The sequence below is a fragment of the Manis pentadactyla genome, chromosome 4, assembly GCF_030020395.1.
Source record: "Manis pentadactyla isolate mManPen7 chromosome 4, mManPen7.hap1, whole genome shotgun sequence".
In the NCBI taxonomy this organism is placed as follows: domain Eukaryota; kingdom Metazoa; phylum Chordata; class Mammalia; order Pholidota; family Manidae; genus Manis; species Manis pentadactyla.
In genome coordinates this window covers 12,592,370-12,664,458 of record NC_080022.1, presented here as the reverse complement: position 1 = coordinate 12,664,458, position 72,089 = coordinate 12,592,370, and the positions used below count along the sequence as shown (strand labels likewise).

Here is a 72,089-nt window from a genome sequence, read left to right as displayed (position 1 = left end):
TTGGGGCCTGGCTGATACACCCCCCCCACAAACCTTTATTTACGCAGAGACAGCCTCACGTTGCTCTATGCGGAGCCCTCCCATTAGACTCGTTAAATATTGGATTTGAGGAGAACAAGCTGGCTCTTTGTGTCTACAACCAAATGGATCAGGTCAGCAAACGTGTCCTGTGAAGAGCCAGACAGTAATATTTTACGCTTTGTAGACTAGGTAAGTCTCTGTAGCAAAGTCTTTTTTAAAAATCCCTTTTAAAATGGTAAAAGCTATTCTTAGCTTACGAACAGCACAAAAACAAGCTGTGGGCCAAATTTGGCCCCTGAGCGCTAGTGTGCCGACCCCTGCAATAGCTGATAAGTAAATACACCCCTACCCGCCCTCTCCAGCTGCATGTCTTGAATGTGGCCCACCCCACCCTCCAGGACCAGGGCTGGGGTGACCCAGGTCTGGCCAATCAGTGGGTTCCATTTTCCTGGCCCTAGGTTGCTCCTGAACATAAAATAAGTGCTTTGAGAGGGGCTTCCCAAAGGGAAAGAGCATTTGAAATAAATTAAGACTCTAAGCCAGGCACTGTAGTGGGACTTCCAGGTACGTTGTATCTTTCAACCCTCCTGCTGGGGTTCAGAGGCATACATTTCCTGAGATAAGACAAATAGTGAGTGGCTATGCCAGGTGTGGGAAGCAGGTAATCTGGGCCTCAAATCTTTTTACACACTCTGCCAGCCTAAAATAAAGCATGGGGCTCAGGAGTGGGGAGAGGAAAACAGCAAGGCTTCCTGGACATATTGTCGGGAGGCCCCCAGGCTAAGGAAAAATGCATCGGAGCTGTCCGTCTATCACCATCACTCATATTTACAAAGCACTTCATGGTTCCCAAGGCACTTCCATGCACGGAATTTCATTCCAACCTTACAACGAGCTGTGAGGTAGACGGAGCAGGAATGCTGTCTCCCAGTTAATGGCTGAAAACCCCGAGGTTCAGAGAAGTGAAGTGCCTTGCCCAGGGTCACACAGATTTGAACAAGACCTCAGGCAAAGGTGAGAGAGCTTGTGAGGTTTTAAACAGAGCCTGAGGATCTTGTCAACACAGACTTGCAGAGCCAGACTGCCTGGGGATCGGGCCCTTGGACCTGTGGAGGAGGCCCCACCCCTTCCTGGCTGCCCCTGCAAACCCTCCCGTCCTTCCAGCCCACGTTCAGAGTCCCTCTCTTTCAGAAACACTTCCCTAACTGCAGCCCACAGTTCTCGCCCCCTCCTCTGAACTCCTCAAGCAATTACTGTCTGTACCACTCATTTAGCAATTAATCACCTCCAGCCTCCCGATACCTTCTAGTGCTTCCTCCTATTGTTCAAGTCCACTGTTGTTTTTCACCCCGGTTTCCCCAGGTGGATTGCAGATGCTGCATTAGCAGGGGAGAGGTCTCTTGCTTCTCTTTGCAGCCTTACACACAGTAGCTGCTCAGTAATGCTTCACCCATTGAATTTAACTGAGTCCAGTTTTCTCAATACTCATTTGAGTGAGTCTAAATGCATTGCCCATCGTCGCTTGCCGGTTATATAGTTTACTCATCCTTTCTGACCCTACGTGTCCTTATCTATAAAATGCAGACTGTCACCGTACGTTTCTCATGGGGTGGCGTGAGAGTTAATGGGACTGAACTGGGTATATGCAGTCTTTCTTGTGTATGGCATTAATGATTCCAGTGGGATTAATGATCAGAACCCCATCTCCACCCGACCACACCCTCTGGGGTGCTTGGCCACCCACAGACCCATTGCCCTAAAAATACTGATCTGCCCAGGGTGGGCTTATGCTCCAGGGGAAAGCCACCAGAGACCTTCCCTGGAATAGCTATGCACACATGGGTGTGTCTCTGTTCCACTGGGGTGGTTCCGCCAGGAGAATGGAGATCTGGGGGCAGCCACAGGGAAAAGCCCCACTCCAGCAGGGGAGAAGGCCGTTGTTCAGAGAAAGGACCGGAATTAATGGGAGTGGAATGGAGAAAACAGAAGACAGGACTTAGCCCCTAGACCTGGCAGGGCACCCCAGGATTTACCAGTTATGCAAGTCAGTAAATTACATTTTGCTTGAGCCAGTTTGAGTTGGATTTCTTCACTTGCAAATGAAACGGTCTTCACTGACACAGACTTTTATTGCACATAAAATCACCTAGAATAATACCTGACAAATAGTAGATGCCCAGTAAATGACTGTTAGCAGCAGCAGCATGAAAACTAGTTTTCCTATGGACACTGTGTGGCTTGGTGGCTCGAAGGGGACCTAGGTCCAATTCTTGCTTCCATGCCTGAGCAACTCTGCATCTCTGGGCTAGTTAGCTAGCTCGAACCTCTCTGTTTCTCCATTTGTAGAACGGGCTTAGTTGTGCCAGCCTTACAGAGTTGTGCTGACCAGCAAACGTGCACCTAGTAGGAAAGGTTTGTAGGAAGTGCTTAATAAATGCGATGTAGCCACTCCCCTGCAGTTCCTGGCCAGCGTTCCAGGCACAGGGACTACAGTGTGCATGCACTCTTGCCCCCCACTTCTCTGTAGGGGAAGCTGAGGCTTGGAGTGGGGAATTATGCCCAGCTTCTCCCCACTGGGGACAGAGCCTGGGTTCAAGCCAGGTCTCTGGGGTTCTGATTCAGGTTCTCGCTGCCACTTTTAAAATTATGCTGCAGCTCCTTTACCTCACAGAATCCAGCCCCTTAGAGACATTCTCTCTGGGCGTGAAGGGGAAAGACCTTGAAGGGGCCCTCATTCCCACCTTGCCACTGCGTGCACATCCATGACCTCCGGCAAGTCACTTTCTCTTCCTTCATCTGTAAAATGGGGATGATCACAATGTCTATGATACAAGGGCTGTCAGCCGATTGAGACCTGTCATTCGTGACCTGCTTTCTTTTGCAAAGAAGGAGAAGAAATGCTGAGGCATGTGGCCACGGACCCGGGGCACTCTTCTCAGAAACCCAGCCTATTATTCTTAGCCCCACTCACCTGGAACTTGGTGATAGCACTCAACACCTTCGCTCCTTCTGTGAGCGGACAGGGAGATAGATCCGAGCAAAACAAGGAACGCTTCATTTGGACAGGATCCTTCCAGGACTTGGAAGCAAGGCCCTCAGTGTACATCCATCCCCTGACTGCCAGGGCTGCTGGAATTGCACCAGTGGGCAAGGAGGGTGATTTTTCTTGCTCTGTTTGCAGGTGGGTGGTCAGCCCCCACTCACCTATTCCCTCCCTCCCTCCCTCACTCACTGACTCCATCATCCACTCAGTTATTCACTGGACCATTGACTGGCTCCCTAGTTACCATTCACCCACTCAGTGTACAAGATGCCTCTTGGGCTCTCAGTTCATATCTTTTCAGCCCCATCTCTTACTCTAGTCACTGCTGTGATGACAGTTCTACACAGATTTCAATTAGCTTCCTGTGAGTGTCACCTGCAGGTGTCTCACCTCAGGCCTGACAATGTCCTTTCACTTCCTGCCCAGAGCTTTCCTCTCTCCATGATGTAGGATGCCCACAGGGACCTGTTCCTCACACATACATGTGGCCCACAGTGCAGGGGTATCAACACCCATGATGCAATCCTTGGACAACGGGAAATGGAAGACACTAGATAAATGCTTCCCTCTTTCTTCTCCTGGCAGATGGTCTTGAGATACATTTTACCTGCTTCTCAGAGGCTGCCCGAAATCAAGCAACCAGTCACCCGCAGCAGTGGCAGATTAATTAAACTTTTGTTATCCAAAAACTTAGGGGCTTAAAGCAAAAAGTATTTAAAAATCTCAATTTCTGAAGTCAGAAATTTGAGAGCAGTTTAGCTGGGTGGTTCTGGCTTGGAGATTCTCGAGATGTTGACTGGGGCTGTGGTCATCTGAAGGCTTGACTGGGGCTGAAGAATCCAAGACTCCAGATGGGATCTGATTCGATTGCCACGTGCCTGGCAAGTGTATGCTGGCTGTTGGCAGGAGGCCTCGGTTCCTCACCAAATGGAGCTTCCCATAGAGCTGTTTGAGTGTGCTCATGCCATAGCAGCTGGCTTCCCCCGGACAGGCAATCCAAGAGAGCAAATGGAAGCCTCAGTGTCTCTTATGACCTAGCCTCAGAAGCCACACACTACCATTTCTGCAATACTTCATGGTTACAAAGGGCAGCCCTACTGAACATTTACTACAGAACTCCCTTCACAGGGCCTCCTTCACAGAGGTGTGAGGGGATTAAATCAGCTCACATATGCACAGCACTTAGAATAGTGGCTGGCATAGAGTAAGTGCTTAATAAAATGCTAATTATTATCTTAGATCGGGTTTTCCAAAAGCAGAACCCTGGGCGTGATATGCATGCAAGTGATTTTTTAAGGGCGAGTGCTCAGGAGAAACCTGCGAGGAGGTGAGGGGAACAGGATAGGAAGGGCTAGGAGCTAGGCAAATATGTGGTTCACGTGGTGTCACCTCCGCCTGATGCCACAGGGAGTTCAAGAACGAAAATTGCATCACAGAGTCTGCCCCACCTAAGACAATGGAGTTGGATTTCTGTATCCCGTACACACACGCACACACGTGCCCCATGCTGTCATTGGCCAATGGCCACTCCTAGGGGTAGAGGCATAGCCTCCACCAGGTTAATGGCCCTGGTTGCCCAAAAGTTTCCTTAGGGGAAGGTGGAGCTTGTAGCAGTAACAGCCCTCAGCAACTAGGGGATGGGCTCACATGCCCAGTACAAGGGATCCCAGGGGATCTGGGCAGATGCCAACAGCATCTCCAAAAGCTATTAGCAAACCCATGACGAAAATACTATGATTATCTGCATTTGACAGAGGAGGAAAGAGAAACACAGAGAGGTTAAGTCACTTGTCCTTAGTGCACAGCTGGGAAGTAGTGGAAATAGAATTCAAAATTCCTGGCCATAGTTACCATCTGCTAGCAGCCTTCCGAGTAGACAGCCCCCAACCAGAAGTCAGGGGGCTGGGGTTCTAGTCCCAGCACCACCACTCACTGGCCACCTGGTCTAGGCAAGATCTTTGTCATCTGACTTGTAGACCTTGATTTATTCATCTGTACGATGGGGGGAGAATATTCAACCAGTAGCCAATAGGAATCCAGAAGAGCTGGCCCTTGGCTCAGGGAAGGAACAGACCTAGAAAGCATATGACCTGGGGAATCATTCTTATCCTGTCCAAACTGCTTCCTTGCCCCCTACTAGGAGGGGAACAGCAAGTGGTTAGGCACCAGGCTGAGTGTAAATGAAAAGATGGCCTCACAGATTGGTTTCCACTCAGGCTCTGGCCTGGACACGGAGGCCTGGGGCTCAGGGCAATAATAATGCCTGAGTTGGGGGTGGGATTTTTGGGAGTGGGGTGCTCCTCAGGGCTGTCTGGGGATTCTGGATTCTAGCACAGCATCGCAGTGAAGCTTGGAGGGCAGATTCACCAAAAAGGGATGGGCACTGTGTTTGTGGGCTCTCACTCTGGACTGAGCTTCTGCTTGGGGCTGGGAATTAGACGCTGGAAAGGGCGCATCCCTTCCTTGGGCAAAGTAAGTCCATTTCTGTTTCATTAGGTGCATTTCTGATATCAACATCTGGGATGCTCTGGGAAGTTTCTCTGGGGATTGGAGGAGCATCTGAACCCAAGGGGAGATGTTAATGATCCTGAATAGTCCAGCCCTGAGACAAAAATGCATTCAATAATTTAAAAGCATAAAACAGGACTGGGATGGGTGCCAAGCACTGTTCATGGAGCGCAGGCCAAGTGCTTTTCCCACACTGTTCCCATTAATCCTGATGATCCTGGAGGAAGAAGTAATATCTTCACTTTATACAAAGAGAAAAGCAGGGTTAAGAGACGTCCAGCCACTTGCCCCCAGCTGCTCAGCCAGTGAATGGCAGGACTGGGAGCTGAACCCAGAACTTTCCATCTCCAAAGCCAGTGCTCATGACCTGGAGACTTTCCACACTGGGGAGGCAGAGTTTGGGGATGACCTGGAGCCAAAATATCAGAGAGCCTCCAGCGCACTGAAGGAGATGCTTCACGCCCGGGGGGTGGGGGAGTGGGGGTCTCTCTCTCCCCATGTAGATCTGGAAGGGGAAGCCAAGGACTTCCGGGCCCCCATTGGGAAGTGCGGTGAGCCTCTCAGCCGCTGATGGTAGAGGTCGGGGAAAGAGGAATCCATTGAAGCGAGCGCTTTTCACCACCCCATCGCATCATGATTTCTCTATGTGGGGAGGCAAGGATGGAGAGAGGGAGGCAGAAAGGGAGACACCGGGCTCTGGCCACTGGCGGAAACGGGACAGGGCATGAAAAATAACTGGGGATCGGAGCCAGCACGGACGTGGAGTCTGGGGGGTCCTGGGAGGAGGTTCCAGCTGAGGCCCTGAAAGCAGAGTCAGCGAGGACCTGGCTGAGGACAGGATCCCAAATATACTGAGGCTGCTGGACCAGCCTCCGGCTTCCTCCGCACTTGGCTCTGCTGCTGACCCGCTGGGACCATCCTGGAGGGGAAACGGGGGGGCTCTGAGAGCCCCCTTCCCAGGTGGGCTATCTGCTGACTGGCGTGGGAGACTAGTATTTAGTATTTACTGAGATTCCAGACTGTCCTCCAAGAAACCATCTAGTGCCATTGTCCTGGTCTGACTCCTCCCCCACCACCGATCAGCATCCAGGTCAACGAGAGCATCCTGAGCACTGGTCAGGTGTGGAGTTCACACACACACAAGCACGCACATGCGCACACATGACACCTCATTTCACTCTCAGCACCCCCCATGCGGTGCTGGGCAGAGTAGATATGGGTTATTTCGCCTGCTCACCATCCATTTCTCCTTTCGGAAACAGCACCCTGCTTTTCCTCTGGGTGGGTCTATATGGGTGGGCGGAGCTAAAGCCCTTTCCCACCCCCAGAAGTGGTCATGTGACTGGCTGATAAGCATATTCTATTTCCCTGGCCACAGTGATAGGTTCAGGGATGGGCATAAAAGGGCAGGTGGCAGGTGGCAGGGACTTGCCCCAGGTGACATTGTTAATGATGTCACTGCTAGAATTAGAATGACATCTGCCTCAGACTCCAAAACATATTTGTTTGTCTGCCACTATGTTTTTTTCTCCAGATCATGATCTTTACCATCAGAATCTGGTCAGGGTGACAGACAATTTCAGTGCCTTGTGAATTTCAGTTGGTCTACTTTTTGACTTTTGTGGCTGGAGGTTTGTACCTTTGACTGCCTTCTCCATCACACCCACCCAACTCCTGCCTCTGGTGGCCACCACTCTGCTCTCTGTTTCTATGAATTCTAGGTTTTTGGTTTTGTTTTTAGATCCACATAAAATGAGATCATATGGTATTTGTCTTTCTCTGACTTATTTCACTAGTGTAATGCCCTCCAGATCCATCCATGTTGTGGCAAATTGCACGATTTCCTTCTTTTTTGTGGCTGAATATTATTCCTTTGTCTATATATACCACATCTTCTTTGTTCATTCATCCATCAATAGGCTGCTTCCATGTCTTGGCTACTATAAATAACGCTGCAATGAACATGGGGGTACAAATACCTCTTTGACATAGTGATTTCATTCATTTCCTTTGGATAAATATCCAAAAGTGGAATTGCTGGATCATATGGTAGTTCGGCTTTTAATTCAAGATCCTTAACTTAGTCACACCTACTAAGAGCCTTTTTCCAAATAAGGTCACATTTCCACATTCCAGGGATGAGGACCTGGTATCTGGGGGCAACCATTCTGCATGTTACAGGGAGCAAGGCTCTACTTTCTAGCTGTGGAAACTGAGATGTGCTATACACGGCTCTAGGTAATGGTCAACATCATTCTCTCAACCCAGTCTCCCTGGGAAGGAAGAGGTTGTAAAAGGAGAATAAGGAAGGACATTCTCTCCAGGAGAGGGGACAGGAGCCCGTGTGACAGACTATCCTTTGAGAGCCATATCAGACAAGTGAACTTCAGGGAGGCTGAGCTGCCCAGTTACCCTGCACCAGGCTTGCCAACAGCTGGTGCCAGAACTCCACCCTGGAGCCCACAGGTGGCTGCGGGCACATTGCCACAATAAACTATTTATAACACTTCTCACCCAAGTGCTCCTGGAGCTAGCCCAGATTAACCCTGCAGGGCCCAGAGAGTAGAGTGGGGAGGAGTGGGAAGGGAAGAGCCCCTTGGCAGATGGAGAAACTGAGGCAGGGAAACCTCTATGATGTCTCCAGGGTTGAAGGGTGCAGGGGAGTGCAGAGACATGAGCAGGGGCTTTTGATTGGTTCCAGCCCCACGTGTGCCAGCAGTTGCCTGCGTGACCTTGGGCAAGTCACAGCATCTGGGTCTCAGTTTCCCATCTGTAAAATGGAGCTCCTGCTATCACCCTGATAGGGCTGCTGGGAGCACCCAAGGAGACACAGGCGTGCAGGCTCCTGGCCCAGGGCCATGTGGACTCTGAGGCTAGGGTGCTGAAGGGAAGGCTGAGGCCTGCTGGGGTGGTCGGGGGGTCTGGGACAGAGGCTCCGTGAAGGCAGGGAGTGGGCAGCAGAACACTTTAAATGGCAGCCAACTTGGGCCCCCTGGCCTGGCGGCTCTCAGGGAGCACTTGTTCACTTGCCTTTCCGTGCTCTCTGGCAGAGACCACTTGGGGGCAGAGAGGTCAGGACAGGCAGCTGGGGGGACAGCCCTCACAGAGAGGGCAGCGTCCCCCAACTCTGCCTGTGTTATGCACAGCTCCCCTTCTCCAGGAAGTCCTCTTCTATTTCCTCAAGCCCCACACTCCTCTCTCTCTCTCTCTCTCTCTCTCTCACACACACACACACACACACACACACACACACACACACACACTGCTGCAGGTTCACTTTATGTAGAATCACCTGGTGGGCTGTAGGCATCAAAATAATCCAAACTTTGACCCCTTTTGAAATGCTTTAGTGTTTACATATGTGGCCTGTCTCCCTCATCTTACTGGCTGGGGCCATGTCCTCTTCCATCAGACTGGGGGTCCCAGAGAGTAGATCCTTCCCCACTCATTTATTCAATCAGCCTTTATTGAACATCTGTATGCCTAGCACTGAGCAAGTGCTGGGCAGAACCAAAGATGGATATGTACGAGTCTCTGACCTTGAACAAGTCACTTTAAGAAAAATCCAACTGAGCCTGTTTCCTCATCCAAAAAATGGCCAGAGGGCTGGAGCCAGCCTGATTACAAGGCCATACGCCTCCAGGACACCAGGAACCCCAATTTCTCCCAAGAGCTGGTTCTCAGAGGAGAATAATCACCTGGGGGCGTGCAGTGAGACCAAAGCCTGCCTCTCCCCGGGGTGAGTGGGTGGAAGCCGGCAGGCACTGCTGCCGGGATTAATGACCAAGAGGAGGCGTTAATTAAAGCAAATGGCTCCTGGCCCAATGGGATCTTCCGCATCCAGGGGAAGGAGTTGCCCCTCTGTTGTCTGCCCCAGTGGGGGCGGGGGGCTCCGAATGGCTCGGCCCTCCCAGGGAGCAGAGTGCCCAGGCGACACGCCCTCCCCTAGGGAAGAGCTCAGAGCGCGTCTTCCATCCATCGAAAACTTCTCTGATGCCCCACAGTCCTAGGAGATGAGACAAGAGAGCGCAGCAGGTCCTGAGTCTAAGCAATGTCTCTGAAACTTCTCAGAAATTCTCCCGAGTCAGTGTGCTATGGACCGAACCGTGTGCCCCCTGATTCAACCGTGGAAGCCCCACCTCACAATGCGGTACTTGGATGAGGGGCCTTCCGGAGGTGATCAGGGCTGTATGAGTCAAGAGGGTGGGGCCCCCGTGGATGGGATGAGTACCCTTATGCTGGGATCAGTGCCCTGATAAGAAGAGACACCAGAGAGCTTGCTCCACTCTAAGCCACGTGAGCACGCCGTGAGAAGCAGCCGCCTGCAAGCCAGGAGAGGGCCCTCGCCAGGAACCGAATCAGCCAGCACCCTCCGTTCTCCAGAACTGTCAGAAATTAATGTCTGTCGTTTAAGCCACCGGTCTGTGGAATTCTGTGACTAAGATTAATGTTGTCACATAAGTGCCCAGGTCTCCTCTCCGAATCCCTTTGTATCAAACCACGTGCTGGGCTGAGTCAGCCCCCGAGATGCCTGCAATGCTGTTCCCTCCACCTGGAATGTTCTCCCCCTGGTGCCTCCACCCCAGTGTGACCACTGACCTCAGGATGAGAACACAGCCGTCACCTTCTCCCTGAGCGTCTCCCAATCTCGTCAGGTGGAACTGACCTCTCCCAGCTTCGCCGCCCCCAGCCCCGATGAGCTGTCCCTCCAAGATGCATACAGTGATGGGGGTACCATGTCACCTGTCCTCATTAGAACCATCATCCTCAGTAGAACTCAGTAACCTCGGTGTGCCTCAAGGTCTCCCCACCTGTGAACTGGGGCTACAGATAGTACCCATCTCATTAGGGGGCTGTGAGGATTAAAGTGCTTAATATACAAGTGCTTAGAATATACAAATTGCCAGCACAAACTTAGCTATCATTATTATTATTATCTTTGAACCCCCATGGTTAATGAATGAAGAAATGAATCGCTATCCCCATTATACAATTGAGGAGAGTGAGATGAGCTGTGGTGGGGGAGGGGGCTTTGTTCGTAGTCACTCAGCCAGCCGGGAGCTGAGCAGAATCTGATGCCAAAGTCCTGCCTGTTTCCGCAGCTCCTTGCACCCCCATCCATGGCTGGGGACGCGGAGGCCCAGACAGAAAAGGGCCTTGCCCAGGTCAGGCCTCAGTCAGCCGCTGTAGGACTGCGGTCAGCGAGCAGGCCCCTGCCCACCAGGCAGAGAGCAGCCTACAGCCAAGCAGGAGCGCTCTTCTGGAGGTGACTTCATTCACCCCTGCAGGCCCCTCCCCCAGGCCCAGCCCATGGTGCCAGGAGCCGGGGCAGGTGCCCGGAGCGGAAGGTGATAAACACAGCCCCTGACTTCCGTGAACTCCCATCCAATTTGCCGTTCCTGGGCTCATGCCCGGAGTGTTTGTGTTAATAAACCAAATGGACTCTTCAGAGTCCACCGAGTGACGGATGGTGGAGGCAGGGTGAAATCCTGGCGGCTCCACAGCCTCCTTCCTGCTGAGCCAGGCGCCAGCCCGAGGGGGGAGGGGGAGGGGGGCAGACCTGCAGTCACAGCCTACTGGGGATGCCCACCCCAGGGACCCTCGGAGGTCATCCCTTCCAAAGCCCTCAGTGTACAGGCGAGGGTGCTGAGGCGGGGCCGGTCCTGCTGGGCCCGAAATCCAGGGTTACCATGTCTTGGACTGGGTGTGATCAGATCTGGGGTCCGGGGTAGAAGGGGGTTTTTGACAAGTCTGAGACCACTTGGCAGGGAAGTGGAGTAGAAAGAGGGGTCACAGTGGGGAATGAAACCTGGGGGCTCAAACATTTGTCAGAGGGGGCTGGGCTGGAGACCCTCCGCAAACCCTACCCTGAAAAAGGAACTGCTATGTCACTTCAGGGGGTATTTGAGTCATCCTCCAAACTGGCATTTCCTAGAGGGCTCTGAGCCCCTAGAGGGCCCATACAACCCAAGGGGCCCGTACTGATCCCTCCACCCCCTACTGAGCGCATGTCCCCTTCACTGAGCCCTGGGGTTCTTTTCTGGAATGTACCCTCATCTTCAGGACCAAGCGACATGGACTCCAGTGACAGCCCAGGGGGAATCTTTGCCCACATCCTGGAATCCCCCAGCCCGGGTGTTGTTAGCCCCTCCCTCAGCAAGGCCCCCAGCCATGCCCACCATACCCATTTCACTGCCCAGCTCTGGGCCATATCCCTCCAGGCCCTGCTCAGGCCTCCAATGAGCAGCACAGACTCTGCGTGACAAGCCCCAGGGGACGATGGGAAATCAAGATCTTCCCACAATCCCCTCTGTTTCTACCATCAGAGGGTCAAAGGGCAGACAGCAACTCAAAGTAGACAATCCGCAGGCCCTGGGTTACATAAGGAGAGGCAGGCACTAACTCTCAAGTGTGGCCCCGTCCAGGTCCTGCCTGGGAAACCCTGTGAGGCCTGGGCCTCCTCCAGCTGGGGAGCATGGCTCATGACCTCTCAGGACACCGTGACCCCCTGAGTGACCCCAGCTCCCCCCAAGGAAACCCTGACCCAGCTCTGTCCCCAAGGAGCCCTGCCTGCTGCAGGGCGGTGGGGAGGGGGTTGGGAGGGCCTGCTGACCCCTGCCCTCCCACCCCCACTCCAGCTCCAATCAGACCTACTGTGCTTTCATGTTTCCCATAGAGAGATTCTGTGGAAGATTTTCTTTGAACAAAGCTTTCCTCTACTACAAACATTTTGCAAACCTCTGATCCAGCCCAGCCCCTCATGTTCCAGCAGCTGCAGAAGTTTACAGGCAGGTGGCCTTGGGCTAAATCCTATTTCTAACACTCACTAGCTGGGGAGTCTCTTCCCCTCGCTAGCCCGTTCCTGTCTATAAAATGGAGAACTTTCCAGGCTTGTTCTGAAACTCTGAAGTAATGTAAGGGAGGTGCCCGGCACGTAGTAAGCTTTCAGCAACAGTTATAGAACCCTTTTCAGTTACAAAATGAGGAGCCTGAGGAAGTGCTGGTTCTCAGTCATTGACAAAGTCATATGGGGGCAATAGTCCCCTTCACACGCTCCCCTCACACACACCCCCGCCTGGACTGGGGGCCGGCACCCAGCTCCCCTCACACACACCCCCGCCTGGACTGGGGGCCGGCACCCAGCTCGCTGCCTGGGTTTGCTCCTAGCTGCATCCCACACAGCCCCCCGTGTTTGTGCGTGCCGTGGCCCTCAGAGATCCTCACTGGTCCTGACAGAGTGTGAGCACTAACTCGGCCCGACAGGCCTCCTAGAACAGCATCCAAAGCGGGGAGGACGGGAGGCAGGATATGGCCAATAAGCCTGCACATTGTTCATAGAGCCCATCTCGGCTGTTACTACTGCTATTTAGCATTTAGATAACACTCTATATTTCCGCAGGCTTTGCTGCCGGACCTTCAGGAACCAGCCAGGAGAGCGAGGTGCATGCTCCCAGCGAGGAAGATGAATTGGACGGAAGCAGCCTGAGCCTGTCTGACCGGAGCCTCCCTCCAGCTCTCTCTCTCACTCATTCATTCATTCATTCATTCACTCATTCAGTACACAGTAGCAAAGCCCCTAAAAATTCTATGTTCTGTGCTGGGCATGTGGCAGTTAGACCAAACCCCCGAGATGAGAAGGTCCTTTCCTGGTGACAGCATCCTGCTGCCCAGCATTCCAACATCCCCTGGCATTGTCTTCTCCATGTTCACAGACCTGCCAAGACCTCCTGCCTACCCATGACCTTACCACAGCCCAGCTCCAATGCTGGGAAAGAGCCTTTACCCCAGGAGTCTCCAAGCCACGGAGACAGGAGAGGGGTTCTGCTAATGGCTCTCCAATACAGTCCACCATAACACCAGGAATCCCTTTACTTGAGATGGCACTCGACAGTCTATGACTCACCACCAGGTGCACTTTCTCAGGAATCTGGAAGGCAGGTGGGGTCACTCTGCTGCACCTCACCCTGAATGAGGTTGAATCACGGAAGCATCAGGATACAGTGTAGAGAGCCCCTTGCCCTTCCACAGATCCTGAGCATGGCACAGCAGTGATGAAGAAGATAATAAGAGTAGAAGCTAATAGTAATCAAGTGCTGGCTTTGAACTAGATACTCTTTCAAGTACCTTACAGGTATTAAATCATTGCATTCACACATAGGCCTAAGAAGAGGATCTCCCATAATCTCCATTTCACAGGTGAGAAAAACTGAAGCTCAGAGAGACTAAGTCACTTGCTACAGGTCTCCCAGCTAGAAGGTGGCCATACCAGGGTTACTTTCATATACCTGGAGGGGAATGTCCTTCCCTGGTTTCCTGTCATCTAATAATACCTCCTCTCCTGTCCCCCCACTTCTGATAATACTCCCGTCCTCCACCCCCTTGCCCCTTCCCTCAGCCTTCTGACTGGTGGGTCTGGGAGCAGGCACTGAGTATGTGTGATACACCCCACCCTCCCCTACCACCCTGCCTGCAGAGGGCGCTCTTTGGCCCCGGTAAAGAGGTAGGAATAGTTACTTGCTCTGCCAGGGTCTGGGCAGCTCTGCCAGTGGGCTGAGCAATAGGCGGCTGGCTGAAAATCAAGCCGCACCCTCCAGACGGCATCGTCAGCAATCAGGATGATGGCTGACCTCCTTCTGCCTGACTCACGCATCTGTTTCTCAATTGGTTCCAAACTTGGACACAGAGAGAGGTGTTATTTGCTGTCCTCCCTGAAACCTCAGTAATTATAAATACACAAATAAATAGAGTTCCTATTGGAACTCATCACCTTGTAAATACATCCCCTTCTAGACATAAACATGGCCGCTTTCTACATCTACCTCACATTTTATTTAATAATAGAAATGTTGCTGCTGTGTTAGGTGCACCGGGCGCAGTGGCACCATTATTACACTTAATTTCACAGTTCCCACATGGGTAGATTCTATTGGCCCCATTTCTGCAAAAGAGGAAATTCGGATCCAACAAGTGGCTTTCCCAAGGACACATGGTTGGCAAGTGATGGATTAGGGTTTGTACAGGGTTCTATAGTGTCCCCCAAAACTTCATGTCCACCCAGAACCTCAGAATGTGGACTTATTCATTAATGGGGTCTCTGCAGGCATAGTTAGTTGAGTTAAGATAAGATCATACTGGATTGGCATGGGCTTAAATCCAATGACTAGTTCTTATAAGGAAACAGAGACTTGCAGAGACGCAGAGGAGCCACACGGGAGCCATGCAATGATGGTAGCGGAGATGGGCGTGTTGCACCTACAAACCAAAGGATGCCAAGGATTGCAGGCCACCGTCATAATCTCAGAAAAGGATGATAAAAATCTTCCAGAAGTATCCTCCCCTAGAGCCTTCAGAGAGAGTATGGCCCTACCAATACCTTGATGTGGGACTTCAAACTTGAACTGGAAGAGAATGAATTTCTGTTGTTTTAAGCCACCCAGGTCGTGGTACTTTGTTACAACAGCCCCAGGAACCTAATATGGGATCCAAGAGTGAATAGTCTACCTGAGCAAATTCCCCTTCCCATAGTCAGGGTCACACAAATATTACCAAGAGCCAGTGGATGCCAAACACTGAGGACACAGAGAAGACACAACCCCTCGCTCAAGGGACTCACACACACACAGATAATGGCAGCACAGATATCTCTTGCCTAATTGCTTTGGCTTCCGGTGGGGAGCACCAGCAGGGGAGAGGCTGTCTGGACAAATCTTGCTTTTGAGTCTTGGCACCATCGCTCCCTGGCCGTGTGATCAATGGCAGGTCATAGCTCACCTCTCTGAACCTCTGTTTCTTCTTCTGTAAGACAGGGGTACTTATATCAATCTGCCTTCTTCAAATTAGGTAAGGGATATAGAAACCCGCTATATCTATAAGCAGAAACGGCCTGCTGCCTTCGTTGGGGTTGAGGGAGTCCAAGTATGCCCACATCTGAGCGTACGTGTGTGTACCTGCTCTTTCAAAGTGGGAGATAAACTCCCAGTGGCTAGGAAACAAGGCTTGTTGATATTATTCTTTACACCTTTCTGCATGTGTAAATATTTCACAATAAATTCAAAAGAGAAAGAAAGAGGATGTGGCGAAGGAGGACAGACTCCAGGGAGCTTGGTTCTGCGCTGGATCTGTGTTCTCCTCAGGCGCCTCGTCCTTTGGGAGCAGAGTCATCCTCAAAGGGCATTTTGAATCACAAACAGCCTGAGCCACAAAGGAAAGAAAAGGCCCGGGGGAAGAAAGCACGTCTGGATCAATCCCCAAGCCCCAGCACCGCCAGCTGGCCAATTTTGGCTCCTCCAGCTTCGACTGCCAGCATCAGCCAAGCCAGGGACTGTGCAGTAAGCCTGAGATTTGTCAGAGGTGACGTCTGATCGCTGCCCGTCAAGCAGAGGGGAAAAGAGACGCACAAGATCAAACAAGACTCTTAAAAACCAGTGGGTGCAGAGAAGGCCTTGGCCTTGGGGTACAGGCAGCAGAGTGAGAGCATTTGGGCTGCCTCGAGGCGGGAGCATTTTCCTTACTGATTCTGAGAGGATGGAGAGAGTGGCTGAGCTGGGGGTGCTGGGGGCCCAGGCTTCAGAGAGAGCTTGGCAGCGCCCGGCACCAGTAACCTGGCTCTAAGCCTAGCACTGCACTTCAGAGCCTCTGGACCATGCTGGGCACCCCAGCCTCTGGGCAGGCTCAGAGCAGCTCTCAGAGGCCACGCTGCCCAGCCTGCTGGGAACCTCGTCAGGGCCTCCCTGGTGGAAGCACGACTTCACTCCCTGAATCAGAGTCCGAGGGAAAGATGGACGCATTTGATTCGGCCCCGCAGGGACTCATGAAAACTCACCCCCGGGCAGGACTGGCAAAAATCACTGGGGTGATTTAATTCAATCCGATTCAACCACTATTTATTAAATAAATAGACAGCTGAGTGTAGAGGCTAAGAGCAGAGACTCTGAAGATGGGCATGATGCATCTGAATTCCAGCTCCACTGTTTGGGCCAGTCACTTAGCCTCTCTAAGCCTCAGTTTACTCATCTGTAAAATTGGGATAATAATAGCATTTCCCTCATATTGGCTGGATGAGAAGGAAATGTGTTAATATTTGTAGCACTTAAAGTCATTTTGACATACAGTAAGTGCATAAGGGATTAGTAAATGCAGCAGTGTGGAGGCGTCAGATAAACACAGACATCCTACCACATCCCCACACACAGACAGTGGGAGCTGGAGAGAGGAAACAACTTAGTCCACAGAGGCACAGCTCAGAAATTAAACCCACAAAGCCCAAATCCAGAGACCTCACTCTTAACCACTAAGTTATAACAGACCATTTTCAGCTCACTGCTTCCACTCAGGAGTCTGGTCCAGAGCGTGGCGCCCAGAAAACACAAACGGTGAATGAATGACAGAGGCCCTGCACTTGACTCATCGTTCCTTCTCCTGCTCTTTATGTGACCTTGGGCACGTGACACAGTTTGTTAAGTGTCAGTTTCTTTGTATGTAAAATATCCACACAATATGTAGGGATATCCAATTCACAAAGCTGTTGGTGAGAACCAAATGAGAGTTCCCATGCAAACACGCCCCGTGGGGTGTCTGACAGTCAGTCCGTGTTCAATAAATGTCATCTTGATTTCATTTCTTTTCCTTGACTCTGTGCTCGGTTCTGCTCAAGGACCCATGGGGAACACAAGAGAAAGAGAAAATATATTCTTGTCCTGAAGGGCTTTACGCCAGATAGAAAAGTAGGAAACTGTTCAAAGGACAAACTACAATTAGGGGCCAAGGCAGAAGTGGCCTAGGAGTTCAGAGAGCTCCGTGTGGAGCAGGGCAGTCTGGAGGGCCTCAAAGAGGAGGTGTTTGAAAGAGCCATCCACCTCATTATCTGCCACACGAAGGGCCTCATGGACCATGTCCCCATTAGGTGAGGCTGGCCCACTGATGTGGGCAAGGACATGAAAACGCTGCCTCAAGGTTTGAAAATGCCTGCCTCTGGGGAGAGAAACTGGCTCTGATCAATTCCCTCTGATCAAAGGATTAGGTACGACAGCGGAACCAACTGGAGTGCTGGCAGCAGGCAAGACCGAGTGAGTGATGTTCAAAACCACACGCTCTGGGCCCAGACATTGATGTCCTTCCAGAAAGTGCCCTGTGTGGATGTGAGGAAGAACAAAAAGATGGAGGAGAAAGAAAACGCTGTGCTGGGAGAGTCAACCCCGAGGCCGAAGGAGCCGATTCCATAATGTTCCAGCTGGGAGGAAACTTGAGCATCACCAAGTCACAAATTTTAAGGCTGGGCAACTCTCCAAGGTCACTCCAACCTGAGAATCTCTCCATAACACCGCCATGCCAGGCACCCTCATTCAATAGGAAAGAACGCTGAAGCCCACGGAGTTTACAAGCACTGCCCAAGTTCATGGTGATGGAAAAATGCCCTGCGTCCAACCCCTCCCCCAACCTCAGCCCATGTGCGGTTGACATGTGTGGGCCAATCCAAGCCCTGCAACCCCTGGGACACAGTAATGCATTCTGGGGTAAGCTCACAAATGTAAGCAGAGATGTAAGGTCTGAGACTTTGTTCAAACTGCTAAGAGGGCAATCAACAATCTTCTCTGTTCAAACCTGGGAAGTGGAGGTCTAGAGATGCTGGCAGCCATATTGCTGTTCCATGTTGCCTATGAATGAAGCCAACAGAAAAGAAAGCAGAGAATTCAGCTGGAGAGAGAGGAGGTCCTGATGATACCTGTATTAGTTAGGGTAATGTTAGCTGCTGTAACAAACGAACCCCCAAATCTCAATGGCTTAGCCCAATGAAAATGTATTTCTTGCTCATATAACATCCTGACCTGGATCTTTCTGATTATTCAGGATCCAGAATCCTTCTACCTCATATCGCACCCTCCCCTAGTGCCTCTGCACTCAGCCCTTGGGGGCAGTTGGAGTGGAGGGAGCATAAGCTTCCTGTTTTGTAAGCCCCTTCATGCAGAAGTGACACATACCACTTTTACCCTATTCCACTGGTGGGAACCTGTCACGTGCCCACACCTGAATGCAAGGAGGACTGGGAAATGCAGTTCCTGGCCAGGCAACAATTCTCAGCAACAATTCTGCACTAAGAAAGAGAAAGTCTGAACGGCCAGCCACCTCCATCTCCACATCACTGAATGCTTACCTCCTGAAGCCAATCTGCCCTTACTTGTTTTCTCTTATATAGGCTATTAAATTTCCTATTTCTGCATAAGGCAGTTTGGGCTGGATTTTCTGCTATTAGTGCCCAAGAGTCCTTACTGTTTAATAGTCCTGCAGCCCATTTGTGCAGATCAGGCTAAAATCCCATCCTTCCTTTCCCCAACCCAGTGCTGGTCCCTCAATACCTTCAACCTCCCCTTACCAAAGCTCCATGCACTAGCCCATGCCGCGTGGAATCAGTCAATAATGCAGTAATCCCCAAGGAAGAAGAGGGCTGGCCCACTGGAGAGCAGAGACCGGACACTGTCCAGCACATTCTCCACTGTGCCTGTGTCCCCACATAGGAGAGGCGTGGGAGAAGGATCAAGAGAATTTTTTTAGTGAAGGAACAGTTGTCCAGAGAGAAATGTTCAAGGTGGTCATCTTAAGGCCAAAACTCTAGAAAGGACACCAGGAAGTTTCCCCACCCCTGTGTCCTATCAGCACATAGGCCAAAGCTGAATGTGATGGTATAAAAATATGTCCATAAATTCATTAATATTCCTCCTATCCATGAAGTAACCTTTTCCCTCTTGAGTGTGGACTGTACTTGGTGACTTCTCTGTAAGGCACAGAATGTAGAGAAAATGACCATGTGTGACTTCCAAGGGATGGTTATAAAAGGCACCATGGTCTCAGTATTTCTCTCCCTCCGACCACTTGCTCTAGGGGAAGCCAGGGGCCGTGTTGTGCGGAGACCCAGGCAGCCCTATGAAGAGATCCATGTGGTGAGGAACTGGAGGATCCCGCCAACGGGCATGTGAGTGACCCTATTAGATGAAGATTCCCCGACCCCGGTTAAGCCATCAGATGACTACAGCCCTGTCCGGTATCAGGACTGCCGTTTCATGAGAGGTCTTAGCCAGGACAACCCGACCAAGCTGCTCCTGAATTTCCTGGTCTCCGAAACTGAGATAATGAATGCCTGTTGTTTTAAGTCACTAAGCGTTGGGGTCATTTGTTATAGAGCAATCGATTCCTAACACAGCCAAGTAAGGGGAGAGTGGAAGTAAGGTGTTCTGCCTTGATGACACTCCCGAGCCCATGGATATGAGTCCATGGATGGCTGAGCCTAGGTAACTGCTGTGAAGTATAACATCTATGCAAATGCAAGCTGGCTTATACATATTCATGCCCCTCATCAAAACAGAAGCTGAGGAGTCAGCTAAAAGTAAAACACTATAAGAGGGTCAAACTAAAATAGGGTAGATGGGTTTATTGTCATTAGGCACAGGGTAAGTTATATGACCTACGTCAAACTATATGAAGTAGCCGATATACAACCATTTGGGGTATAAATAACAACTTCATATGGTTAAACGTGGCCCTTCAAAAGCCCCAATTTCTTTTCTGTGAAATAGGAGTAATTACCCTCATTATGAGGATTAAGCTAATAACCAAATAGGCTGCTTCAGAACACACCGGATGGCCCAGATCACTGAGGGATTTGCCAATGGCACAGAAGTAACGCCGGTGGGACTTGGAGAATGCGAGTGAGAAGTTGCCAGCTGCCGGAAACCTGCAGTCTGCCCCTGGGTCTCCTAAAGTGAGAGAGAACTGGGACCTGAAGTTCCCTGACTTTGTCTTCCCACTTGCATAATGGAAATGACACCTATATGGTGCCCTTCCTAAGCCAGACTTGCCTTTGCAAGCCATCTCCAGGCCCCTGAAGGAGGGAGCCGGAAAGCGCAGAAGGCTGTGTCCCAGCTACCAGCTCCCCGTCCCAGCCAGTGGGAGGAAGGAGAGAGGGGGCCAGGGCCCTCACTGCCTAGGCAGGCCTCGTCCCAGAGGTGGGATTTAGCAGGATTGTTCCAGCAAATGGTTCAATTCCCTCTGGTTTTTGTAGTACAAACAATCCCACACAAGTCTTAGGAAAGGAAAAAAAAAAAAGAGTAATTTGTGTGGTGTAAAATGTGAAGCACTGAGCATGGCCTTGAAATACATTTGCATCTCTAAACAAGAACCCGAGGTGGTTGTGCGTGGCTGTCATGTTGTTATCTTGTTAACTCCCTCCTGGCCCAGGCACTCTGGTTTCCCCTCACTCCCTTGCACTCTGGTGATCCAGCCTGGCAGCGGCTGCCCCTGCCCCAGCCCCAGTGGGAACACATGGGGGGCAGATGTGAGCCGCCTCGCAGCCTGCAGCCCAGGCCACCTGACCTGCAGGCCGATCCAGAGCCGTTGCCCCACGCCATCCTAGACCAGCTGAACAGCGGCCTTATGAGCTTGAGAAGAAATGCTCAAGTTGTAATCCAGCTGAGTTATTGGATGATTTGTTAGGCAGCCCTATTGTGGCAATAGCTGGTACCTTATTATTTATCAGTAGCAAGTTACTCATGGCATCCCCACCTGGTTAAGATGCCCGATGAATCCTACCACTGCTGCTGAAACCACGGCTTCACCTGACAGTCCTGAGGAGTTGGTCTAGGGGAGTACCTGGTGTGACAGCAGAGGACAACAGCCCTCTAAAATAGTCAAGTTCATGATGCCTAAATGACTTAAGTGACAGCCTGGCTTCCTGTCATCCCCCAGTTCCGGGGTACCCCACTCTGCCCTCTGGACCTCAACTTCCATGTTCATATCATCAGAAAGATGGAAGGAGGCCTTGAGGGAGTTGATGGATGGTTTGGAGGGTCAGGGGCCCAGGCCTCGCTGTTTCATGACCTTTAGGCAGTAGTCAGGCTCTGGGACGGCCCCCAGTGATCTCAGGTCCTGGGATTCATGCCCTTGTGGGGTCCCAGTCCATACTGTGCCAGGGCCAGTCCATGTGACCAAAGGAATATGGCATAATTGGTAGCATGACATTCTCAAGAGTAGGTTTTAAAAGACATTGGCATCCCTACCTCAGTCCCAGTAGGCCCTTTTGTAGAAATTAACAAACTGATCCCAAAATGTGTATGTCAATCAAAGCAAGTAGAAGAGCAAAACCATCCTGAAAAAAGAACAGTGTGAAAAGAAGTACATGACCTAATCCCAAAACATGCTATGAAACCACAGTGAACAAGACAATGTGATCTTGGTACAAAGATAGATACATAGATCCACAGAAAAAAATTAAGAGCCAAGAAATTACATTTATAGTCAACTGATTTTCAGTAAGATGCCAAGGGAGAAACAATAATCTTTTCAACAAGTGATGCTAGGACAGCAGGATATCCACATGCAAAAAATAAATAAATAAATTTAGATATTATCTTACTCCACACCCAGATGTTAACTCAAAGTGGATTGTAGATCTACATGTAAGAACTAAAACTATAAAACTTTTAGGAGAAAATCTTCATGACCTTGGGTTAGACAAAGAGTTCTTACACATGCTAGTAACAGCATGAACAATAAAAGAAAATATTGCTAAGTTGGACTTCATTATAATTAAAATCTTTCACACTTTAGAAGATACCACCAAGAGAATAAAAAGACAAACTACAGACTGGGAGAAAATATTTGCAAATCATATATCTGATCATAGAGTTGTATTTGGAATATATAATGAACTTTTATGACTTAATAGTAAAACAAAAAGTCAATAGGTAAGTGATCGGGATAGACATTTCATCAAGAAGATATGTGAATGGCAGAGAAGCCTATGAGAAGATACTCAACACAATTAGTTATTACAGAAATGCAAGTGAAACCACAGTGGGATCCCATTGCACATCCAGTAGGATGGCATTCATCACAAAGACAGTGATTACCAAGCATTAACAAGGATGCAGAAGAACTATAACACTTGTGTATTACTGGTGGGATTTAAAATGATGAGGTCACCCTGGCAGTTCGGTATACAAAATAGACATAAATTCATCATAAGGTAGCAATTCCACTCCTAAGAATCTGCCCAAAAGAGATTAAAACATATGTCTACACAAAGACATGTCTGTGAATGTTCATCGCTTCATTATTCATCACAGGCAAAAACTGGACACAATACAGATGTCCATCAACTAATGTGTGGATAAACAAAATGTGGTATTTATTCGATGATTTGATGGAATGCTCTTCAGAAATAAAAAGAAAGGAACTCTTGATCCATGCAACAATGTGGATGACTCCAAAAAAATTTTGCTAGGTGAAAGTATCCAGACAGAAAACACTACGTATCTATGATTCCATTGATAAGAAATGACTAAAAAAGGCAAATACAAATAGACAGCAGAATGGTGGTTGGCTAGGGCCAGGAGTGGGAGTCGGCATTAACTGTACCTGGACACAAGGTAACTTTTGAGGATGATGGAAATGGTCTAAAACCAGATTGTGGTGGTGGTTGCACAGGCCTCTAAATTTGTTAAAAGATTTAGGGGGGTGAGAAGACACTGTGAGTTGCAGCCAGGTGGCTCTCTTGATCACCTGCTGCCCACTGCCATGTCATGAGCCTGTAGAGAGGCCCATGTCCTAAGGAAAGGAAGCCTCCTGAAGTTGCTTTGGTGTGGGTGCCATCTTGGAAGCCGAGACCCCAGCCCCAGGCAGCCTGCGAATGCCTATAGGCCCAGCTGACATCTTGATGGAAAGAAACCTCACGAGAGACCCTGAGCCAGAATCCTAAGCTGCTGCTAGATCCCCCACCCTCAGAAACTGCGCGAAATAATAAACTGTTGTTTTAAGCTACTAAATTTGGGGTCATTTGTTACACAGCCATAGATAACTAAAATACATGTTATCTCATGGCGATCCCCACTGCCAAATTTTTGATAGATATCTGTATCTGTTCTTTTATATTTTTATTATAAAAATGTTGTTATTATTTTTTTAAATATTATAGAGGGCCTGAGACTGAGACTCAAATATCTGGTCCAAGATCATACAGCCACCACGGGCTAGGGCTAGGATTTAAACCAGGGCAGCCTGACTCTGGAGAGACATTCTGACACAACAACTCACTTAGCATCCCGAACCAGGCACCCAGGAGATGCCAAGGAAGGAGCAAAAGTCAAATCTGTGCCCTGTAGGTCCTCTCAGTCTGCTGGGGAGGGCAGAGCAGCAGCGCGGGCACCGGCTTAGCCATATTCTGTGGCTGTCCCCCATCCTGGGGCTCCTCCTGGTGCTCCATTCAGCACCACAGCTGCCAAACCAATTTCATTCAATTCTGCAAAGAGCTCAGAGCACCCCAAGTGGGGTTCCTGCCTCTCCCTTGAAGCAGAGAGCAGCAAAATTGGACAGTAATGTGTTATCATTCAAATATTTCAGCTGGAGCCGGGGTGAATTATGATGCCGTCCCACTTTATTTAGTGTAGCATCTTTCATAAAAGCTGTGTCTCAGAAACACTTTGGAGAAGGAAATAATAAATAATTGCCCAAGGGGACAAAGCACAAGATGAAAAGCTCCAGGCTGGTGGGGAGGGGCAGGGGAAACTCAATCTTGAGAAGCTGGTGTGCCCAGGGAGCTCAAGCTGGGCAGCTGAACTCTGGCAAGCAGAATCTTGGGCTTGAGGCTAGTTTCCAGATGCTTCCAGGGCTTCCTGGAGATGTGGCTACAGGCCCCCCACACTTCTGCACTGGATGTCTTTTATCTGAGATAAGGCCCCCAAATGGGTTACTGTGACTGCACACATCCATGCTCAGTCTATTCAGAACCTTTTCTGGCTTCCATCTCACTCAAGGTCAAGGTCCTTACTCAGACCCACAGAGCCCTGCATGATCTCACACCCATTACTTCCCTTGGTCAATCCACTCCAGTCCCACTGATCTCCTTGTTGTTGTTTCAACACACCAAGTGCATGCCTGCCTCAGGACCTTTGCACTGACTATTCCTTCTGCCTGGAACGTTCTTCTCCCAAATAGTCACACAGCCAAATCTTTCACCTCCTTCAAGTCTTTGCTAAAATAGTACCTTCTTGATCAGGCCTACCCTGACCTCCTTATTTTAGATTTGTCCTTCCCTTTTCCTGTTCCTGATCTTCCTTACTCTGCTCTGTTCTCCCCCAACCATTGTACCTCTCACCTTCTCACATGCTCTGTAATGCATGCATTATTATGATTATAACTGGTCTCCTACTGCTAAATTGTAAGCATCACAAACGAAGTGCTTTTGTTCCCATATGGTGTCTGACATAGCCTAGGTGCTCAACAAACATTTGCTGAGTGGACATGCATTATGTGGACCCTCAAGCTCCCATGTACAGATGCACACTTATATACTCTTACCTGTGGGCCCACCTGCACACATATCTGCCTCAGTGCAAATCCACAGTAAGTCTCCCCCAATGGCTTTGGAAAGAATGTTAACTTGGAAGAACATGCCCCAAGATGTGTAAGAACCTCAACTCTGGGCCCCAGTTTACCTGGGTTTTAATCCCAGCTTTACCACCTGCTCTTACATAAACTTGGGCAAGGCATGCCACCTCTCTGTGCTTCAGTGTCCTCATCTACAAAGAGGAAATAATAATGATTATCAGGGCTGGATTAGGTAGGAACTATTATTATATCCATTATGCATATGGGGAAACTGAGGCATAGAGCAGTGAAGTGAGGATGAAATACTGCACTCAATTACAAAATAACTACCATTGCTCAGGTATTTGCTGAGCCTAGAAATTGAAACTGAGAGTGCACAAGAGGCAGAAGGAGCCTGGAGTTTTACATCAAAATAAAGACATGAAAGTGGAACTAGAATCCCTCCTGCCCCAATCGCCATGCAATGGAAAGTAAATTTGTCTGGACAAAGTGAAGTTGGAGCCAATGCCAGTCATGTGGATGAAAAATAGCCTGCGAACATCAGCACAGAAAGGTTCTTAGCAAGAACCAACCCACATTGCCACTTTCCAATAGAGAAAATGAGGTTCAGAGAGGGAAAGTCACTTATTGGTTATCACAGAGCAGATAAAAGTGTGAAATCTGGGACTGGAACCAGCCCTGCCTGGTGCCAAGGCTCCTGTCCTTTTCATTGCCTGATTTCTTTTTCATTCATTCAATAGGCAGCCAGTTCTTGCCCAGCTCCTGCATCGACCAGGTTCCTAGGACCCAGCAGTTGGGCAGACACATGAACGCCCACGTCTGTCTATCAGACTCACAGCCACTGGCGGCGGGAGAGGGAGGCAGAGGCCAATGAGACCTGGAGGAATATCTGGCTTGAGGCTCTTCAGAGACATTTTTTTTCCTCCCTTGCTCAGAAGCAGTGATTTGTAGTTGTGAGGTGAGGGAGATGTCTCAGCACAGTCTGAGTTTAAAATAATTAAAGATGGCACATCCCTCTGGGCCTAATTGGAAATTTAGGACTAGGTCCTAGAGTAAGTTTTGCATGCCTTTGGAAAAAGGAAAAATGAAGGTGCCTCTGTCATTTTATTCACCCTCCATTCAACAAAGCTGTCATGTGCCCAGCACTGGGGCGGAGGTGGGTGGGTTAGGAGGCACCAGGCCAGGAGTAAGATGCGGTCTTAGTGCTCACACAGCCCACAGCCTACTTAGAAACAGGATGATCCCATGGTGTTGGTCTGAATCTAGGAAGCTGCAGCTCTTTCCAACATAATGGTTTTAGCTGGGGTAGTTTTACCCCTGTGACATTTGGCAATCAATGCCTGGAGACATTTTGTTTGTCATAACCTGGCAAGGGGCATGCTACTGGCATCTCGGGAGGCAAGGAATACAGCTGAGCCTCCTACAATGTGCTGGACAGCCCTTCAGTGAATAATTGTGCAAACCCGAAACATCAGTAGTGCTGAGGCTGAAAAACCTGCTCTAAACCAGGAGTTTTGAACCAGAAGTCCCAGGATCCTTAGAAGGTCTGTGGATGTCCTTCTAGAAATGTAGCCACCTCCATGAAATCATAAGCAAAATTTGGGATCTACATGAAAGTGGGGATTTTTCCAGCATGATAATCATTTTAAGTCTCAGTCCAGTTTTGAGGCCAGGCATGATGCTGAATTGTTTGACTATTTTATGCTTAGTATCCAGCACGGGGCATGGCACACAGTAAATGCATGATACGTACTGTTTGGATGAATGGCAGGGGGTCCTTAATGAGGTGCAGGAATAGTTCTCTTCTCCACCCAAGTTCTGAACACACTGGGAAATAAGACAAAGGAGTAGCAGATGGAGGCCAACATGACACCTTTGCTATGGATAAAGGCTAAGTTGGAGAACATAGCTTTCGGTGAAAGACAAATGGGCCTGCTCAATAAACCTCAGAGTTGGGCAGACTAACCCACCTTGTCACAGAAAACTCCAAGTAAGGACAGGCCACCCACCTCCCAGCCCCCATCACAGGAGCAAAGCCAATGTCTAGACTAGCACTGTTCAACAGAAATATAATGCAAGCCACAAATGTAATCTTAAATTTCTTAGTAGCCGTATTCAAGAAATAAAAAGGAAAAGGTAAAATTAATTTTAATTGTATATTTTATTTAACTCAATATCCCCAATATCTAATTTTAACACATAGCTTACATAAAAAATTATTGACTCGTTTTCCATTCCTTTTGTTTTTTTTCCATCCTAAGTCTTCAAATTCCAAAGTGTATTTTATCCTGAAAGCACATCTCAGTTTAGACAAACAAGCCACATTTCAAATGCTGAAAGCCACATGTGCTGAGTGGCTGCCATCTTGGGCAGTGAAGGTCTTAGAGGATCGGGGAATGTGCCTGCTCCCTATGGACAAGCTCCAAGCCAGGAGAAGAGGGAAAAAACAGGCCTACATGAGCCAAATTCACCAGTTTATCAGATAAATCACTCCAAGTCTCTTGGGCAGAATGGGGATGGGCCAGAATTATACTAAGTGAGCTACTTTTATATGGAAAGAAATATTGGAATTGGAGAGTCCTCCCAGACGGATGGATGATTAACAGATGGTGTGAATGCCAGGTAAGATATACCACACCAGGGTAGGCAGTCAATTTCTGTTTTTAAAAAGCTACAAATGTCAGGACCAAAGATGGCAGCATGAGAGGTGAAATAGAGGCCTCCTCCCAAAACCACATATAATATGAAAATATAGTTAATACAACTAATCCTGAAAGACAACAGGAAAAAAGGCTGCACCAGATGGCATATAGCTGGAGAAAAGAACAGACCTCACAGAACAGGGTAACATACCAAAGCTGTGACCTGGTGGGACCCAAGCCCCTCCCCCACCCCAGCTCACCGGCAGGAGGAAGAGAAACAGAGTGGGGAGGGGGTGGAGGCCTTGGACTGCTGAACACCAGCCCTGGAGATCTGCTCTGGGAGCATGAACCTACATTGCATGGTGCTCTGGAGATTAGCGGGGTTGGAAAGCTAAGGCAGGTGGAATACTTGGAGAGATTGAGATTCCAGCTGCTTGTGGAAAACAGGGATCCACATCTAGCTACTCTGGACAAAAGAAAGGCAGGTAGTCGGGAGACTTTCTAACAGCAAGAGGGCTGCTAAATGGGAAAGGATTGCACAGAGCTTGCTGCTCAGGAGAAAGGACAGGTGGACAAAATTGTCCATGTTCTCTCAGCCCAGCAGGTTGGGAACTTTCAGGAGCTTCAGGTGCTCCATCCTCCTGGCTGGCTACTCAGTTCCGAAGCCCCTCACCACAATACGCAGCATGCTGCGCCTTCCTCCCGGCCAGCCAGCACTGGCTCGCAGGCAGCCCGTGCCCTGGCATCAGGCCAGCCAGAGGGAGGACTTGCTTATGGCAACTATAAATGCAAAGCATAGAGGTTTACACCAGTGTGCTTGGCCCACTGGTTCTGGCAATGGAGACAGGTATAGCAGCCAGGAAGCAGAAAACAGCTCTTTCCTCCCCCCAGGTCCCAGTGCCGCTCCTCTGTGACCCCTGACTTTGCTCCAGTGGCTGAGCAGCTCAAAAGTAGAGCTTATGGGCACTAGAGGGCACCATATACAAATATGAAATGCCAAAGGAACCTCATTAAAACCAAATTCCCACAAACACCAGAAAAAGGGCCAAGTGAAACTGAACTCATCAATCTTCCTGAAAGAGATTTCAAAATAAAAATCATAAACATGCTCACAGAGCTAAAGAAAAATATTCAAGAACTCAGGGAAGAATTCAGGTTTGAGATTCAATCATTAAGGAATACAATATCTGAAATGAAACATACAATGGAGGGACTTAAAAGCACACTAAATGAAGTAGAGGAGACAGTAAATGAAAAATAAATTAGAGACAGGAATACAAAGAAGCGAAAAAAATGATGTCTAGGAATGAAAGAATATTGAGAGAACTGTGTGACCAATCCAAGTGGAACAATATTCGCATTACAGGGGCACCAGAAGAAGAAGAGAGAGAAAAGGGGATAGAAAATGTCTTTGAGGAGGTGATTTCTGAAAACTTCCCCAATCTGAGGAAGGAGATAGTTTTTCAAGCCATAGAGGTGCACAGATCTCCCAACATAAGTGACCCAAGGAAGACAACACCAAGACATATAATAATTAAAATGGCAAAGATCAAGGACAAGGACAGACTATTAAAAGCAGCCAGAGAGAGAAAAAAGATCACCTACAAAGGAAAATCCATCAGACTCTCATCAGACTTCTCAACAGAAACCTTACAGACCAGAAGGGAGTGGCATGATATATTCAATGCAATGAAGCAGAAGGGCCTCGAACCAAGAATACTTTATCTGGCAAGATTATTATTTAAATTTGAAGGAGGGATTAAACAATTTCCAGATGAGCAAAAGCTGAGAGAATTTACCTCCCACAAACTGTCTCTACAGTGTATTTTGGATGGACTGCTATAGATGGAAGTGTTCCTAAGGCTAAACAGCTGTCACCAGAGGAAATAAAACCACAGAGGAAAATAAAGAAAGTAGAACAATTAATTACTAAGAAGATACAAAATCAAATTAACTACCCCCAAAGTCAGTCAAGGGATACACAAAGAGTACAGAGTATGATACCTAATATATAAAAAATAGAGGAGGAAGAAAAAGGAGTAAAAAAAAAGAACCTTTAGATTGTGTTTGTGATAGCATATTAAGTGAGTTAAATTAGACTGTTAGATAGTAAGGAAGTTACCCTTGAACCTTTGGTAACCACGAATCTAAAGCCTGCAATGGCAATAAGTACATACCTATCAATAATCACTCTAAATGTAAATAGTCTGAATGCAGCAATAAAAAGACATAGTCACTGAATGGATAAAAAAACAAGACCTGTCTATATGCTGCCTACAAGAGACTCACTTCAAACCCAAAAACATACACAGACTAAAAGTGAAGGGATAGAAAAAGATACTTCATGCAACTAATAGGGAGAAAAAAGCAAGAGTTGAAGTACTTGTATCAGACAAATTAGACTTCAAAACAAAGAAAGTAATAAGAGAAAAAGAAGGACATTACATAATGATAAAGGGGTCAGTCCAATAAGAGGATATAACCATTATAAATATCTATGCACCCAACACAGAAACACTTGCATATGTGAAACAAATACTAACAGAATTGAAGGGGGAAGTAGAGTGCAATGCATTCATTTTAGGAGACTTCAACACACCACTCACTCCAAAGGACAGATCAACCAGAAAGAATATAAGGAGACACAGACACTGAACAACACATTAGAAAAGATGGACCTAACAGACATCTATAGAACAATCCACCCAAAAGCAGCAGGATACACATTCTTCTCAAGTGCATATGGAACATTTTCCAGAATAGACCACATACTAGGCCACAAAAAGAGCCTCAGTAAATTCAAATAGACTGAAATTGTACCAATAAGCTTCTCAGACCACAAAGGTACGAAACTAGAAATAAATTACACAAAGAAACAAAAAATCCCACAAACACATGGAGACTTAACAACATACTTCGGAATAATCAATGGATCAATGTCCAAATAAAAACAGAGATCAAGCAATATATGGAGACAAATGAAAACAATAATTCAACACTGCAAAATCTGTGGGATGCAGTGAAGGCCATGCTAAGAGGGAAGTATATTGCAATACAGGCCTACATCAGGAAAGAAGAACAATCTCATTTGAACAGTCTAAACTCAAAATTAATGAAACTAGAAAAAGAAGAACAAATGAGGCCCAAAGTCAGTAGAAGGAGGGACTTAATAAAGATTAGAGCAGAAATAAATAAAATCAAGAAGAATAAAACAATAGAAAGAATCAATGAAAGCAGGAACTGGTTCTTTAAGAAAATAAAATAGATAAACCCCTAGCCAGACTTAACAAGAGAAAAAGAGAGTGTACACACTAAACATAATCAGAAGTGAGAAAGGAAAAATCATTACAGACACCACAGAAATACAAAGAATTATTACAGAATACTATGAAAAATTATATGCCAACAAACTGGATAATCTAGAAGAAATGGACAACTTTCTAGAAAAATACAACCTTACATGGCTGACCAAAGAAGAATCAGAAAATCTAAACCAACCAATTACCAGCAATGAAATTGAATTGGTAATCAAAAAACTACCTAAGAACAAAACTCTGGACCAAATGGCCTCACTGCTAAATTTTATCAAACATTTAATGGAAACCTAATGCCCATCCTCTTAAAAGTTTTCCAAAAAGTAGAAGAGGAGGGAACATTGCCAAACTTATTCTATGAAGCCAGCATCACTCTAATACCAAAACCAAGCAAAGACACAACAAAAAAAAGAAAATTACAGACCAATATCCCTGATGAACATAGATGCAAATATACTCAACAAAATATTAGCAAACCGAATTCAAACATACATCAAAAAGATCATCCATCATGTAGGATATCAAGTAGGATTTATTCCAGGGATGCAAGGATGGTACAATATTTGAAAATCCATCAACATCATCCACCACATAAACAAAAAGAAGGATAAAAACCACATGATCATCTCCATAGATGCTGAAAAAGCATTTGACAAAATTCAACATCCATTCATAATAAAAACTCTCAACAAAATGGGTATAGAGGGCAAGTACCTCAACACAATAAAGGCCATATATGACAAACCCACAGCCAACATCATGCTTAGCAATGAGAAGCTGAAAACTTTTCCATTAAGATAGGGAACAAGACAAGGATGCCCACTCTCCCCACTTTTATTCTACATAGTTCTGGAGGTTCTAGCCCTGGCAATCAGATAACACAAAGAAATAAAAGGCATTCAGATTGGTAAGGAAAAAGTTAAACTGTCTCTGTTTGCAGATGACATGATATTATACATAAAAAACCCTAAAGAATCTATTCCAAAACTACTAGATCTAATATCTGAATTCAGCAAAGTTGCAGGATACAAAATTAATACACAGAAATCTGTTGCATTCCTACACACTAACAATGAACTAGTGGAAAGAGAAATCAGGAAAACAATTCCATTCACAACTGCACCAAAAAGAATAAAATACCTAGGAATAAACCTAACCAAGGAGGTGAAAGACCTATACCCTGAAAACTACAAAACTACAAGACACTCATGAGAGAAATTAAAGAACATATCAATAAACAAAAATACATCCTGTGCTCATGGATAGGAAGAATTAATATTGTCAAAATGGCCATCCTGCCTAAAGCAATCTACAGAATCAATGCAATCCCTATCAAAATACCAACAGCATTCTTCAACAAACTAGAACAAATAGTTGTAAAATTCATATAGAACCACCAAAGACCCTAAATAGCCAAAGAAATCCTGAGAAGGAAGAATAAGCCTAGGGAGACTACACTCCCTGACTTCAAGCTCTACTACAAAGCCACAGTAATCAAGACAATTTGGTACTGGCACAAGAACAGACCTGTAGACCAATGGAACAGACTAGAGAGCTCTGATAAAAACCCAACCATATATGGTCAATTAATACATGACCCATTTTGCAGCATTTGTGAATTTTCATGGTGTTAATGCTCCCACCATGGCTGATTTCAAGCTGCTGATGTGACATAATTGAACAAGGAGCCATGTACATACAATGGGAAAATGACAGCCTCTTCAACAACTGGTGTTGTCAAAACTGGACAGCTACATGCAAGAGAATGAAAATGGATTATTGTTTAACCCCATATAAACAAAAGTAAACTCCAAATGGATCAAAGACCTGAATGTAAGTCATGAAACTGTTAAACTCTTAGAAGAAAACATAGGCAAAAATCTCTTGAATATAAACATGAGTAACTTTTTCCTGAATGCGTCTCCTTGGGCAAGGGAAACAAAAGTAAAAATGAATAAATGGGACTACATCAAGCTAAAAAGCTTCTGTACAGCAAAGGACACCATCAGCAGAACAAAAAGGCATCCTACAGTATGGGAGAATATATTTGTAAATGATATATCTGACAAGGGGTTAACATCCAAAATTCGTAAAGAACTCACACTCCTCAATACCCTAAAAGCAAGTAACCCAATTAAAAAATGGGCAGAGGATATGAACAGATACTTCTCCAAAGAAGAAATTCAGATGGCCAACAGGCACTTGAAAAGATGCTCCACATCGCTTATTATCAGGGAAATGCAAATTAAAACCACAATGAGATATCACCTCACACCAGTTAGGATGGCCAACAGCAAAAAGACTAGGAACAACAAATGCTGGTGAGGATGTGGAGAAAGAGGAACCCTCCTACACTGCTGGTGGGAATGTACACTAGTTCAATCATTGTGGAAAGCAATATGGAGGTTCCTCAAAAAACTCAAAATAGAAATACCATTTGACCCAGAATTCCACTCCTTGGAATTTACCCAAAGAATACAAGTTCTCAGATTCAAAAAGACATATGCACCCCTATGTTTACTGCAGCTCTATTTACAATAGCCAAGGTATTTAAGCAACCTAAGGGTCCATCAGTAGATGAATGGATAAAGAAGATGTGGTACATATACACAGTGGAATACTATTCAGTCATAAGGAAGAAACAAATCCTACCATTTGCAACAACATGGTTGGAGTTAGAGGGTATTATGCTCAGTGAAATAAGTCAGGCAGAGAAAGACAAACACCAAATTATTGCCCTCATTTGTGGAGTATAATAACAAAGGAAAACTGAAGGAACAAAACAGCAGCAGAGTCACAGACTCCAAGAAGGGACTAGCGGTTACCAAAGGGGAGGGGTGGGGGAGGGTGGGTGGGGAGGGAGGGAGAAGGGGATTGAGGGGTATTATGATTAGTACACATGGTGTGGATGGGATCATGGAGAAGACAGTGTAGCACAGAGAAGACAAGTAGCAGTAGCGACTTTATGGCATCTTACTACACTGATGGACAGTGACTGCAGTGGGGTGGGGGGGTCTCGATAATATGGGTGAATGTAGTAACCACATTATTTTTCATGTGAAACCTTCAAAAGAGTGTGTATCAATGATACCTTAATACAAAAAAAAAGCTACAAATGTCAAACTCCTATGAAAGAGGACACTGCTTTGGTAGCAATATGTCCTTGTTTAGAAAAACCAGAATCCCACCACTTTCACCTCATCCAACCTCTGTGGGTGGAGGAAACAAAAATGTCTAAATAATATGGTAATAACAATGGTATCTAAGTAACAGTTACCATAACTATTCCTACCATAGGGCAGCCAATTGAATATAAGCTTGATGAGCCTATGAGCTCAACGTAAAGAGGGATTTTTGTCTGATTGTCCACTGCTCTATTTCTAGTACCTGGAATATAGTAGGTGCTCAATTAATAGTTGTTAAATTAGTAAGTGATTTAATTTACTTACTTGGCTGAGTAACTTGCGCAAAGTCACACTGCCACCAAATGGTAAGATCTGAATTTGAACCCAGCTCTTGGGGAGGCTAAAGCCGGTTCCAATGCCTGCTTCTCAAAAGAATGATGCAGAAAATCCCATTTTCCTCTCTATTCTTCATTGAACGCGGCATGAGAGTGACCTTGTAGATGACTCACCCTGAAAAGTACTCCAGGGAAAGTTCAAAACCAAGCTGCTTTTCTCCACTTTCCCAACTCAAACCTCTGGGTAATGATTTCCCCACCCCCCTCTGAATTTGTGAGCATTGGGGAAAAACAAGTTAACTGAACTAAAATAAGTGGAGCTGGCTCACAATGGTCCATGAGAGCCAATTGTTAAATTTTCAGGAATTTTGTGAGCTAGTTGTTAAATGCAGCCATTATTTTAAAATAGAAGTATGTGAAGATACCATTAAATAAATTACTTTAAAAACAAAGATAATAAATACATAGTTATTTTTCTCTTACTGTTCTTTATGCTCTTAAGGTCATTTACATCCATTGTATCTGTGCGATGAAATACTGTACATTGGCATCCCACTGCCCCGCTCTCCCAACTCCACATTTAATTATGTCACAACAGCTTGAAATCAGCTGCGGTGGGAGCATTTACACCATGGAAATTGGCAAATGCTGCAAACCAAGTCCTGTTTTTAGTAAAGTCCCAGAGAGATTGTTATTAAACATTTACCAGCATTCTAGGGCTGGTTTACAACCTAGGATGGGATCACAAATCAACGAGCATGGTTTTACAATTCTCCACTACCCCACTGGATAACAGAGAGCCATCTTCACTCAAAAACAACATCTCACTTCGGGAAACAGGACCGGCTGTGGACTTTCTGCGCCTCCCTGTGGAGGTAGGAAATTCAATGCACACTTCCTCTGGAGTCTAGCTGCCCTGCTCATCTCAAAAGGGAGCCTCCAGGACCACAGGGATCGGTTAAGGGGCTTTCCCAGAGACATCAGCTGTCTGTGGAAACACCAAACCCCAGCCCTCTGGAGTCGTTGCTATGCATGGCAGTGCAGATCTCTCGCCTCTAATGAGGAGTTGGCATGAGGCCCATGGTTTCATCCTCGACCCCCTGCCAAGATAGAAGTTGATTTAACCATATCCTGCTGTCCACCCTACTTGCCCGTTGTCTCTGCTTTTAATACCTCTGGTGGATATAGCAATGGTTAGAGTAGAGGCCACACAAAGCAGAGAACAAAAGCAGAAGGAGTCGGCCTCGGGAAGCAGGTCTGTCCAGACAGCTATCTCATCTATACGCCTTCGGAGTCTAGGAGAATCATAATTAGCTTTGCATTTTCTCCTCAGGGGAGTTGACCATTTGTTGAGCACACCCTGGGGGCCATTGTGTTGCTGGGCACCTTAGAATCTCATACAACATTTTAACTACTTTACAAAGTAGGTATCATCAACCTCTTTTACCCACGAAGATATCAAAACTTGGGGAGGCTCAGCACCCTTCCCAAGGTCAAGCAGCCAGGGAAGGGCTAAGCCAAACGTACAACACTGGCCTCCTGGCTGCAGATTCACGTGTTCTCTACTGTTACACTGGCCTGGAATAGCCACCCCAGAAACCCTCAAGAGTGCGTATGAGTTCAACGGTCAGATTTGAGTAGGACACTGGCAGCTGGTGTAGAGCATAAACAAACCAACAGAAGCAGGGAAGATGGGACTCATCCGAGAACACTGAATAGGCTAAAGGTTTACATAGGGGAGGAATGCAGTACTGAGCATGGGGAACATGTGGACGAACTGAGAGGTGGTAGGAAGGAAAAGTGGCTGGTTGGAAGAATGAAGGAGTGGACAGGTGGTCAGGTGTAAGGGTGAACACGAATATGGCAAGGTGGAGGATGGAAGGGTGGACAGTGAATGGTGGGTGGTGGGTGGTGGGTGGCGGATGGTAGACAGTGAATGCTGGTGGGTGGATGTGAGAAAGAGTGCATGAACAGATAGATGGGTAGAAGAAGACAAGAAAGAGGAGGGGACAGTTGGGGTGGGGAGACAAGAGACCTGGGTGAAGAGAACTGGTAAGGAGGCAGGTAGGTAGGCAGGTGGAAGGGTGGTGGGTGGATGGATAGAAAAGTAGGCAGTGAAAACCTGGCCAGGTGGGACTGGATGCGTGGATAGGTATTGACATGGGCATGTGGAAGGGTTATGGGTAGACAAGTGGATCACTGATCATTGAAAATGTGGAAAGGTGGATAATGGAAAAGTGAATATGGGTGGAAAGGTGAAGGGGTATGTGGGTGATTGGGTGGTCGGAGTGTGGGAGAGTAGAAACGTGTTTGGGTAGATGGATGGCGAATTGATTGGATGGATAAGCGGAGTGGGGGTGTTTGGGTAGCACAATGATGGAAACCACGAGAAAGGAAGTAAAGGGCAGAGGAAGATAAAAGTTGAGGGGAAAGACAAGAGGGCAGTGCTCACCACAGCTCCCACGTGAGCGGCAGAGGCACATTGCAAAGCCCAAGGGGAGAGGCACCCACACACTGTGTCCAGGAACCAAGCAGAGCTGGCTTCCCAGGAAACACAAGGAGCAGACAGGGAAGTTTTCTCCAGGGGCTCAGAACCCCTAGTCCCTGGTCAAGAGCTGGGCTCCGGACCTGCCTTTCTCCTCCCCCACCCTTCCCACTTCCCGCCTCCCTGACCCCCCTGCATGGCTCCTTCCAAGTGGCAGCCTCCTCTTGGCAGCACGCTCACTGGCGTGGAGCCGTGGGACCAGCTGCTTTGACCTTCTCTGTTCTTGGACGTAATTACTGTTATCCCAGATAATCGCTTTGAAATAACTCTGTGTCATTACGCACCTTCATGCTATTTCGCCCATTTATCTGTGAGCAGCCCTGTCCCGGGGAGCAGGGATTTGGATGGAACAGCCTGCTGGCATGTTGTTTCTCTGCACTCGCGTGCACCATGCTTACCTTAACCCTTCCCGTCACTGCTCTCATCTACAAGGAGTTCAAAAAATCAGACAGATGGCCCCTCCAGGCCAGGGCCCAGGAGCCAGTGGGGCCAGGCACAGACTCTGGTCCCATGTCGGACGGGGTACATGTTCTGAAAGGCCAGGAGTGGATGGAGGTGGGAGAGGGAGTCTAAAGCCAAAGGCAGGAGCTGGTCAGTCTCAAGGGACAAGCCAAGGTCAGGCCCCGAAGCCTGTCCAAGGTGAGGACCCTTATGGGGAAAGGCCCACGGTGGGCTGGAAGGTGGTTAAGATTATGGTCGTGTCCCCAGATCCCCTTTGTGAGCTGGCAGAGCATGTCTGGAGCACTGCAGGGTGCAGGGCCAAGGCAGGTGGGCTTGAATTACTAGGAACGGGCCCTTCCTTGGGGCCCAAAAAGCCTCACCTTTTAGCCAGACAAGCCCCATCACAGAAGGAGTGAAGGAGCAGACAAGTCCCGCCCGAGAAAGGACTTGAGCTTCCCGTGTCTTAGCTCTGTTCCTCCACATTGTTGACGTTTCTGAGAGGTTTGGCCCCAACCTCCATGGACTTTCTCTCTAGGACTTGCCTGCTTGGAACACTGCCTTTGGAATTTTCCAGGCTTGTACTTGAATCCAGGCTCCATTGCAGAGCAGCTGTCTGACCTGGGGAAAAGGACTGAACCTCATCTATAAAGTGGGATAACAACTGCATCCACTCATAGGGTAGTTGAGAGGATCTGACACGAAAATGCACATAATTAGCACCGTGTCCGAGGCATAGTGACTGTTCAATCAATGTGAGCAAGAGCACACTCGGTGGCCCTCCCAATCCCCAGCCCCCTCACGATCAAGGCTCTTCTCTCCTGCCACGCCAACTTTGGGGCTCTGAGCTAGAACGTCCCATTGGTTGCCATTGGTGTCCACCTGTCCCGGAAGCCACAATGCCCATCAGCTCCACCTTGGGATCCAAGCCACACATGGTCAGGGCTGGGCGCTGAAACAGACTGGAGGCCTTCAGGTCAAGGCCAGTGCAAAGCAGGCAGCGCCCAGCCCTTGAGCTGCTGACACACCCACGGAGCAGGAGCTCCCAGCAGCCATGCTTTGCTCCCAGTCCACAGCCCAACTCTCCCAGAAGCTCCTCGCCTTTCCTGTGCCCTGCAGTTCCCGTGTGTTGCGTCATCGCCTGTCCACAGGGTCTGCAAACACTCCAGCCTCCGTCTACCTGGCCTGACTCCAGCTTCCAATTTGTCCACAGTGAAACTTGCCATGGCAGGTGAACGGGAGCAACTGATGTGGCAATTGCAGGGACTATGCCTGACTCGGGGGCGGGCACAGGGGGCATTCAAATCAGCAGGCTTTTCCATTATAAGCTGGGCCCTCCGGTGGGCATCTTCTGTCTCCTTTAACTATCTGCATTACACCTCTCCATTACAGCCTTTAAGCCCATCCTCTTGCTTTGAATCCATCATTACTCCTGAGTCGCTTGGCTCATCTGTCCAGGGGAGAAGCAAGGAGAGTGCATAAGGCCCAGAAAGCCTAGAACAGTCCAGCAGCTGAGATCCAGGGGAACTTAGAGGGAAAGCCAAGTCTTCAAAGTCTAGCCTCCAGACTTTCCTCTTACAGGAAGCCTCCATGATTTAAACCAGCCCAAATAAGATTAGTCAGAGTAGCTACCATGATTTGGGTGCTCATAGCTAAGCACATACTTGGAGCTATATGATATTAACTCACTTAAATAATACCCCTTTGTTTAAGGAGAAAATAGCCTCAGGAAGGCAAGGTAACACACCCAAGATCACACAGCTTGTTGGTAACTGGTCAGGGATTCCAATCGAGTCCATGTGACTCCAAATCGCACGCTTCCCACAGAGCTCGCTGTCGGTCACGTTGGTCCTTGATGAAAGTGCCACTTTCAGTATTTTCAAGTGGGGCTTTCAGGGATTGAAAACCACGTCAAGGCTTTCTAATATTTTTCTATCATCTTCTCTGTAAGCCTGGGTGGTCTTCCAGGGCCAGGGTGGTTACTTGCCCCACCAGACCGGGAGCTCCTTGAAGGTAGAAATTGTGCCTCTCCTAGCAGACTAGAAGCAGAGGCTGTGCCTCCTCCACCAGCCTGGGAGTTCCAGCTCTCCAGGCCCACCTGGCCCCTTCCCTGGCCTGCCTTCCTCTGCCCTCCATCTGCCAGTTACATTATGAGGGAGGCAGCTGGGTACCACCCTCCCCTCCTGGCATACGGCCCTGGCACTGTCCCTTCTCTGGTCCCCCTCCTGTGGCTCTTTCTCTTCGAGGCAAAGAGCGCATTCGTCACTTCACTAACAGGTGCCATGCGCAGCCTGCCCCAGTCTCTCCAACAGCTGGAGCAGAAGAGAGCCTGCACGCTTGTGGGGGCCTGGGCGGGAGGGCGGAGGGGCAGCTGGAGGCATGAGGGGACAGGCCCGGGACAGAGGGTAGGGGTTTGCCTGCCCAGCTCTGCCTCTAAGCGAGCATAAAGAGAGAGTCCTCCCCAACCCCCAGATACTGCTTCCAAAGCCCTGCTTTGGAGTTCCGCTTCTGGGTCTAACTCACCAGCTACACGGCCTTCAGTTAAATGTCCTTTCTGTTCTCAGCCTGATAATCTCTGTTCTAGCCTCGGCCCTGCCTCTACTGCTCTGCGAGTTTCACCATCTGTGAAATGGGAATGACAAGCCTCCCAGGCTGCTTCTGGGAATGGATCAGGCTGTGCTTTCAGAGGCCCCATGCCCATGACAGGACTGGTCACGGCTACAGCCCGTGGCCAGGGGATCCTAGCCAGGCTGGGAGGCTAGCATGTCTACACCCAAGGCAGGACACTGCAGGCCAGCTGGGGCAGGAGGCTCGGAAGCCAGGGCGGTATCCAGGCTCACGCCATCTTTTATCCTGGGTCTTTCTTGTGCTTTGGAGTCAGACACATTTGGGTTCAAATCCTGCCTCTGGTATCTATGAAACCATAAAACATTTATAACCCTTGACCCACAGTCCCATTTCTATACTCAATCCTCTGACATAAAAGCGCCATTAGTGGTGGACGTCCATGCCAGAGTGGCTGTCCCAGCATTTGAGAGCAGGAACCTTCCAACACCTGGGTGGGACGTGCATCGGAAGTGGGGCTGGTTGAATACGCTGTGGCGATCCATGCTATTGACTACCAGAAAACTATAAAAACAGTAACTTACATCTGTCGTATCCACCTGAGATGTACAGAATATATTGTCTAGCAAAAAATGTATTGTTAAGGAAAAACAAAGTCACGGACTAGCAAGTAAAGCAGCCCCCTACATTTTCCCTAGGGCCTCTCCAAAAGTGATCTGTTTGCCTGTACGTATAGGTATGGAAAGATACTGGTTACTTCCAATGGGAAACAACGTGAGCAAGAGGAAATGAAAGAAAGGTGGAAAGGATAATCATATTTTATACCCTTTAATATTGCTTAAATTGTTTTAATGAGCATATATTAACAAAATTAAGCAACAGCAATTTTTCAAACTCCAATCGCTGTCCCTGACTTAGAATGGGACTTGGGCATTTCATTTCAGTGAGTGTCAATTTCTTCATCTTTAAAATGGAAATAACAATATCTATCTTGCAGACTCACTATGTGGATGGAAGAGACCATGGTCCAGAGAAAGTTCATTTCCCTCACGTGGGAAGGGCAAGGGGAGAAGGGGAGCATATGCCCCTGCAGCCAGTGGCCCAGCTCTCATGGGACAACCCCTTTGACTGATATGAGGACCATTCTGCCTTCGTCCCCCTCGAGGCCACCCACTCTCCCTGTGTACCCTGGTGATTGGGAGCGCTAAGCCAGCCTCCATCATCTTGCTCCTGAAGGGCCAAGACAAATGTCATCTCTCTGTCAGCTCCTGGCCCCACCTGGGAAAAGGCAGGTCTCCTACGTGTGGCCCGTGGCCCTGGCTTCCTGTGGGGCCCTGGTGACTTCAGGCACAGGCAGGCTCTTCCATGGAGCCTCTGGATGAAGAAGGGAGGGAGGAGGCAGAGCTGCTGGGTAAACATCACTTGTTACACCAAAGCTCAGAGCTCTGCCCCCGAGAGCTCACTGGAGATGTCTGAAACCAGCAAAGAATCCCAAAGTGCTTTGCAAACACAACCTGAGCAGGCTGCTGCCCCTCAGGAATTGGGGTTAAGTTCTGGGCTTCTGCCTGGAGGAGCAGAGAGATTTGCAGGATTCCACCAGAGACGGAAAGGGGAAAGGCAGAGAGAAGAGAGAGGGAAGAGGAGAAGGTGGAGGAGAGAATCCCCCTTGTCTTCGCCCTCAGGAGCCAGTGACAAGACACGAATGGCATTCCTGCAGATCGGATAGGAAGGTAGGCACCCAATGTAGAAGCGACCCCGCCGAGCGCCAGGCTGGACACCGCCCATCACGGTGGAGACCCAGGGGGACCGATGCTGATGACGAGGCCCGGAACGTGGCCCGCTAACTCCAGATGCCCCTGGAACTTACCCAGCACCCTGAGGAGCAGGAAGGAAGGGCTGTCCTGAATTGAACTGGGCTGAAACCGGAAATGACTGAGTTTACCTAGAATTGCCTAAGATTACATTTTCTGCCCTCGGGAGCTTGGGACAGAAATTCAGTCCAGTGAGGGTAAAATAAAGGTATGGTTTTGGGCACAGCAGAGTACGTGGCTTGAAAATTCATACTCGCTGTCTACACAGTCCCTAGATTTGAAAATAATAAAAAGAGTGGCTGGTGTGCGGTATGCCCCAGACCCCCACCCACTCAGCCTCCCTCTTGCCCCACACGGAGGCTCTGGAAACACAGTTGGAAAGCTTCCACCCCAGGGAAAAGGGCGTCCCCAGGGCTGCATGCAACACGCCCTGGCTCTTGGGCCCCCTCCCTTTCCCAAGGTTGAGCTGTCAGCACAGATCCCAGCAGATCCGAGGCCGGCCCGTCCCAGGAGCAACCCCTGGCGAGCACACACCAGCCCGGAGCACAAGGACATCTCCAGGACTTGCAGGGCAGTGCCGCCCGCCCGCAGAGCTGAGGGCCTCACAGCAGGGCGGGGCTGTCAGCCTCGGCACTACTGGGTTTGGGGCTGGCTCATTCGCTGATGTGGGGGCCATCTGCGCATTATGGGCTGTTTAGTAGCATCTCTGGCTTCCACCCACCACATCAGCTCTACCACATCCAATTACAACAACCAAGAATGTTTCTAGGTGTTGCCAAACGTCCCCTGGAGGGCAAAATCCTCCCCTCCCTTCCCCCCAATCCTCCCCCACCTCCCACCCCTGCGCTGAAGTGTTCCCTTGGCCTCTGGCTGGTTCTTTCAGGTAATAACCCTCAAAGCCCCTCCAAGACCTGGCACCCAGTCACCTGATGGGGCCTTTCACACAACTGGGAGGGTCTGGGTCTTTGCCAGCCCACGTGGACCTGGCCCTCCCTCCTGGGGAATTACTACATGGAAGGAACTAAAGGGGATAAAAACCAGTGTGCGCCCAGGGCAGCAGAAGCAACTCCAGAGACATACAAAGACAGAAGCAAAAGCAGGCGCTCTACCCCTGGCAGGGTTGGGGCGATGGCAAGAGAGGCCCAGGTTGTATTTGGGAGAGGTCTGCCCCATGCCCTCCCTGGACCCAGGGTGAGGCAGTCTCTCAACATCAGCCAGGACCCGGGTCCTGGTTCTATAAGCACCCCGGCAGCCTGCCGCATGTGACAGACAGGCTGGTGACACGGCACCGTTTGCTTCAGGAGGCCTGATCAGATGGAGCTGGGCTCTGGAGGGAGCAGCTGGTGGGGTGAGGACTGGGCCCCCCCACACTCCCAAGCTGGCCTGTGGCTGACCATGCTCCCTGTCACACCCACCCAGCCTGCAGCCTAAGCCCCCTGACCTGGAGCTCAGTTGTTCCTTCCACAGATGTCTTTGGGCACCACTGTGGGCCAAGCCTCATGCATGGCAGGAGGGACCAGAGATGGCACAGATTGAAAGCTTGGTGTCTCCGGGCAAGCCTGTGGATGGTAGGATCCAGGGTGCACCTAGATCTCCAGCCCCCACCCCCATCTCCTGTGGGTTCCTGGATGCCCTTCAGGATCTCAAACTCAGCACAGCCCCAGATGACTTTCTCACTTTGCTCCCAAACATGCCCCTCCTCTGGTTCCCCCAACTCAGGCTCTGGAGCCACTTTCGACCCCGGTCCCAAGTTACAACCAGGGACAGGCACCTGCAAGTGCCTCCTTCCCTCACCTTCCACCAATCAGGTACCAAGTCCCATCAGCTCCCATTCTTAATCATCTCTCAGCTCTAACTCTCTCTGCCACCCTGCACCCAGGTCCTGGCCTCCAGAGAGGCAGTAGAGTGTAGAGGTTAAGAAATTGCCTGGGTTCAAGACCTAGCTTCCCCATGACCTATTAGCTGTGGGATATTGAGCAAGTTTTCCTACTTCCTCAGTTTTCTTCTTTAAAATTAGCATGATAATAGTACCTCCCTTATAGGGTTGTTCAGGGTATTTAATGAGTTACTACATGGGAAGTCCTTGGAACTATGCCTGGAACATAATAAATGAGAAATAACTATCAGCTATTATCATTCTCACTCTATCCTCTCTGCTGCAACTGGAATGATCTTTCTAACCTGCAAACCTGCCTTCATCTCCCACTTAAAGGGCTCCCCTGCAGACCCTTCAGAACCAGGGTTCTGCTAACCACTTAGTTATCAGTATTAGTTAGTATTAGTTATCCATTGCTGTGTAACAAATTATCCCCAAAGGTAGTGGCTTAAAACAACAGGGAACATTGATGATCTCGCCTAGGGTCTGTGGGTTAAGGCATCAAGAACCTCCAGGTCTCCCATGCAGCCGCAGTCAGTAGTGGGCCGGGGCTGCCGCCATCTGCAGGCTGGCCTGGGACTGGAGGATCCACATCTAAGAAGGCTCATTCACTTGGCCACAGCCAGGAGGCCTCCGTGCCTCACCACCAAGGCCTCTCCACAGGGCTGCTTGATGAGACAGCTGGCTTCCCCCAGAGCAATGGATCCATCTCAGGGCAAAGGAGAGGCCTCAGGGCTTTTAGGACCTAGCCTCAGGAGTGACATCCCATCACTTCTGCCATATTCCACCAGTCACACAGACTGACCCCACCACAGAGTAGGAGGGCACTACACAAGAGCTGGGTACCATTTTGGAGGCTGGCTCCCCTCCTCCAAGCCACATCTTTCCCCACTCCACAGCTTTCAGGCAACACTCCTGGAACACAGGACTATTACAGTTCCCGGCACCGCCCGCGTAGTGCCTCTGTGCCTTTGCACATACCATTCCCTCTGCCTGCAATACTCTTTGCTCACACCTCAACCTAGCCAAGGTCTACCCAGGTTTAAAAATTTAGATAAGGATTTCATTTCCAGAAAAGCTTCTCTAACCTTAAGAGGCCAGGTGAGGTATCTTTTCTTTGTTCATGGCTGCCATAGCAATTAAATGGCCAACAAGGATAATGATTAACTGGCATTTACTGAGCACTTACTATGTCCCAAGCACGGTACTAAATGTTTTACATGTAATTAACTCATATGATCCCCCCAGCAGTTCCATGAGGTAAGTACTGTTTTACAGATGAGGGAACTGATGCTCAGAGAAAGCCCAAGGTCACACAGCTGGAAAGAGATGGAGTCCAAGATCAAATCCAGTTGTCTCTTATCAGTTATTAATACAGCGTTAGGTCACTCTCTTTGGCCATGAACACCAGGAGGGATGGAATTTTGACAGATTTTATTTCCCGTGCTTCCAGGGCTAGGACATGCCTGGCCTACATCAAAGAGAGAAGGAAGGGCTTAAGAGAGAAGAAGGGAGAAAGAAATGGAGGTAGAGAGGAAGAACACAGGCTTTGGTCTGGGTCTGAAGGGTGGGAATTCAGGCAGGATCCCAAGCAGGCAGTCTGGGTCCACCCACGTCAGTTCACCCTCGAGAACCGGAGATTTCCGAGGCCTCAGCCTGTTCGTTGAGCCCCTCCCCCTGGCGGGAGAGGGGAAAGCACCCTGCCTCGTCAGACCCCGTTCCTGCAGACTTTTGTAGTACCAGTTCTTAATTTTTATGTCCGCTTAACCCCTTGTCCTGTTAAAGGCATAATTTAATTAACTCCAAGAAATGTAATTAATTTTAATTGTTCATGATAATTCATTGTCTAATACTCTATTAATAATTATAGAAAATCCTAATGCCCAGTTACTGTCCTATAATAGGATAATTAAACACATATATAGAAGGCACCTCATTTTCAAGTGCTTCCACATCACTTTGGTCTTTGAAGCAAAGCTTCCTTGATTCAAACAGCAATGTGCTCACATGGAGTCTCCCAAAGGTGGGGACTTCATTTGTTCATTCAATTTCCTTTACTCTGGAAGACAGGGTGGCCCAGAAGTTGGCAAAGAGCTTCAAATGAGCAGAGGAGACAGGCTGCTGCTGCATCAGTTGTAGAGGCAGTCCCTGGGGAGGCCCCCTGTGCACTCCCCTAGCCAGGGCAGGCTGACCCCCGCCTGGCCGCACGGCACCTCTGTGACCTCCGGCGAGCAGGTTCCTCAGGCGCTCAGTTAACGCACATTATTGAGGGCTTACCATGTCCGCTGCCTGCCATAATTCTTGATGGTGGGGCCATGTTAGTGATTGACAGAGACAAAATGATGCCCTGGTGGCTGTTAACCTCTAGAAGGGAGAGTTAGACCATGAACGGAGGAAGGGAGGGAGCGAGGATGCTTGGGTGGATAGATAAAAGGAAGAAAGGGAGGGAGGGAGGGCGGACAAACAACTGAATAAGTAAATTCAAAGAGTTCCAGTGTCCTGAAGAAAATAAAACAAGATGTGGTAAATGAAGACTTGGTAGGACGGGTGCTTTTTAACTAGACTGATCAGAAAAGGCTTTCAAGGGGGTGGCGTTTGCCCTGAGACCTGCGTTATGACAGGGAGTCCATCTTAGGAAGATCTGGGAGGAAGGCGTTCCGGGCAGAGGGAGCATCGAGGACAAAGGCCCTGGGATGGAGACGGTCCTGAGCACTTGGGAGCCTTGGAGGAGGATGGGGCCTGGGCGGAGGCAGTGGGGAGGGGGACGAGGGCGAGAGACGGAGGCGAGGACAGGACCGTGTAAGACCTTGTAAATTCAGAGGTTAGCAAGCTACTGCCCTGGGACTAATTTCAGTCCACTGCCTGTTCTTGTAAATAAAGTTTTATTGGAACAGAGCCATGCCCATTCATTTATGACCTGTGGCCACTTTTGTGCTTCAAAGGCAGCACTGAATAGTTGCGACAGAGACCAAATGGTCCACAGAGCCAAAAATATCTGCTATTGGGCCCTTTATAGAAAAGGTTGCCAATGTCTGTCACAGAGCACTGGGTTTTATTCTAACGGCAATGGGAGCCCCCAGAGGGTTTTAAGCAGGGAATGTCAGGATCTAATTTATACTTTTAGCCATCACTCTGACAGCTGGGTGGAAAGAAGACTGGAGGGATGGAGGAAGGAGGGGGCATGCTTAGGAGAGGCTTTGCGGCCCAGGCCCGGGTTGACAGAGGATTACTGCTGTCAGGAAGCCAGGGCGGAAGGGGTGGAAGGCCGGTCAGGAGGCCCTGCAGCCTCCTAGTGAGAGGTGATAGGAGCTTGGACAAGGATCAAGGTGGGCAAGGAGAGAAGTCTCAGCTGAGAGGTCTTCAGAAGGTGCAATCGACAGGGGGGGACTGAAATGTCAGGAGTCCAGTCCCCTTCTGACACTGCCATACCTATGACTCACACGTGGTACACTCCCTCTCTAGGCTTTGGTCTCCCCGTTTAAAAATGAGGAGGCTGGACTCGGTGATCTCCGAGGTCCCTTCCTACTCAGCCTTCCGAGGCCTCTCAGTAGGCCCGGGCACCCAAGTCTGGAGCAGTTATTTCACCCGCCTGCTGCAGCAGCTGGAAGACAGAGGGGAAGCAGGCTGGATGCGGTGGGACTGGCTAGGAGCAGGGGTTCCCGGGGGAGCTGGGGCATTGCTGACCACAGAGGGCCCGTCGGACTTGGCTGGGCAGAGGTGGGGGACAAGGGGCGAGGCATCCCGGGACAATCAGAAGAGGGGCTGTAGACTCAGGCCAGGGGACCTGTCCGGTTCCTTGGAGTAAAGGAAGGACCAGAAATCCACCTGGCTAGACATCTCAACTGCGAAGACATCCCAGATGCAGTCATTCATTCATTCCAGAAACATCTGTTGAGAACCTAATATGGACATAGCAGGTTATGAATAAAACAGACAAAAGTCCCTGCTCTTGTGGAACCCCGTGGATGGATTCCACAAAAATCTATGGAGCGCCTACTGTGTGCCTGGTGCTGGGTGCTACAGAGTGAACCCCACCTCATGGAGCTACCATGCTCATGGGGAACCATCCCCCTTGATCATAAACACCCACTTCATGCCTGAGAAATAGAACATGCTGAGTCCAAGAGGCCCAGAGCACGTGCTCCCAACCCAGTCCATATCACCTTGGAATCATCTGGTCTGGGATGGTTAATTTTGTGTGTCAACTGGCTAGGCTATGGTGTCTAGCTGTTTGGTCAAACACCAGTCTAGGCATTGCTGTGAAGGTATTGTTTTACATGAGAGTAACATTTAAATCAGTAGACTTGGAGTAAAGCAGATTATGCGCCATAATGCAGGTGGGCCTCATCTAATCAGCTGAAAAGCTTTAAGAGCTAAAGACTGAGGTTTCTGGAGGAAGCAGTTCTGCCTCAAGAATGCAACACAGAATCGTTGCCTGAGTTTCTAACCTGCTGGCAAGTTCTGTGGATTTCAGACTCAAAGCTGCAACGTTAACTTTTTCCTGAATTTCTGGCCTTCTAGCCTTGCCCTACAAATTTTAGATTTGACAGCCCACCGTTATATGAGCCAATTAGTCAACTTCTGTGTGTGTGTGTGTGTGTGTGAATCTGGTCCAACACTCCCAGTATAGAGGTTGAGAAACTGAGGCTCAGGCCCATTAAAGGACTTTATCAGGATCACAGGAGCAGAGACAGATCTTGGACATGGGCCTCCAAGTGCTGTAAATGTCCCCACACCTCCTCAGTCTGGAGCATTTCATCTGAGGGTGCAGCATTCTCTCATAGGGGGAGATCTGTGAGCCCAGAATGTTCCATAAAGGGACAGAGTTGTCCCCACCTCAAGCCTGCCCACCTCTACCCAGGGCAGCTGTCTCAGCTATCAAGAGCAGCTCACTGTTTAACCACAGGTGTTTTATCACATGGGCCAAGGCCCTGGCTGGGGTGGAAATCACACTGCATTTTCTGGGCCCTTGGGGAGACCATTTGGCATTGGTGACTACCATGGGTATAAAATCCCCCAGATATGCTGGTGTTCAGGCTTCATGATACCCCCACACACACCTCCCAGACAGACCCAGCTGTCCAGGGAAACTGGGGGGCAGGCCTGAAGTTCAAGGCCAGGAGAGGCCTGAGGGAGGGGTTTGTTGAGGGTCAGTAGGTGACCAGGGTCCACTCAACTCGGGGCTGCTTGAGCTGGGGGCCCTTCCTCCAGGGGGCTGGTCTGGCCAGAGCTTGGAGGGAGGAAGGTAGACAAGGGCTGGGACAACGGCTTGTTTCCAAGCAGCCAAGTGCCGTTCTGTGCACACAAACATCCAGATGTGGAGTAGGGGGCACCCAGGGAGATAGAGAGTCGATGGCCCCAGAGAAGGACACACACACACACACACACACACACACACACACACACACACACACACACACACACACACACACACACACACACACACACACACACACGACAGCAGCCAGCCAACTAGCTTTCCTGGAATTACCTCTCACCTGTCTGTCCTGGGCTCTGGAAAAGAATGACAAATTGTGGAAATGGACAAAGTTGGGGAGGTCTCCAGAGCTTCCCACCCCCCTCCTGCCCTTGGTAGACCCAGACCCAGCCTTTTTCAAAGCAGGCAGGTTTAGAAAGGTGGGACCAGGCCTCACTCCTCCACGACTGGGCTCCTGCGTCCTCTGCCTGCCCATGGAGTCTGGACCTGTGGTGGGAGTTGGGAGGTATAGGGCATAGAAAAGGGGAGTCGCTCAGAGGAGAACTAAGGACTCCCCATGGCCCCCTGTGGCCAATTCCCCACTCTTCGTCCTGACCTGTAGGCCACATAATGGAAGTAGGGCTGAGAAAATCAAGGGGACACAGGTCTCCTGAACACCTGCCATGTGCCGAGCGCTGGCCCAGCAGTCTGCAGGCCGCCACCTCCGTGACTCTCCTTAAGTCCCCTAGGTAAGCACAGTTCTCACCATTCCACATGCAAAGGAACCAAACCAGGGATCCAAACATCTAAATAGTGTGCCCAAAAGGCGATGGAGCTTGAATTACTGCCTGATCAGTGATCCTTACTATTCCCCTTCTCTTACCCACATTCAGGCAACTCATATTTATTGAGCACATGCTGTATGCCTCCTGAACAAGCCAGATGCAGCTCCTGCCCTCTTGCAGCTCCACAAATGCTTGCAGATCCTGCTGTTCCTTGCAGACACAGGGGCAGTGAGGACAGGCCTGCGCCCTGAAGACACCTGGAAGCCTCTCCCCTGCTGGGATGGGGGAGAGTGGACCACACGCCCTTGAATTCTCCACCCTGACCTGGTCTTTGAGGTCAGGCACCGCCATCTCAGGGGAGGGCAAGGGGCGGACCCATCCTGCCTTAGAAGACAATACCCGGGATGCCATCTGGCCCTGCCTGCCCCAGCCGGGGCTGAGCGCCCCACCTCCCGCCCCAGCAGGCGCTCCAGATACAAGGGCCCAGCATCTTCCTAATTTCCACATGGAAACAAGTAGCAGCTTCATCCCCACCCTAAGCACTTAAGTATACAATTCACTTGAAGGAATTATACACTGCCGGCTGCTTTTAAAATAGAGAGAAGACCCCCCGCAGAACTGTTTCCTTTTCTCAAGCAGCAGCGTCTTCTGCAGAGGAGCTGTCCAATCCTGTAATCGCACCATCTGTGCCGGGGCTTGGCTTGCAGCCTCTTCCCCTCCGGTCTGGTTTTCCATTCTGCGCCCCCACCTGCGGGGTTCTCACTGGGGCGCCCTCCCACTCTGAGCCAGCTGCGCTCCCGTGTGGCTGGATGCCTGGGGCCTGACTCTCCTCACATTAACATGCATGGTGTTAACCCCTCAGCCCCTTCCGCACAGGATCCCCCCGCTCAGATTTGGGGTCATCCATTGATGTCTCTCCTAAATTCTGCCCTTTGCAGAATCTTCTGGATGCCAAGCTGGGCTTCATCCCCAAAGCCCTTTTGCTGCCCTTTAAACCAAACCTCAGTAAGACTTCGACTCCAGAGGCCCAGCTCCATTTCCTCTCCCCACATTACCAGACAGGACCTCATGGGCCAAAACCATGTGGGTTCTGAGCCAGACTCCTCCCCTTTCCAGCTGGGTGATGTGGGGGAAGCTCTTGACCTCTCTGAACTCGATTTCTCTACAAGAAAAACAAAACACCCCTTCTTCTTCTTCTATTCTGCCAACCACCTTTCTTAGTTTGGGTTTCCCCCAAAGCAGACAAGGATTTGCGCCCAAGTCAGTTAGGAAGGAGGTGAGGCCTGGACACCACATGCACAGCAAGGGAGTTGGGAAGTGAGGGAAGGAAGGAAGGGTGGCTGAAGGGTGAGTATGGAGCAGAGAGCACTGCAGACAACTGAGGCCTAGTCCTGCTGGGACCCTCTGAGAAACGGTGTGCAGACAGCTCAGAACCCTACCCACTCACCCACCAGGGACAGGCGAGGAAGCTAGGCTTGTCCATCAGCCCAAATCCCCACTGCTGAGGGTCCCTCCTGGAGTGCCGACTCCCCAGGCATATCGGACTTGTCCCAGGTGAGAGCTGAGTTTGGTGGGCCTGGGGAACATCTGCATGTTAAAGTCAGACACCCCCAGGGAGGCACCCACACCTACGAACCTGCCTCACCTCCCTGCCAGTGGGTGGCTAGGGCAGCACCCAGCACATAGTAGGTGCACAGCTGCCCTGGTTGCCACCAGGTAAATGGCCTCACTTAAAAGTTCTGATCTCATCAAGATTAGGACAAAAAAAAAATGTCTGTGAGCTTCAGGTCGGGCATGGCCCAGGCCTCTAGGCCACTCCTTCCACATGGATTGAAGCCAAGCCGGCCAAGGGAAGCTGAGACCAGGGCCTTAGCCCCGGAGGAGCTGTGTCTCAAATTCTTCCCAAGTCCAGACTGGCTTCCTCTGCCAGAACTCCCGCCTGCCCAGGGGTCTGTGTGCCCACCTCCCTGCCTACTAGCCCAGCCCCAGTCTCATCAGCCTCTCCCCTGGTCCAGCCCACTGTTTCGGCAGGCTCTCCCATGGGTGAAGTCCCGCTTCTCCCCACCCCCAGCCAGTCCCACTCGTAGCTGGGCCTCCTGTCACTCCTGGGCAGTCTTGGACCCTGTGTGGCCTCCACCTAGGCCGGGGAAGCTGTCAGCATCTCACTGGTACCACCCAGGCCATCTGCCTGCTGCTTCCTATTTCGGTATTCATACCCATCTCCCCTGGCCCTTGGGTTCCCTTTTGGGGTCTGAACATCTGACATCCAGCTCTCGACTCATCACTGTAGGAGAGACCCCAGGGAATGGCTGGCCTGTGCCATCCTGACCAGAGATACATCTTTGCCACCTGCATCAAACAGATGGACAGAGCTCTGCGGTCCCTGTTACCTCAGCCCCTTTGAGATGTTCCAATGTCTTAATAAAACCCTGCTCGATTGTGGCTCTCTTACACTGATTGGTCAGAGGGATGAAGCTCACCTAACACATCCTTACTGAGTCTCAGCCTTGTGCCAGGCACCACCATCAACCATCAAAAGGTTACAGTGAACAGACAGGCTGAGTCTCTAGGAGCTAATGGGCTAAGGTCAGTGGAGGAAGGGATTGTCTGAGTGGAGACAAACAATAAACAAGGAACAAATAATTTCAGATCTTGATGAGTATGTTATGGAAGGGAAAAGAGCAGGAGGATTTGATCGCATGACTAGCTGGGGAGGAGAAGCACATGACAAGGTGAAATACCTGCAGTCATTACATGAGGTCCCAGCCATGTGGGGATCTGGGACAAGATATTTAGGCAGAGGAAGAGGGAGCAGCATGTGCGAAGGTCCTGAGGTGGGAATGCTTGCAATGTGTCTGAGACTAACTGGATGTTAACATGGAACAATTTGGGTCTCAGTTTTGGATGAGGCTCAAAGACAATAAATGCCAACCACACCTGTGTTTCAAGATGAGGTGTGAGACCACCCAAGGAGGAATTGTAAAGGAGGGGGTAAAAACTGGTCTCACCATCCTTAGCTTATTACCCACCTCTGCCTTAAAAGAGGTAGGGAAGGCCAAGAGGGGACCGGAGATGGGGAGGAGGGTTTTGGGGAGAGCTGTTGGCCTTCTGAGAGTACCCACTACCTGCAGAGAAGGGTGGGGTGACTTTCCTGCTCTCAAGCCCAGGGAGAGGGGCCTCAGCAAGACCACTTGGTGAGTAAGATAGGAGCCCTCTGCGTGCTGGGGTGGTGGGGGCACACAGTAGTGATGCGGGACTCACCCAGGAGAAGTTAAGGTGCTGATGTGTGGAAGGGGACAGCTAAAACCTGGTATCTCTCAGGGCAAAGTGTCTCCCAGGGACTGGATGTGGGCCACAGAGGGAGGGAGGAGCTGATCAGGAGAGTTCCTCAGCAGGAAGCAACTGGAGACATCAGAAGGCAGAGGGCAGGTGCAGAAGCCCACAGGCCAGTCAGGGGAGGTGCAGGTGTGGGTGACTAAGCTAAGTGCGGTCACTAGGATGAGCTCTGGTCCAATCTGACTGGTGTCCCTATAAGAAGGGGAGATTAGGACACACAGACCAGGGGGTATGGGCAGAGGAAAGGCCCGGAGGACACCGAGAGAAGGTGCCATCCACAAACCAAGCAGCAAAGCCTCAGAGGACCCAACCCTGCTGACCCCTTGGTCCTGGGCTTCCAGCCCCCAGAACGCTGAGGAAATCAGTGTCTGTTGTTTGTGTAAGACACCCAGTCTGTGGTCCTTTGATATGGCAGCTGAGCAGACCAGTATACTCCCCCAAGTTCTGCTGAATCCAAGAGACGGACACCCCAGGGGAGAGCAGACCTGGGAAGGGGTCAAACGTACCTACACTCCAACTAGGCTTTGCCAAGACTGTGCATCTCATGGCCACTCCACTGCCTTCAAGATAAAGACACACTCCTCAGCCAGGCATTCAAGGCCCCCAGGTGCTCTCTGATCACCCATCAGCCCTCCTAACCCTCTGCTGCTGATGGAACCAGCAGCCAGCCGCCTTCTGACTGCGGGCTCGCCTCCACACCTTTACACAGGCAGTTCCCTCAGCCTTGAATGCGCTCCCTTGTCTAACTCCTACCCATTCTCTCAGGCTGGACCCAACAGCACCTCCTCTGGGAAGCCTTCCTGGGCCCTCCGTGCACTGGCACAGGGCTCTGGGCTTCCCCGGTGTTACATTCAGTTACCCGGATGGTTTTCTCTACTGGACTGTGAAGAGCCCAAAGAGCTGAGGCGTGACCATCTGCTTTCCAAGGGGCTGACAGAGTGCTTGGAACCTGAGTAAATGGAAGGATGCATAGAAGGCAGCAGGGCTGGGAGGCCTGGAACTGTCTTCCCCAGCATGCGTGCTCACTGGAGCTGAGTGTCAGGGACTGTCAGAGCTGGCGGGACTTTAGAGACCACCTGCTCCAACGTCCTCATCTGCACATGAGGAAGCCGAGGCCTGCGAGAGGAAGTGCTTGGCCCAAGGTCCCAAAAGCCCCGTCTGCCAGCATGGGCTCCTTGCATGGTGGGGCAGTTTCCCCAAACCCCTCTCAGCCCCCTTGACAACTGGAGTTTAATTATTTATGATGGCACTTTACAGCTGTGGATGAACCCACCGGAACGTATTTTGTAAAAGTAATGAAGGCTCAGTAATGTGAGACCTCACTACAGCTCCTGTCACTAAATCTTGGGCCGGGAGTCGGCCAGACTGCGTAGCCATTTTTTTCCCCTTCTCTCTTTCAGAGAATTGCAGGGTTTGCTGATTAGGGGTGGCTGCGGCACAAGGCGTATCCACGACATTTTTTTCTCATTTCTGGAGAAAGAAGCAGGCTTCATGGAGCCAGAATCTGAGTCTCCCAAGTGGGGATCAGACAGATGTATCAGGTTCAGGTCCCCCAGGCCCCCCTCAGCGGTGTCACTCCTGGGGCAGGTGGGATGCTGTCACAGAGTCCCCACCGTGCCTCCAGCCCTGGGAGGACAGAATAGACACAGTGACAGTGGAATTGAGGACAGGGCAGGCCTGGCAGTCAGCAACACACATCTCTGCTCCACCTCTCTGGGCCTCAGTTTCCCCATCTGTAAATTAGGGATCTGGAAGAGACGCTACCTCACCTGTAACAATAGTGAGACAACAGGCTTATTCCAAAAAGACATCTGTGCTGTGGGCTCCCCAGAGGCTCTCACTAGGCACTTCCTGTAAGACCCCCAGGAAGGTATTAACCCCAGCTTGCAGTGAGGCAGAGGAAGGTCAAATGACTTACCCAAGGTCACAGTGCTGGAGAGGAACAGAGTCAGGATTTAAGCCCAGGCCTCTGGCTCCAAAATGAGCACGGCTTTAACCACCACGGTATGCGCCTTGCACCTGAGCATCTGCAGAAGGGCAGGGCTGTGGTGGGCCCTCTCATGCTACAGCTCATAGTATCATCCCAGTGATGAGGAGGTGTGTTTTCTGATCCTCATTTATAAATGAGAACACTGGGGCTCACAGGGAACCCAGCTTGGAACCTGGGGCTCCCATCCATCAACACATCTCAGGCCTCCTAGTGTTTCTGTTGTCCCAGGATGCTGAGATAAGTTCCCTGGACTCCAGTTACCACAGCGGAGTTGAGAGATATAAAGTTCAGCTGCCTTAAAATTGCTGAGACATAAAAATGATGCCCCCAACTCATTACCTGCAAGGTACAGGGATGCAGATTGGGGTGGGCAGGTGATAGTGTTTTGAGCCAACAGAAGGCATGGAGGTAGTGAGGTGGGGGAATGCAGTGGGGACACTCAGATGGAGGGTGTGCCTGGAACATTCCACCATTTAGGAGGAAGGCTGACAGAGCCTTAAATGGTGGAATTTGGGATGGGACCTCAGCTGGTTAATATCAAGGGTTTAGACAGCAAGCCCCTCAAATTTCTCCTGTGAATCTCCAGTTCCTAAGACGTGGTAGGTCCTGGCAACGAGGGTTGTCAAATAAGGTTACCTGACTTGGACCTTGTTCCGCTAATAATAAGTGGACAACCATGCGGGTATCCTGTCACCTCTCTGAGTTTCTTCCTTATCTCTATAATCAGACTCATTTTCCCACAACAGAAAGTTCTATCAAGCAGCTACCTAAATACATAATCCTGCAGGTGAGAGGCCTTCAAACCTCCATGAAGGTCAATTCAATAAAGGTACTCACAAGACTATGCCACTATTTAACTCAAAGTCAGTAAATTCTGCAAGCAGCTCATCTAAATGCAGCCTGCTGGATGTTGGAGCCACACTTTTTGCTTGGTCCTCAGGAGAGAAGAAAGAGCTGGCTGCCAAGTTTCTGTGTTGATTACAGACCTACTTCCAGGGAAGGAAGGGTCAATCAGTCATTCATTCAGCAAACATTTATTGTATGATATCTACTATTATATATAATATATATATTATTATATACTACCTGTGCTAGCACTGTTCTAGGCACTAGGGATTCAGCAGTCAACAGAACACAAAGACCTGCCTTCAGGGAGCTTACATTCTAGTGGGAAGACAAAGTTATATTTTAAAAAATAAAGCAGGGAGAGGCAAGAGAGGAGGTGTGGGGGCAGAGGTTAAGGAATTCCACAAAGTGGTAATCGAGAAGAGTCAGCAGATGTCTGGGGAAGGTGTTCAGCAAGAGCAAATCAGGGCAGGTGCACACGTGGCAAGATCGAGGGCCCCTGTTGGGAGGATGTGGGGCTGGAGGGCAGGAAGGAAGGAGAGAAGTCAGAGGGGCAGGAGCCACCCCAAACAGGGCCTTGTAGGACGCTGCGTGGACTTCGGCATTCACTTTGAGTGAGATGGGAGCCAATGGAGGGCTTTTAAGCAGGGTGTGATGTGATGCCACATTGAACAGGCTCACCTCGGGGAGCATGTCCTTGAGAATAAACTGCATGGGGGGCAGAGCTGGAAGCAGGTGGGCAGGTGGGAGGTCCTCGCAGGAACCCGGGTGGAAGGTGAGGGCCTGCAGTGGTGACTGTAGACTGGGTGAGAAGTGGTTGCTTCTGGACATATGTTGAAGTCAGAGACAACAGGAAGATTATTTGTTGATACTCGGATTTACCCAAGGTGAACCTGACTTTCCACGTCTTGGCCACCAGGTCAACAGTTTTGCTCAGAGGGGTCCTTGGCTGACATGGACATTCTGTCTGTTGACTCTAATCCCGAAGAAGCAAGAAGAAAAGAGGCTCTTCACATCAAAACGATTAACCACCGCAAGGCAGGTGTGAGCCAGAAAGGAGGCAGCTTGGAGGAGAGGCCAGCTCTGCTGAGCCTGGTGTAAGAGGTGCTGTGCAACTGGTGTGAGAGGCAGACTCCCTGAGGGTCCGTCTATGTCTGGCATGGGGCTGCTGTGGTCAGCCAACTTGGAGCTCTGCATGGCCACTGACCTCAGAACAACAGCTACGGCTGTTTCTGCCAACACCCCCGCCTCCCCGAATTTAATAATAAATACTGCAGTCCCAGTGACAATAATAATAGCAGCTAACACTTATTGCACATTTACTAAGTGCCAGATGCTGAGCTAAGCATTTTTCTTACAGCAGCTCACATAACCCTTTACACACCGTGAGGTAGGTACCGTTATGACCAGTGAACAGATGAAGATTTGAAGCTCGGTGAGGCTAAATAATCAGCCTAAGGGCACACAGCTAGAAAGTGACAGAACCGGGGCTGAAACTCTGGTCTCTATAACTGCTCCTTCAGACCTTTACAATTCCTTGCTCACTGGGCGGCCCCTCCCAGGGCCCACCACCCACTATCTCAGACCTCTCACCAGCTCATAACCCTTGGCCGCTGACCCCACTGTCCCATGCTTTTCTGAGACAGGGCCAGCCCTCAACACCCACCTGCTCCATCCATATGCCCGCCAACAACTCCCTGCCCCAAAGGCCCCACCAGACCACCATTTCCCACCTGCAGTGAGTCCACCTCGGCTCCAGGGAGAGGGCCAGCTGGTTGGAAACAGGCAGTATTTTTAGAGGGAGGAGAGCCAAATTGGTTGCTTATTGCAAAGACAACTAATACCATAGCAAGGCCCTCCGGGACCTTTTTTAATGAATATGTAATGACTAAGATGTTAGATAAAATGATGAGACCATACGGATTTTTCCCCCAACCTCAGATGGCCTCTTTCTGACAGGCCAGGCACATTGCTAAGTGCACACTCACAGCAAACCCTGTAGCAGAGACAGGATGGATGGCTCGTCAGAACCGTTTTACAGATGAGGAAACTGAGGCTCAGAAAGGCTAAGGAACTCACCCAGGGTTGCACAAGTAGCAGGGGCGAAGCAGTGGTTCCCACATAGGTCCACTGCCTGCACAGTCCCTCTCCCAGTGGCTGGTAAGCTGGCTGCACGAGGGAATGCATCGTGAGTCACGTTCCCTTCAGCAGGTTAAACATCACACCTACAATTTTGCTCTATTTACTTTCAATGAACCCATTCTTTTCTCCATAAATCACACAGCGTCCTGCACTTGTCAGAATCATCAAAGGCCCAATTAACCCTGAACACTGTGGCCCCTTCTCAGCAAACTGCCCCCAAACCCACAGTTTTCAGGCTGGGAATATTAGAAAGCTGGTAGAAAGCCAGCCCAGCAAGCAACCATTTATTCTATAGCGACCCTGCCAGGGGAGAGAGGGGAAAGCCCACATGTATAAGAAAACCACCCACGGCAGCTAAATTCCAACTGCCAAGGCTTTATTAGTGGTGATAAAAAGGCAGAAAATACAGCACAGGGCTTTTTACTCCCAGGTGGGGGCTGCAGTCCCAGGAATTAGTCATGTTTTGACTGGTAGAGTTATGGAATTTATAATGGAGACCCAGGAGAAATTAAACACAGATTTTGGCCAACCCCCTCCCCCAGCCGAATGTCTCCAGTGGGAACAGTGCTGCCCGGCTCCCTCATCCTCTCCAGGAGCCTGGTTTGCTGGTGCAGAAAGCTGGGTGACGATGAGAACCCCCACAACCCAGAGCTACAGAGGAGGTGGCTCTCACCTGCTCCCCATCTCACTGGGATCCTGCCCACCCCTCAAGTCCTGGGCAGTGGGAATCAGGTCTGTCCCGGGCAGCACCAAGCACCCAGCCTGGGGTCAGTGAGGCTTGTTGAAATGAATCTGTGTCTTCAACCCTATCCATGTCATCCTTCTCCGGTTAAGCATCACCCTCCCCTTGGTAGGGAGGAAATAACCTTGGCGCGGGCAGGTCACAGAACTGAGGGTCAGTAGAAGTGGCCTGCATTTGGGCAAGTCCAGTGAACTCAGTCTTAATTAAAGAAAAATGTGGGACCCGTCTCTCACTTTCTGACTTTAGGACCTCTTTACACTGCCGAAGATCCCTGAGACTGGCTGTACATCAAGATCCTAACACCTGAAGGGTTCATCAAAGGGACAGGACAAAAGGAATCTTTGCTGGCAGCATGCATGGGGACCATAGAGCCTGGAGGCCCATGCTTTGTGACATCTGCCTGTGCTTGATCGGTCCTGGGGCCTCTAAACCCTTTTGTCACAAACCAGTGACTCAGGGAGAAAACTATTGAGCATGTACTATGTGCCAGGCACTGTGCTAAACCCCTTTATAAACATTCCTCAATTTAGCAGAGCCTAGAAAAGGGCTCAGCACAGGATAGGTGTCTAATAAATATTAATTGAATGGATAAATGACTTTAAGCCCCTTATCAGCCTTGTGAGGTAGATACTGTTATCATCTCTTTACAGATGAGGCAACAGAGCCAGAGAGGGGCAGTTCTTGGCCCCGGGCAAGACAACATGCAAGGAGGGAACAGAGATACAAGCCCGGGTGTCTGATTCCCACACCGAAGCTCCTTCTTGTCAGCCAGGGTTTGAGTACTTGGAACAGGAGATGTGAACAGGCAGCCTGGGAGCTGTCCGAGACTCTCAGTGCTGAAAGGAGGAGCTCACGAAGCCAAGCGGACTCCCAGCTGGGGCAGGGCGCGTCTTGCCCTCAGCACAGTTTCATCTCACTTTCTCACCTTGGAGGCCACTGCTCCCAAGTCCCACACTCTGGGCTGCCTGTCCTGCCACCATTCAGGCCAATGTGCGGTAAGATTGACAGCTACTAGATAGCTGCCAGATAATAAGGAAGATCTATTGATCCCTCAGACCCATCACAACCCTCAAATACCACCAACCCAAATTCCCAATCTGAGGCATCAGAGAGGAACAAGGTCCCAGACAATACAGACCCTTTATTTTAGCCCAGGTTCCAGTGGAATGCATGTTTTCATGGCTTCTGTAATTGCTCCGGTCTGGTCCCTCTCTCGCCCATTCTCTAAGTTACACCCAGAGCTCCATTTTTTCAGGTGGTGTCATGTATCTGCTTACAATTCTGAGAGCCTCCCCATCACCCTCAGGAAGAAGTCTTCACTTCTTGGTGTGGCACTCAGGGTCCTTCAAGAGCTGGCCCACCCACCTCCACCTTCACCTGTCCCCACTCCCTACTGCTACCATTCTCCAGCCATTCTAAATGCCCCATTTATTTAACTCCCCAAACCAGGTTGCCAAGGGCAGCTATGGGGCAGGCAGCAGGGACAAGCATCTCAAACAAGAAGAGCAACATGTGCTAAGTCCTACACCTCTGGCAAGAGTCATTAAGCATCATTTCCTACAGAAGACCCCAGTGGCTGACCACCTCTCTCTAGAACCAGTCACTCTCCATCCCTGTGATACTTCTGTGTACAGAATGTGATTCTGCTCCATCTTCAGACAAGGAAAGAAATCACCCTGCAATGCTTCTTGGAAAGTAAGCTTGCACTTTATGATGTTTGATCTATTTTGTATCACTCTGACCTGCATGTGAGCAGGTAAAAATAAACAGAAGAGTCAGGTTTTCGCCTAAGGAGTTGACTGATAGAGGCTGGTGTATACAGAAATAATAATAGCTAACCCTTATTTGTGTGGCACTTGCTAAGTATATATGTCAGCTCAACACAACCATATGGTAATCATCAAAACCACCCAGAGGATGGCATCATTAGGTCCAGTTTACAGATGGGAACATAGGCCTGGGAGGTTAAGTAACTTCCCCCAGGGCAACAGTGCCAGACAACAGCACAACAAGGGTGCTATCCAGACAGTCTGGCCTCAGAGTCTGAACCCTTGTGCATTTCACCATTTGCCTCTTGAAAGAAAGGAGGCCCAGATGTGAGAGAGGCAATGGAAAGCTCTTCTAGAGCCAGGGGGGCACCGGTGGTTACACCAACTTTGTTCTCAGCGTCAGCAGAACCTAAAGCTTCTACCAGGGTTATCTCAGGGAACTTGGGCATCTACATGCCACTCAAACCCAGACACAGAGGTGTCAAGCCCCAGTGTTGGCAACAGCAACTGGCAGGACTGTGCCCTCACAGCTGGAAATAGCCCACCTAGGGGCCCCTCTCTTTGTCCCCTCCACGAGCCCCGCTCATCCCCCCTCCCCAGCTGCCAAGACCCTGCCTCCCACCCCCCTGCACCTGGCTGCTCCTGGCAGGCAGCCCCAGACCCCTCGTGGAGGATGAGTTTCCCCAGCTCTGAGCAGCTGCCAGGCCTTGCCAGAGTCGGCAGGCATCTTCCGGGCACCATTTGCCACCCTGCCAGGCCTGGCATGCCAGCAGTAACACGTTAGGTTGATGGCCCTGCACAGCCCCATGGAGCTGCTATTTTTAATTTAATTGGAGAGTTGGAGGGGAGAGACGGTACCCAGCGACGGAGTTTTAAAAGCTTTCGGGGTGGGGGAGGGGGGAGAGAAAATGAAGAAAAGTTCATAATTATACACCAGGCAGCCAGATTTGATGCTTGAACAGCAAGGTTAAATGTTACATTCGGAATAAAATGAGGAAAAGAGTTCTGATAACAGCTGCCCAGAGCTAAATAAGGGGGAAAAAAATACCTCTTGCCCATCTCTTACCCCTCATACCCATATCTGAGTGTCCTTCCTTCTGGCTTCTAAGGCTCAGGAGCACACAAATGAACTGGTTTGGAGCACAAAGATTACTGCTCAGTATGTCGACACCTGACTGCCACCCAAAGCAGCTTTCACTCGAAACTGGAAAAATCACAAGTCTTCATTTCTCAGGCCAAGAGGTCCAATAGGGTCCTGCAAACTGGGAAGGTGGTCTGGCACTGTGGGTAACAATGTGAGGTTTAGCATGGAGGGACCTAGGTTCAAATTCCTCTTCGGCCGAGGAACAGATGCTGTGGGTCAGCTTACGCAGTGCCCAAGTGTCTTCTGTTTCTTTCGGGCACCTCTAAGTGTTAAGAGGTAAACAGAAGTCTGCTGGGTAAGGGTTTCTTAATATAAAGAGATAGACTCAGATGGCACACTTCTTTCACCCTTCCTTTTCCTGCAGGGAATATAGGTGTGATGCCTAGAGCTGCTGCAGTCATTGTGTGACCAGGAAACAACACACTGAAAGTGGGGAAAAAGGAAAGACAGAATCACTGATGATGTAGACATACCACTGTTCCACTGGGCTGCCTACTTGTTACCTGAGACAAGCAAACCCCAATATGTTTCAGCCAATTTTAGTTCAGGTTTCTAGGAATGCTGACTCCATTCCTGTAAAAATCCCTTATCAGTCTACGCTAAGCTTCATTTTTCTTATTTGTAAATGGGGACAAATATTCATTTGACAGTGCGCCTGCGAGGATTAAGTGGCTGCTGTTGTTATTAATACTCATGATTAATAGGAGAGCAATATCAAATTACAGAACTTAAAGTCACTTCTCATATTTCAATAGCACTTTCCAGTTTTCAAAGAGACTTATCATTCCTCATCCTAGCTCTTCTTCAACCCCAAATCTCTGAAAGGAGGAAATATTACTCCCTATTTTACACCTGGTCGACTCAAGAGAGATTAAGCAGCTTGCCCAAGGTAGCTTAGCTAATGACAGGGCCAACCTGTAACTCAAATCTGATGCCAAGTCCCAGAGGCCTGGGCCAGGCCAGTTCTCACTTGTTCCACTAAAGAGTCCTCATTCTAAGCACCCACTCCTTAAATTTGGGGTTGAGAGCCTGTTGCTCATGTGTCAAAGACAAGGTGAGCTGAACTCTCGCCTCCAAATTCCTCCTCCTGTCCCTGAAAAATCAGAGTTCCTTGGGCTTCAGTTTTCTACCCACTAAAACAGTTACTGTATTTGGGCTCCTAATTAATATTAGGCAACCAAGAGTCCCCTTCAAGAGCAGCCATGTAACACACATATAACACAGTCTGGTTGAGAAGCCAGACTGGATTTGAACCCCACCTTTTGCCACTTAGCAGAGAAAATATTTGTTAAATAAATAGTAAGTTATGGCTTCTTTCTCTGTATTAGTCAGAGCAAGTAAAACAGTTGCTATAACAAACAACCCCCAAATGGCAGTGGCTGAACACATAGATTCTTTTTCATGTCCCAGTGCAGTGCAGGTTGCAGGTCTTGGGTAGGGTTGGGGATGAATGGAATCATTCAGCTTCTTTCCATTTGTGGCTCTGACCTTGCCCATTAGATCCTCTGCATCCTGCAGGCTAATTGGACTATTTTAAGGGTCAGATGCACATTGAACTGGCCAGACCCTGTGGTATGGTCACATGGCCCTAGCTAACTGCAAGGGGTCTGGGAATGGTAACCCCACAGTGTGCCAAGGAAGGACAGGGCACTTACCTACCCACCGAAAATCGGTATCATGCCTCTTCAGATCACATGACCTGTTACATTTGATCATTTCATTCTTCATCATCTAAAACAGATTTCCTTGATTAAGGCTTGTGTCCCCACAGTAGACTGGAATCTCCTTGAAACCAGAAAAGCTCATTATCTTTTCCACCTCCAAGTTCCCAATGCCTAGTATAGTACCTGGCACATAGTAGGTTCTCAAATATTTATCAAATAAATACTACACTCATAGAAACTCAAACTTTAACAGAATAATGGGATATCTGGGATAAATGGAGAGAATGTGGCAAAGGAAGAACAGGAAGCTCCAGGCCTCATCTACTCTGCCCGTTGGTAACCACCATTCACAGGCCCCCGAGGTCCTCAGAGGCTGCCCCTTCCCCTCCCCAATTCTCACACACTCACCCGCCCTGCGTCTCCCCAGAACCCGCTCCCCCACTCATCACAGGAGCCAGCGCTGGTTCCAAACAAGCTGTTTATTTGCAAATATAAAACAAGACCCTGGCCAAAAGGCACTGGTCCACCTGCAGCAGTTCCTCCCTGGCCAGAAAGAACATGTAGGACTACAAACTTCAACTGTCCCCATTCCCACCCTCCCTGACCCTAGTCAAAAATAACTGGGACCCCTAGCAGAAGGTCCCATTCTCTCTTGCCTTTATTAAAACCTCCTCAATCAAGAAGACTGGGACAACCCAGGAGAGATGCCAGTGAAAACTAAGTGCTATCAGCATGGAGATGACATGGGCCACCTGTACCCCAGGGACAGACCATCCCTGGAAAGGTGCTCCCTGGATGGCTTCCGGGGAGCACACCAAGTCCTCCCCTGGGTTGGATCCCACTCTTGAAACTAGATAAAACCTTAGAACCTAAAAACTCCCTCATGACTTCAGAATTCCAAAGCCAGCTAACCCCACTCCTGCCCAGTCCCTTTCCCTGGAATGAATCCATCTGGATGCCTGTGATGGGACCAGGCCTCAGGAACGAGCCGACAGATCACAGCCTCAGGCTCTCCTCATACTCGGCTTTGGTCACCCACTCAGACTTGTAAGTAGACAGATGCGCCACCACAGATGCTCCTAGCCAGACACTGAAGTGTCTGTTGGAACCCATCCACATGGTGGCCATGGAGGGGAAGAAGTGATCAGTGATCAACTCCTTGTAGAGGCGCTTTGTGAAGCCCGGGTAGAGGGTGTTCCCCCCACAGGCCACAATGTGGGAGGCGAGCAGCGGCTGCATGGGGGCCTCGCAGGCCCTGATGGAATCCACCGCAGCCTGAGTGATGCTGGGCCCTTGCAGGTCGAACATCTGGGGGTTGAAGAACATCTCGGGAGCCAGCCGCTGCAACGGGGTCAGCTCCACAGGGGTGCCATCCGGGAGCAGATAGGTGTTGCTCTCATCAGAGCCACTTGGCATGTTCTGACGCAAGTCCAGTGCCTCCCCCAAATTCTGAGGCACGTAGCACTTGGTCATCTGGGTGCTGGCAACCGTTTCCAGCTGAAACAGGTTGTGTTGATTGCAATCTTCCTTGAAAAGGCTCTTGAAGAGATAGCCAGAGAGATCCTGGCCCGCAAACTCCAGCGTCTTCCCACTGGGCTGCAAGGGGCGGCCCAGATGGAAGGGCTGCACGCGGCTCAGGCCATAGCCAGAATCTACCACCGTGCCTGTCAGGAGGCCGGAAGCGTACAAGGACATCTCCATCTGGTCAGCCAAGAGAATGGACGAGACATTCAGTAACTCAAACATAATCTGCAAGGAGGGAGAAGACAGACTCTCACATCATTTTCCTCCAACAAGGGCACCTGGTCCATTTCTATTTTCCCCAAGATGTGCTACACGCCAGCTCTCAAAACTAAATTGCACAGGCCTGTGTGCTCAAGGGACTGGCAGGCTGCCCTCAGGACACTGGGCCCAGAGCCCCTGGAGTGCATTCTGGGGGAATAAGGAGTGGCTCTAGGGGGTTAGAAAGAGTCTGATTTGCCCTCAGGAGCTTGTTTGGTGGAGGGATGGGAAGAGCTGTCAGGCTGCAGAAATGGCCTGGAGATGCCTGGCGATGTTAGCGGCGTGGGGACAAGTTGCGGGCCCCAGCCAAGGGACAGGTCTGCAGCCTGAACCACTTCATTAGAAGAGGGAAGGAGAGGTTACAAGAGAAACAAGTGCAGCATATTCACACTGCCTCCAATACAGTAGAAGAAACCGGAGGAGAGGAGAGGGGAGGGGAGGGCAGGAGGGACGGGAGGGAGGGGAGAGGAGGGAAGGGAGGAGAGGAGACTGGAAAGAGACAGGAGGGGAAGCGGAAGAAAATCCCCTCACTCTCCGTAGGTGAAGATATTTTTTTTAATGAAAACTTTTCAGACACCAAAACAAAACTGGAATTCTGGCACTTAGGGTTTGGTAAAGTCCCTAGGCTGATTTTCTCCCCCTGCCTATCACCCCCTAGACTTTACAGAGCATGCCCACCACCTCCCCAACTCCCCAGCTCTGGCTGCAGCCCCAAGTGTCTGACCCGTAGGTACAGAAGGCCTGCAGCCGGCTGTCCTGTGGCCTCTGCCTGCTTCCCCTCCTCTTGGGCCCTGGCAGGCCCATCTTGTCCCTCAGTGGGAGGGAGCTCCCTCCATGCCCACACTTGGAATATTGTCCCTCTGCCATCCATTTCCCAAAGAGAAGCCAAGGTCCTCTTTTTCAAATAGAAAATCATATGTGACTCCCCTGCTGAAACTCTCCAGGCTCTTCCTATTCATTTAGAACCAGGTTGGCGAGCATTTTTTATAAAGGACTAGATATTCAAGGTTGCCAGATTTAGTAGATAAAAACATGGATGCCTAGTTAAATTTGACTTTCAGATAAATAACAAATAATGTTTTCATATTATTTATGTCCCATATTTGGAACATGCTTGTACTAAAATACAATTTGTTGCTTATCTGAAATTCAAATCTAACTAGGCATCATTTATTGTATCTAGCAGACCTGCAATAGTAAATTTTTGAGGTTTTACCAAGGCAGTACAGTCTGTCACAAGTACTCAGCTGTTGTTACACCATGAAAGTAGCCAGAGACCATATGTAAATGGTGGTCATGGCTATGTTCCAATAAAACTTTATTTATAAAAATAAATGGCAGGCCAGATTGAGCCCACTATAGTTTGCCAACCCTTGATTTAGAGTAAAATTCAAGTGCTCCCCACAGACCACCAGGACTTTACAGGCCCACCTCACCTTCCCATGTCCCTCTTGCCACCCTCCTTAATTCACTGGCTGAAATCACCTCCTCAGAGAAGCCCTCCCTGATCACCCTTTCCAAAGGGGCTCCCTTTCTTTCCACCAGTCAGCTATCAAGCCATTTCATTTTGTTTCTAGAATTGATCCCTCTCAGGAATGCCTCGTTTTCAACTTATTCATGGTCAAGTCTTCCCCTAGAACCTAAGTTCTTTGAGGCCAGAGTATGATCTGTGAACACTGATAGAATCCATGAACGAATATCGTGTCTCCCACAGTCGAGCCCTTTCCACAGAGCATTTTAACTGGTGTGTGTCCATCTGCAGGAGGAGCCCCTAGGCTAGCACAAGGGCCAGGCACACACTAGGTACTCAGGAAACATTTATGGGGAAGTTACTTAGAAAGCAGAGTTCCTGATCCCAATCATATCTGAACACAAAGTGCCAGGCTGTGCCCCACTCCCCAGTGAGGGCAGCCCCAAGATGGCCTTACCTCCAGGGTCTTCTGTCGGTAAACAGGCTCCTTCAGAGGGGACTCTGTGATCATCACAGGCGAGTCTGCATGTTCCTGCCTAAATTTATCCAGGACAATTGACCAGATGTGCTCCACACCCTCCCAGTTGAGGACACGGCCACGCTGGATAGGGTAGCTAAAGGTGTCAGGACGGTAAATGTCGATGCCTAAACTCACGCGCCTCTGGGCATAGCTGGGGCCAGGATTCTCCCTGCACGGGATGTAGTTCACGATGCTCGGGAGGACCATCTGGGGTTCATTCCACCCCGACAGGCCAGACTTCAGGAAGCCAGACCCGTGGTCGATGATAATGGTGCTGGCGGCCATGGTGGTGGCAGAGGTGGGAGAGGTCTTCTAGACTTCGTTCCTCAAGGATGTCTGGCACACTAGGCCACCTCTAGAGGGAAAGGAAGGGGGTTATTTGTGAACCCATTCCGGGCCACCATGGGCTGCTTCCCACTCTCCATCCCAGAGCTGAACTTTAGGCTCACCTGAAATCTGTCCATCCCCCTTCCAAGCCTTTGCACAAGCTGCAACCAGTGCCAGGAATGTTCTTCCCATCCCAAACTCCTAATTCTCCTAAAAGTCCCACCCAGTAGGCCCCGCTGGGAAATCCTGCCAATGCTTCCTTCCCACCAAACTTCTCCCTCTGTGCTTTGCACATTCATGTGTTACACCACATGGGCACGTCCACTCCATGAGAGCCAAAGCTGGGCTCTATAAACTCTTTGCAGACTCAGTAAGAAGCAATATCACACAGAAAGTATTGGTGGTTGGCTGCATGACTCAAAGACTCATGGAACATGAACCATCAGCCTTAGGAGACACTACCCTCGATAATAATAGCGGACTAGCAGCAGCATGATCAATAGTTATAATAGTGACAATAACGGTAATGACAGTGACAATGATAACGACAGCAGTAGGCATCATTTCTGGACTACATATCCTCCATCTAGTACTACTTTGCATATTAGGTTAACTATGTAAAACTGCCATTGGTGTCAGTCAAAAATGTATCAATTATCAGCAATTTCAGGTGTTCTGATCTGACATTCATTTAATCTTCACCACAACCTATAAGGCAGGTACCACTGTATTACCCATTTTCCAGATGGGAAAGTTGAAGCATGGAGGGGTTACTTTTCCAGGGCCACACAACTAATAAAAGCAGGGTAGACAGTTAAACCCAACCAGATTCCAGAGGCCACACTCTCTGAGCATCAGGTTGGCCAGGAGAAGATGGGTGTTCAGAGTATGAGCTGAGCAGCTATCTTCTTACATAAGGGAAGCTGTAAATAGGACAACTAATCACACTTGCAGTTGGTTTCCTTACCTGTAAAGTGGGAAGAATAAAACCCAACACACTGAAAAGGTAGGTGTGGTCACTACCTGATTTCCAGACTTACTATAAAACTATAGTAGCCAAGCCAATGTGGTATTATTGGTGAAAGGACAGTCACGTAGATTTGTGGGAACAGAACAGAGAATCCAGAAACAGATCCACACAGAAAAGGAAAATTGATCTTTGACAAGGTACAAAAATAATTAAATGCAGGAAGAATAGTCTTTACAGTCAATGGTAGGGAACAATTGTATATCTGTATGCAAAAAAATGAAACTTAGTCATCGTACTTTACACCTTAAAAAAATTAACTCAAAATGGATCATATACCAAAATGTAAAACCTAAAACTATAAAACTTTTAGAAGAAAACACAGGAAAAAGAATAGAAAAAAAAAAAAAGAAAACACAAGAGAAGGTCATTGTGAACTTGGGTAGAGGAAAGTTTAATTATATATAACATGATTAGCCTGATCCATAAAATAAAAATTGATATATCGGACATTGTCAAGTTTAAGAACTTTTGCACTTCAAAAGACACTGTTAATGGAATAAAAAGACAACCAACAGACTGAGAGGTAATATTTAAAAATCATCTATCTGATAAGGAATTTGTATCTAAAAATATGAAGAACTCTTAAAACAATACAGTTTTTTTAATGGGCAAAGTATTTAAATATTTCATAAATAAGATAATACAGATGGCAAATCAAACACATGAAAAGATGTTCAATATCATTAGTCACTAGGAAAATGAAAGCTAAAACCCCAATGAAATGCTACTACACACCTACAAGAATAGCTAATGTGAAAGTCTGACCATACCAAGTGCTGCCAGGTAGGTGCAGGACCTGGACCCTCATACATCACTGGTGGAAAAGTGAAATGGCACAACAGCTTTGGAAAACAGTTTGGCAGCTTCTTAAAAATTCAAATATTTAAAATTTTTAAATACCAGGCAACCTAATATTTCCACTCCTGGGCATTTACCCAAGAGAAATGAAAACTATGTTCACACAAAAACCATTATGCATGTGTTTATAGTAGCTTTATTCATAGTCATCAATAACTAGAAACAACCTAAAGATCCTTCAACTGGGGAATGGGTAAACAAATCTCCTTTCAATGCAACAATACTCAGCAATAAGAAGGAATGAGCCACTGGTACATGCTATAACACCAATAAATCTCAGAGGCATTAAGTAAAAGAAGCCAGACTCAAAAGACCACACACTGTACAATTCCATTCCTATGACATACTGGAAAAGGCAAACTGTAAGGACAGAAAGCAAATCTGTGGCTGCCAGCAGCTGGCAGTGGAGAGAGGGGTGGGCCATGAGGGGTCATGGCAGAATTTGGGGGTGATGATAGGACTATGCTATATCTTGATTGTGAAGGTGGGCATACGACTATGGGCATTTGTTAAAACCCATGCAACTGGGGAGAGGATTAAAAATGGCAGTGTGAGAGGAGAGACAGAGGCTTCCTCCTAAAATTGGAAACAATTAGAAAATATAGTTGGTGCAACTAATCCTGAGAGAGCAACAGGAAAGAGGACGCGTCAGACTGCACACACCTGGAGTAAAGAGCAGACCTCAGCAAACGGGGTGACGCACCAGAGCTGTGGCTCTGCAGGACCCGAGCCCCTCCCCCACCCCAGCTCACTGGCGGGAGGAAGACAAACAGAGCAGGGAGGGAGTGGAAGGCCTGGGACTGCTGAGTACCTAGCTCCGGAGATCTGCGCTGGGAGCACAAACCTACATTTCGTGGTGCTTTCATCATACTCTTCAGATTATGGGGCTGGAAAGCTGGGACAGGCAGAGTTCCTGGGGAAACTGGGATTCTGGCTGCTTGTGGAAAGCAGGGAACCATATCCAGCTGCTTTGGGACAAAAGCTTATACCTGTGTGCTTGGCCCACTGGTTCAGGCAGTGGAGATAGACACAGCAGCCGGGAAGTGGGGAACAGCTCTTTCCTCCCTCCAGGCACCAGTACCGCTCCCCTGCGACCCCCGACATTGCTTCAGGGGCTGACCAGCTCCAGAGACTACAGCTTCTGGACACTAGAGGGCGCCATATACAAATATGAAACGCCAAAGGACCCTGGTCCAGAGTAAAATTATTAATACAACTCCCGAGAAAGATTTAAAAGATATGGACCTTGTGACTCTTCCTGAAAGGGGAGTTCAAAATAAAAATTATCAACATGCTAATGGAGGTACGGAATGACATCCAAGAACTCAGGAATGAATTCAGGTCAGATATCCAATCGTTGAAGAGCACAATGGAGGGTATTAAAAGCAGGTTGGATATGGTGGAGGAGACGATAAATGAAATAGAAACTAGAGAAGAGGAAGACAAAGAAGCTGAGATGCAGAGAGAAAAAAGGATCTCTAAGAATCAAAGAATATAGAGAGAACTGTGTGACCAATCCAAACGGAACAATATTCGCATTATAGGGATACCAGAAGAAGAAGAGAGAGAGAAAAGGATAGAAAGTGTCTTTGAGGAGGTAGTTGCTGAAAACTTCCCCAATCTGGGTAAGGAGATAGTCTCTAAGGCCATGGAGATCCACAGATCTCCCAACACAAGGGACTCAAGGAAGACAACAGCAAGACACATAGTAATTAAAATAGAAAAGATCAAGGATAAGGACAGACTGTTAAAAGCAGCCAGAGACAGAAATAAGATCACATACAAAGCAAAGCCCATCACGCTAACATCAGATTTCTCAGCAGAAACCTTACAGGCCAGAAGGGAGTGGCATGATGTATTTAATGCCATGAAGAAGAAGGACAAAAACCACATGATCATCTCCATAAATGCTGAAAAAGCATTCAACAAAATTCAACATCCATTCATGATAAAACCTCTCGACAAAATGGGTACAGAGGGCAAGTACCTCAACATAATAAAGGCCATATATGATAAACCCACAGCCAACATCATACTGAACAGTACAAAGCTGAAAGCTTTTTCTCTGAGATTGGGAACAAGACAGGGATGCCCACTCTCCCCACTGTTATTTAACATAGTACTGGAGGTCCTAGCCACGGCAATTAGACAAAACAAAGAAATACAAGAAATCCAAATTGGTAAAGAAGAAGTTAAACTGTCACTATTTGCAGATGACATGATATTGTTCATAAAAAACCCTAAAGACTCCACTCCAAAACTACTAGAACTGATATCAGAATACAGCAAAGTTGCAGGATACAAAATTAACCCACGGAAATCTGTGGCTTTCCTATACACTAACAATGAACTAATAAAAAGAGAAATCAGGAAAACAATTCCATGCACAATTCCATCAAAAAGAATAAAATACTTAGGAATAAACCTAACCAAAGAAGTGAAAGAAGTATACCCTGAAAACGATAAGACACTCTTAAGAGAAATTAAAGAGGACACTAACAAATGGAAACTCATCCCATGCTCTTGGCTAGGAAGAATTAATATAGTCAAAATGACCATCCTGCCCAAAGCAATATACAGATTCGATGCAATCCCTATCAAATTACCAACAGCATTCTTCAACGAACTGGAACAAATAGTTCAAAAATTCATATGGAACCACCAAAGACCCCAAATAGCCAAAGCAATCCTGAGAAGGAAGAGTAAAGTGGGGGGGGATTATGCTCCCTGACTTCAAGCTCTACTACAAAGCCACAGTAATCAAGACAATTTGGTACTGGCACAAGAACAGAGCCACAGACCAGTGGAACAGAATAGAGACTCCAGACATTAACCCTAACATATATGGTCAATTAATATATGATAAAGGAGCCATGGACATACAATGGG

General features: G+C 49.0%; 1 protein-coding gene across 1 annotated transcript; it reads right to left on the bottom strand.

Moving 5' to 3' along the window:
* Positions 1-64,208: 64,208 nt before the first annotated feature.
* ACTL8 (actin like 8) lies at positions 64,209-67,270 on the bottom strand. The gene is made up of 2 exons (XM_036914274.2): positions 66,923-67,270; positions 64,209-64,961 (listed from the first exon to the last, which is right to left on the bottom strand). Exons 1-2 carry the CDS (start codon positions 67,268-67,270, stop codon positions 64,209-64,211), a joined length of 1,101 nt encoding a protein of 366 aa, XP_036770169.1.
* Positions 67,271-72,089: the final 4,819 nt, after the last annotated feature.

What these genes read in the sequence shown, in the direction of transcription:
- ACTL8 (XM_036914274.2), bottom strand. Translation starts at nt 67,270, where the DNA reads ATGGCCGCCAGCACCATTATCATCGACCACGGGTCTGGCTTCCTGAAG. An exon ending in ACCGACAGAAGACCCTGGAG is followed by an intron (nt 64,962 to 66,922) that starts GTAAGGCCATCT and finishes CCCTCCTTGCAG; the next exon opens with ATTATGTTTGAGTTACTGAA.